This window comes from Mauremys mutica, chromosome 2 (assembly GCF_020497125.1).
Source record: "Mauremys mutica isolate MM-2020 ecotype Southern chromosome 2, ASM2049712v1, whole genome shotgun sequence".
Lineage (NCBI taxonomy): Eukaryota > Metazoa > Chordata > Testudines > Geoemydidae > Mauremys > Mauremys mutica.
In genome coordinates, this window is record NC_059073.1 from 89121968 (window position 1) to 89194056 (window position 72089).

The 72089-nt window shown below is 41.1% G+C and overlaps 1 long non-coding RNA gene across 1 annotated transcript; it reads left to right on the forward strand.

Moving 5' to 3' along the window:
- The first annotated feature begins 23983 nt into the window (after positions 1-23983).
- On the forward strand, positions 23984-46913 carry LOC123362659. The gene is made up of 3 exons (XR_006576509.1): positions 23984-24067; positions 29854-29999; positions 46257-46913. It is a non-coding gene; the product is annotated as an uncharacterized LOC123362659 (long non-coding RNA).
- The last annotated feature ends 25176 nt before the right edge of the window (positions 46914-72089 follow it).

Genomic DNA, 72089 nt, shown 5'->3' on the forward strand with positions numbered 1-72089 from the left:
GGAGCTTAAGTGATGCATCAGGGTATTCTCTGCTGGTGCTACCCCATCAATCATGAAACCCTGCTGGAGATTTGAGCTGGTCAACAGGGATCGGGTATGTCTATTTGAAGCTCCCAAAATATCATGTAATATCTCAAAGGCTATAAAATATTTAATAATATTTGAAACATCAGCAATCCCATTGAAGTTATTTACTATTTGCAAAGTCCGTGGTGATGTGACTACTCAAAGCATATAATATTAAATATGTGCATTGGGTTAATTGGACTACTCACAGGCCCCTCTCTAGCAATGCTTTTAAGAACATGCTTAAGTCTATCCCTTTTCAGCAAAACACTTAAGCACATGCATAAAGCTACACATATGCTTAAGTGCTATTGTTGAATCAGTAAAGCATATGCAATAAGCATTTGCAGGAGTGAGGTCTTTAACCTCTCTTTCACCCCATCGTGACATAGTGTCACTGTGTACGCATCCCCAGATTGTGTTGTGTCAAGCATATTGTTTCAGTTAAGGCTGTACTGGAATTTTCATTGAAAGCCCCTTTTAGAGGAATTTATAACTCAAACTTCTTGTCTAACCTGATTTGGTTTTATGCTTCTAGAGTGTGTTTTTAGCAAAATTAGATTTATACTTTGGCTATTTGTAGGTTGGAGAAATAAAACATGTATATTAGTTAGAAAAGTGGTAAAAATACCAAACTAAGATGTTACACTCTCCTTAGAGGTAATTAGAGTCCTCATGTGAAATCCTGGTCTTCCACAAGTCAACTGCAAAATTCTCATTGACTTCATTGGAGTCAGGATTTCACCCCTCAGTTCTAAGGAATTCAATGAGAGCTGAGGCCTCTGAGTAGTTCTAAGGATTAGGCCTTAGAAAAAGAATGCTTTTCTATTTTTAAAAATATTTGTTAGGTCACCAGTTCCTAGATTTTTGACTCACTTTAAACTGTATATGAAAAGGAATGTTATGAATGTTAGCAAATTGACAGCAATTATTGCTTTTCATAAAGTAGCCTGACATTTATTGTACGTTATGAATATATTCCAATGGTAATACACCAGATCCTATGGATTTCAGTATGGATGATTAGCATAATGGCTCTATAATATGCAACACATTGGCATTCTAACAGTGCCATGATAGACTGTGTCAATGATCAACATATTAATGGAGTCATACATAATGAAATGATGCATCATTTCAATAATCCACACACTACCTGCTTTACTTCAGGCAGAGGTAAAGTATACGCTTTGAAAATGTGTCAAGGTGTACTGAGAAATACTAGAAGTTCAGTGTCATGATGGTGTTAGAGACATTCAGATCTTGCTTACATTGGTGTTAAAAACTGAGTTATGAAGCAAAGCTTAAAACCCAAACCCACACATAGAATCATAGAGCCAAAATCTTTTCTGCTGATTGATCTCAGTGACGTTACACTAGGACATCTGGTCTTTGGTATATTGTTTTCAAAGGTTAAAAACAAATCCAAAGAATATTAAATACAAATGCATTATTAAAATATTTAAGATTGTGGTGGTAGTGAAATTAAAAATGCTAATAAGTTCTTAGTGGAGATTCCCTCACAATCCTTAAGCAATAACATGTAACCCTAGTGTAAATAGATGTAACTCAGTTGAGTTTCAGCTCCCCTGAGCGGCACCCACTAACTCCAGATGAAGTTGGGTCAGATTTCAGAATCTGAGTTAGAAACCGGAAGCTCTATCCCATCGGAGCAGGGGCGACTCTAGGAATTTGGCCGCCCCAAGCAGTCATGCCTGCGGGAGGTGCACCGGAGCTGCGGGACCAGCGGACCTCCCGCACGCATGACTGCGGAGGGTCCACTGGTCCCGTGGCTCCAGTGGACCTCCCGCAGCTGCGGAGGGTTCATTGGTCTGCGGCTCCGGTGGAGCATCCACAGTCATGCCTGCGGGAGGTCCGCTGGTCCCGCAGCTCCGGTGGACCTCCCACAGGCATGACTGCGGAAGGTCCGCCGGAGTCGGCTGCCATCCTGCCGGCAAAATGCCGCCCCAAGCACAGGCTTGGCGTGCTGGGGTCTGGAGCCGGCTCTGCATCGGAGACAGAGATTCCTGGTTTCATAATGGAGACAAGGCATGCTGCTCCTAGCACGGGAACATTATGAGACAGTGGACTTAAAGTCATGGTCGTTTTATATACAGCAAATCTATTTTAGGTAATTTCTAGGAATGTTTTTATTAGCTTCAATTTTTTTCTCCCTCTGAGGCCTGTACAATTGGTTTAATGGTAACATAGGTGGAGGGACACAGGAAATGGAAACTTTTTTGAGAAATCTCTAAAACATTTATCAAATATGGGGTTTCTTTATAAAATGTGGCAAATTCCTCTATGACATGGCACATACCTTGCCTAGCAATGAGGGGTGATATAAAGGCTTCATCAGTGTTCATTTGGAATAACTGATGTTTACCTTTTGCCACTCTTGATTAATTCAAGCTAATAAAACCTTTACCCCATACCATATCATCACTCGATTTAGCTATCCGTAATAAGTAGGTTTAGACTTCAAGGTCTGTGGAGCAGGGACAGTCTGACCATATTCTGAGCACTACCTAGGTAATAATTAATAAATAATGATAGACTCAATTGTACTGGAGAACTTTATTTATGCCCCTGATTCCTAGGGAATCGTTCAACACTTGAACACTATCAGATGGATCAAAGTCTGTTCCATGTGAATTGATAAACAAGGGTAATTGATCAAAACTAGAGCTGGATGAGGACTTCAGACTGCATAACTTAAAAATACAACTTCATGTTCAGATTCTTGTAGATAAATTCTGGATTAAAAACAAGACAGGTGTCACATGCAAATGAAAAAGGTGGATGACAGATGTGACACAAAGTAGCATGATACTGATCTATGAAAAAATGGTGATTTGCAGTCCAGGGAGAGAAAATGAGACAGAATATGGGAATGACATATTTAAGAGAATATTGAATTGGCAGGGACATGTAGTCATTTCCACCCCTCTGCTGGCCAGATAGAATTAGTTGTTCCTAAACCATCCCATATAGATGAACACATCCCATGATAGCAATTTCAGGACTTGCCTTATCAGTTTGTTCCATTTTCGGTTTTTCTTGCTTCAGCTTAAACTCATTCCTTTTTTGCTCTTGTTGACTAGTGAGAATTATTCACCCCTATCTTCGTTATAGCATTTCTTGACATATTTCCTTATGTTGCATATTCAGTTTACTTTTTCCTCATGAAAACTTTTATTTTCTAAAACTTTTATCTTTTAAAAAAAATTCTTTTAAATCTGTATGCCTCATTTATATGTTTGAACATGGTGCCCAAAGCTGAATACATTATTCTAAGGCTGTTTCTACATTAGGCTTGTGTAACACTCTTGAAGGTGTAACTTTAGCACTTATTGGGGACGGGATGCGACAGGACATTGCTAGAGAGCTTCAGAAACTTTTGCTTGTTGGCAATTAGTTTGAATCCAGCCTAACTCAGTAGGGATTACATATTTGTGTTCCCGTCTAATGGATGTTGAGGGCCTCTATCTAGATGTCAGACTAAATAATCATAATGATCCCTTCTGGCCTTAAAATCTATGAATCTATATGAGGTGATTTTGGGGGATCTCAGCTGCAACTCCCACATCACAAATTCATTACCACACTTTCTATAAACTGGCAGATTCTGCAGAGAGGCCAAGAACTTCATGGGCCAGGGAGACTGAACTATCCCTGTTATCCCCAAAGGAAGTCTTAGAGTTGAGGTGTGCCCACAGGCCAGTGTGTGTAGAAAGCATGCCCTGTAGATAAACAGATTCCTTCTTTCCCCAGGACTGCATGAGCACTAAATCCATACATGAAGTAGCCTCCTCAGAGAGCTAGACACCTGCTCCGAGGGCTGTATTTGTGGTAAAGATTCCCACCCCCACTATCTGTCTACTCAGCCTGTGATCCTACCACTGAGGCCAGGTGCTGGGCTGAGGGTTAGGGCCAATGAGCATTAGCTAAGGACAACATGGCAATATTGCCGATTTCAGCTGGAACCCTACTGATATATTTATAAATATCCATGTTTTTCTATTTAGGGTTAGCACAGCCATGCAGAAGAGTATGAGGAAGTAAGGCTGTTGTAACCCACTTGTGAAGACACATTAGAACTACTCACATGACAATGGCAGGGCTGTGAGGAGTGCTGGAATTGTGCGCCAAATGCACCTCATAGGAGCCAATAGGTGAGGAATAGGCAGGAATGAGACAGCGCCATGACACTGGCAAATGAAAGGAGAATGCTGCAACCTTTTAAAGGCTTTAAGTAAACTTCTATGTTTATGTGACAGGGGAACCCTTACAGTATTTCTAAGACAGTGTATTGATTGGTCACTGCCCTTTCCTAAAGACACAATCCTAGCCCTAATTAGTTACATGTTTGACCTAAAATGCAAAAATGCATGGTTTTTTCCCTTTCATCTAAATACTCCTGACTGGCAGCTTCTGAATGTAATATTCTTAGTTCATTTCAGAAATGCAATAAATACATGCAGTTAAGGCATTAAATATGAAAAGCCTTAGTGAAGCGACTCAATTTATAAATGATTCAACAGGCTTTATGCTGAAAACATCTATTTGAAACACATTTATTATTAACTTTACAGTTTAGATGCCTTTCCCATAAGGCAGTCATTTATTAAATATTAATTTGTTGTAAGTCTACCCAACATGTTTGTTTGCACAACAACAAATATTGCCAAATAACGACTACATTTCAAAATGTTCCCATCAGTTGCTATAGATAATAAAGTTCTGCTAAGGTGCCAGGCAGAAATGAGGCTTTCAGGTTCGAGAACATACGTTGTGTAACTAAAGCAAAGAATAATTATGAAATATCATAACATGCTCTAAACTGAATAAGAGAAATATTGTTGGCTGTACATTATAAATATTTATACTAAAAGAAATGTATAATTAAGAATCTTTAATCTGCTAGGGGAAATTTACAATATTCAAAAGGCCTTACTCAGCTGAAAGACTGGCTTCTGCTTCAAGGAAGTAGTGCTAGCTGGCTTCCTGAGTTATGTATCTGCAAGAGCTGCTACATAATCCAAGGGGAATTGTCCCCTTCATAATTGCCAATTCTTTGCCAAGTGAATATGTCTGTGCATTTACCCTGTTTGTTCATCTGTATGCAGTTGATTTCAGTGGAATGACATTGGTGATTATTTTAGTTTTATTGCTTCATTTAATGTCAGCCAAACATGGAAGAATTTAAAGAAGTTGACTGTTTCAAAAATGAATTGGGGAGAAGGACAAAGGGGATATGCTGCATGGAAATTACACATATCCCAGTCAAGGAAGGAAGAAGAGGGACAACACCACAAGTGGAGTTTTGTACCCAGAACTTCCCTCTTTCCCTAATTTTCCAAAACAACAAAGCAATCAGGCATGAATCTCATCCATTCAAATGAGATGGCGTGGATTCAAGAAATCTCCTATCCCTCCCAGGTATGATTGAGTTTATTTATTTAAATAATCCTGCCCCATGACTTTTCCAAGATGTTCCACCTCTTCTCCCATAGCCTCCCACACTTCTGCCCTCCCCCTCACATGCCCATACAAATCTGTGAACTGTGCCCTGAAGTTACCAGAACCAGCTGTATTATCTCAGCAAGGGTAGAAGGACAGATCAACTGAGCATAGAGGAGATTGAGTACAGCAGGAGAAGGGCTCATTGCTATGAGCAATTCCACAACTCCCCTTGTAGAGATTTTGGTTGGTGGAGGTTGATCTTCTGGTTTTGGTGGCTGACTAAACTTTCCACAAGTTGGGCAGACCTTCCACAGAAGTAGTCACTATCAAAAACCTTCCACACCTGATTTGGCCCTGGGTACATTTGATGGATTGGGATTATATTTTGCAGTGACCTTTTCTTTACCAATTGACATTTGGAAATCATGTACATTGATTAACTTTCCAGAAGATTCAGCAAACCAGGTAATGTTGTCTAACACTGATTATAAAAGCAGCAAAGAATCCTGTGGCACCTTATAGACTAACAGACGTTTTGCAGCATGAGCTTTCGTGGGTGAATACCCACTTCTTCGGATGCAAGTGGTGGAAATTTCCAGGGGCAGGTTTATATATGCAAGCAAGAAGCAAGCTAGAGATAACGAGGTTAGTTCAATCAGGGAGGATGAGGCCTGTTCTAGCAGTTGAGTGAAAACCAAGAGAGGAGAAACTGGTTCTGTAGTTGGCAAGCCATTCACAGTCTTTGTTTAATCCTGAGCTGATGGTGTCAAATTTACAGATGAACTGGAGCTCAGCAGTTTCTCTCTGAAGTCTGGTCCTGAAGTTTTTTTGCTGCAGGATGGCCACCTTAAGATCTGCTATTGTGTGGCCAGGGAGGTTGAAGTGTTCTCCTACAGGTTTTTGTATATTGCCATTCCTAATATCTGATTTGTGTCCATTTATCCTTTTCCTTAGAGACTGTCCAGTTTGGCCGATGTACATAGCAGAGGGGCATTGCTGGCATATGATGGCATATATTACATTGGTGGACGTGCAGGTGAATGAACCGGTGATGGTGTGGCTGATCTGGTTAGGTCTTGTGATGGTGTCGCTGGTGTAGATATGTGGGCAGAGTTGGCATCGAGGTTTGTTGCATGGATTGGTTCCTGAGCTAGAGTTACTATGGTGTGGTGTGCAGTTACTGGTGAGAATATGCTTCAGGTTGGCAGGTTGTCTGTGGGCGAGGACTGGCCTGCCACCCAAGGCCTGTGAAAGTGTGGGATCATTCTCCAGGATGGGTTGTAGATCCCTGATGATGCGCTGGAGGGGTTTTAGCTGGGGACTGTATGTGATGGCCAGTGGAGTCCTGTTGGTTTCTTTCTTGGGTTTGTCTTGCAGTAGGAGACTTCTGGGTACATGTCTGGCTCTGTTGATCTGTCTCCTTATTTCCTCGTGCGGGTACTGTAGTTTTGAGAATGCTTGGTGGAGATTTTGTAGGTGTTGGTCTCTGTCTGTGGGGTTAGAGCAGATGCGGTTGTACCTCAGTGCTTGGCTGTAGACAATGGATCTTGTGGTGTGCCCGGGATGGAAGCTGGAGGCATGAAGGTAGGCATAGCGGTCGGTAGGTTTTCGGTATAGGGTGGTGTTAATGTGACCATCACTTATTTGCACCGTAGTGTCTAGGAAGTGGACCTCCCATGTAGATTGGTCCAGGCTGAGGTTGATGGTGGGGTGGAAGCTGTTGAAATCGTGGTGGAATTTTTCCAGAGTCTCCTTCCCATGGGTCCAGATGATGAAGATGTCATCAATGTAGCGTAGGTAGAGAAGGGGCGTGAGTGGACGGGAGCTGAGGAAGCGTTGTTCCAGGTCAGCCATAAAAATATTGGCATATTGTGGGGCCATGCGGGTGCCCATAGCGGTGCCACTGATCTGGAGATATATATTGTCATCAAATTTGAAATAGTTGTGTCTGAGGATAAAGACACAGAGCTCAGCAACCAGTTGTGCTGTGGCATCATCAGGGATACTGTTCCTGACAGCTTGTATTCCATCAGCGTGTGGGATTTAATTAAAGCATATTTTCCCTTAATTTTCATACCACCCCAAGGGAAAGGTAATGCCTAAAATCTAATAAGGACCTGATTGGGCAAAATGAGTCTGTGGATATGGGCTCACATAAGTTATGACCTCATCTTAAGGGGGCGACCCCCTGGCCAGCGACACAGAATAGGCTAAGTTCATTCACTTCCTGGGTAGGCAGGTTTAATTCCCCCTCCTATTCAATCACAGTTGTCTTCTTAGGGTGCATCCAGGGCCCTACGATAGGGGCAGGTTATTCCCCAGCTGACTGAATATCAGTGGGATTGTAAAGTTTTTCCAGCCAGAATTTATCAGTCTCTCTCCTTGTTGACAGCTCCATTTTGGATGTCAGCTATAATAACTCCTGCTGGTTGCATAATCTAAGCTTGTGATTGAGCACAAATGTGCAAAGTAGGGTGAGTCCACAGAATTCAAAGCTGAGAAGTGCAAGAGGCAGGAAGCTATTTAAATAAGCTTCCATCCCATGGGAAGCTGTCTTAGCTATACAGCAGTGAGTGAGATTTGGAGGTGAGGCATGGCAATGTCAGTAGCAGGCTGTGCATTCTGCTAAATACAGTGGTGTGCTGTAGAGTCCACCCATCTGTGGGCTCCTGAAACACATGCAGCTCAAACAACCACAGACTGAGAGAATTACCTTTGGTGAAGATTTACAGTGGAGGCCCTGGTGGTAGCTCCACAGTTAAGGATGTGTTGAGAGTTGGACTTAAAACAGAACTCCCCTCTTGCACACTTTAATGAACAAATTTAGTCTCCAAATTGATCACAATGACTCTTTTAAGGATAATAAATTTTGTCTTTTCTTTTGTAAAACAATAACCTTTACAGAAGATGCTTTTTAAAATGGTCCCTCTTTGAAATTTTATATTGTTTTCCCTCACATTTTTGGTTCCTCTAGCTAAAAACCAAACCCCTCTTTCTCTCTCATATGCACAGCCAACTTTCAAAATAAAATACAGAGTTGTTCTCCTTATTCAGGGTCACCTAACTGAGTTACATAAAGATTAGCTGACAGAACTCTTCCATCGGCAAATTCCATTTTCCGTCACTGCCAGCCTGCCTCACTGACTCACCAGCTCCACTTCCCAAGAGACAATAGGCAGCCAGGTTGGACAGCAGAGGATATAGGGAATGGGCTGTGATGTGACAGAGTGGCAGGGAGAGTGAGGTTTTGGGGAGGCATGATAGGTTTGTCAGTGGTGTGCGGATGGTATGGCAGGGATAGAGAGTTGTTTGAGATAGGGTCTGCAGTAGCCAGTGGGCAGGAAGTAAGCATTATGGATAATCAACCTTTAGTATCAATTCAGGTGGGAGCTCCAAGAAGAAGGGATAATGTGAATAAGGATCTAATATATAGTCTCCCACTCTGAAGTCAGAGCATGGATGGACTTTGAAATCTGGGAAACTTATTTATTTCTGTTACTGAATTCAGAGCTTTCTGCATTTTTATCTTAACTCATTCCAAGACTTCACTTTGTAAATTGACTCCAGTGACAAATACATTATAGTTACATCACTCAAAATTTGGAAACCAGTTGAAAAGTTATTAAAGGAAACAACATTAGTTAGTTAAATGTGTTTCTGAATATTCCTCAGAGAAAGAATGACTGAGTACAAAGGACTCTTAATTAGAAAAACATGCAAATCAGCCCACAAGTGAAAGTAAGATAGGAATAATCAACTTGAGTGCCAATTTCTATTGATCGTGTTATACAGTTTGCATGGCCAAATGTATGCGTTGGCTGAGAAGCCAAAGTTCCAAATCTACAATAATGTGCTACAATCAGAGCAGGCTTTAACCAATTACAATACATACCTCTTGCAGATATGAATAGTGAAAAGAGCTACCTTGTTTGTTTGGTTTTTTTAAAGAAATTTTGTAAAATTCTTATGACTAAGACTCTTCCCCCTGATTCTTCAGAGGAAATCTCATCCCAGGTCCTACATAACATCACACCCCACAGAACTAAAATGTCTCCTACCCTCATGTTGCATTTGGTGGCAATAACAGGAAACACTCTTCACATCCAGCCCACCTCAAGCAAGAAAAGGAGCAAATAGATGGCCTTTATTCAGTGTATTCTGAAGGTCAACAACTTGGTCTCTTACAAAACAACTAGAAGAGTCAGGGCAGCATACCGAGCATCCTGTGTACGTATATTGCACTCAGTATGCCCAGTACATATATAGTGTTTAGTTGTGTTTAAAATGTGAATTTCCCAGTAGGAACATATGCTGTATGTCTTAGATGTAACTATACATGCTGTCCTTAACCCTCTTCAAACCACAGTTCACTAATTCACATTCCATCTGGTGTTTTATAAGATTCTAAAAACTTGGCTAATCAGGGGGAAGGATGGTCTTGTGAGTAACGAACTAGACTTAGACTCATGAAATCTGGACTGTCTAGTCTGATCTCTGCCACAGACTTCCTCTATGACATTGAACATGTCACTTAATTTCTGTGTGCCTCAGCTCTCCATCTATAACATTCACCACCTCTCAGGTGTGTTATGAGGACAAATTCATTAACATTTGTGAGTCACTCACACAATATATATAAGCATTTATATGATAGTAGAGGTCATTGGAAATTATTGAAATTCTGACCACTAATATTTGCAACAAAATTTCACAATCTTGTGACCAATTTTAATAGATGGTAGAAGAAAATATGCAAAGTAAGTTAGTAGGCTTCAACCATACCCTTTAAGCAAATGTTCCTTAGTGTTGATGAGTCTGAAATGATGACTAGCAGAGAATCATAGAATCATAGAAGATTAGGGTTGGAAGAGACCTCAGGAGGTCATCTAGTCCAGGGATTCTCAAACTGGCGGTCAGGACACTTCAGGGGGCTGCGAGGTTATTACATGGGAGGTTACGAGCTGTCAGCCTCCACCCCAAACCCTGCTTTGCATCCAGCATTTATAACGGTGTTAAATACATAAAAAGGTGTTTTTAATTTGGGGGGGGCACTCAGAGACTTGCTATTTGAAAGGGGTCACCAGTACAAAAGTTTGAGAACCACTGATCTAGTCCAACCCCTTGCTCAAAGCAGGACCAACCCCAACTAAACCATCCCAGACAGGGCTTTGTCAAGCCGAGCCTTAAAAACCTCTAAGGATGGAGACTCCACCACCTCCCTCGGTAACCCATTCCAGTGCTTCACCAGCCTCCTAGTGAAATAGTTTTTCCTAATATCCAACCTAGACCTCCCCAACTGCAACTTGAGACCATTGCTTCTTGTTCTATCATCTGCCACCACTGAGAACAGTCTAGATCCATCCTCTTTGGAACCCCCTCTTCAGGTAGCTGAAGGCTGCTATCAAATCCCCCCTCACTCTTCTGCAGACTAAATAAACCAAGTTCCCACAGCCTCTCCTCATAAGTCATGTGCTCCAGCTCCCTAATCATTTTCATTGCCCTCTGCTGGACTCTCTCCAATTTGTCCACATCCTTTCTGTTGTCGGGGGCCCAAAACTGGATGCAATACTCTAGATGTGGCCTCACCAGTGCCAAATAGATGGGAATAATCACTTCCCTCGATCTGCTGGCAATGCCCCTACTAATGCAGCCCAATATGTCATTAGCCTTCTTGGCAACAATGGCACACTGTTGACTTATATCCAGCTTCTTGTCCACTGTAATCCCCAGGTCCTTTTCTGCAGAACTGCCGCTTAGCCCGTCGGTCCCCAGCCTGTAGCCGTGCATGGGATTCTTCCTTCCTAAGTGCAGGTCTCCTCACTTATCCTTGTTGAACCTCATCAGATTTCTTTTGGCCCAATCCTCCAATTTGTCTAGGTCACTCTGAACCCTATCCCTATCCTCCAGCATATCTACCTCTCCCCCCAGCTTAGTGTCATCCGCGAACTTGCTGAGGGTTCAATCCATCCCATCATCCAGATCATTAATGAAGATGTTGAACAAAACCGGCCCCAGGACTGACCCCTAGGGCACTCCACTTGATACCAGCTGCCAACTAGACATTGAGCTATTGATCACTACCTGTTGAGCCCAATGATCAAGACAGCTTTCTATCCCCCTTATAGTCCATTCATCCAATCCATACTTCTTTAACTTGCTGGAAAGAATACCGAGAGACCATATCAAAAGCTTTGCTAAAGTCAAGATGTATCACGTCCACTGCTTTCTCCATATCCACAGAGCCAGTTATCTCATCATAGAAGGCAATCAGGTTGGTCAGGCATGACTTGCCCTTGGTGAATCCATGTTGACTGTTCCTGATCACCTTCCTGTCTTCAAAATGGATTCCTGGAGGACCTGATCCATGATTTTTCCAGGGATTGAGGTGACGCTGACCGGTCTGTAGTTCCCCAGATTCTCCTTCTTTCCCTTTTTAAAGATGGGCACTATATTTGCCTTTTTCCAATTGTCCAGGACCTCCCCCAATCACCATGAGTTTTCAGAGATAATGGCTAATGGCTTTGCAATCACATCAGCCAACTCCCTCGCCACCCTCAGATGCATTAGATCCAGCCCCATGGACTTGTGCATGTCCAGAACCTGTTCTTTCACCACTGAGGGGTGCTTATCTCCTCCCCATACTGTGCTACCCAGTGCAGCAATCTGGGAGCTGACCGTTTCTGTGAAGATGGAGGCAAAAAAAACATTGAGTACTTCAGCTTTTTTCAAATCATCTGTCACTTGGTTGCCTCCTCCATTCAGTAAGGATCCCACACTTTCCCTGACCTTCTTCTTGTTGCTAACATACCTGTAGAAACCCTTCTTGTTACCTTTCACATCCCTTGCTAGCTGCAACTCCAGTTGTGCTTTGGCCTTCCTGATTACTCCCCTGCATGCTCAAGCAATATTTTTATACTCCTCCCCAGTCATCTATACAAGTTTCCATTTCTTGTAAGCTTCCTTTTTGTATTTAAGATCACAAAATATTTCTCTGTTAAGCCAAACTGGTTGCCAGCCATATTTGCTATTCTTTCTGCACATCAGGATGGTTTGTTCCTGTGCCCTCAATAAGCCTTCTTTAAAATACAGCCAGCTCTGCTGGACTCCTTTCCCCTTCATATTAGCCTCCCAGGGGATCCTGCCCATCAGTTCCCTGAGGGAGTCAAAGTCTGCTTTTCTGAAGTCCAGGGTCTGTATTCTGCTGCTCTCCTTTCTTCCTTTTGTCAGGATCCTGAACTTGACCATCACATGGTCACTGATGCCCAGGTTGGCACCCACCAATTGCCCTACCAATTCTTCCCTTTTTGTGACCAACAGGTCAAAAGGAACATGCCCCCTAGTTGGTTCCTCCAGCACTTGCTCCAGGAATTTGTCCCCAAAAACTTCCTGGATTGTCTGTGCACTCCTGTATTGCTCTCCCAGCAGATGTCAGGATGATTGAAAACCCCATGAGAACTAGGGCCTGTGATCTGGAAACTTCTGTTAGCTGTCTGAAGAAAGTCTCATCTACCTCATCCTCCTGGTCTGGTGATTACATCCAAACTTTTAAGCTCCTTAAAATAGAAGTTTCATTGAGGTAAGTGTGCTGCACCTGTAGGAAGAGAACGCTTCATTCCTCTCTCTGCTGTAATCCCCAAATATCACCAATACTCTGTCCTCTACCAAAAAAAAAAAACCTTATAGAAAGAGAGCTATAATAAAAAAGGGTATTCTAATTTTTTAAATTATTACTTTCTAAATCTTGGTTCCCTCTTTTGTTAATGATGTATGTACACCACTATAAATAGGAAATATACCATGCATACTCTTCTGCAAAAATACTTTAGGTAAAAGGAGGGAGGGATAGCTCAGTGGTTTGAGCATTAGCTCATGGTTATGAGCTCAATTCTTGAGGGGGCCACGTATGGGTCTGGGGCAAAAAATCAGTACTTGGTCCTGCTAGTAGAGGCTGGATTCAATTACCTTTTAGGGTCCCTTCCAGTTCTATGAGATAAGTATATCTCCATATATCATATTATTATAAAATCATACAAAACCAATTAGCTGTCTCTTGGCCTACAGCATGAGTATCAACACACACTGTAAATCTGCATGTTTCTCTCATCATCTTCAACTTAAATCAATTGTTTCAAAGTAGTTAAGCAGCATATAAAATATTGTTCCATTTTGTATAGGTCTGTAAGTATTTTCTACTAAGAGGAAAAGTATAAACTATCTTTTTTTTTCTGCAACCACAGATTCTGTAGGAGGCAACATTATGCTATTTAAAGCAAGGTTCCAATTTTTTCCTGATGCTGAAAAGACACAATGTTTCCATTAATAAAAGTTAATGTTACTGTATTTATGCTGTACTTTTTGCTACTGTGTCTTTAAGTCCTCACAGAATTTGTGAAAATATCACTGGTTCCTGTAGATTGAAATAATATTAACCTACTTTCCAGAGCTAAGGTCAGTGGGGCTTTTGCATTCACTGAAGAGTCGAAACAAAACTTGTTAATTTAAAGTAGTTAGTGTAAACGCATATAGTTATTATTAACTCTTGTGCTTCCAGGCACAAAGTGATAAAGAGCAAAGATCAGGAAGAATTTTTCCTCTCATGGTACTATGCAGGCTTATAAAATTGGTTGTACTGTTCTTAGTGCAGCTTACATATTAGTAATGTCATATAAAGTCTCAGTTTCCTTTAATAGCATGCCTTTACCAGTTTCTTTTATCAGCATGCTGGCTGCTTCTCATACTCTGATGAGCTCTCCTTAAACAACTTCACACCATAAAGCAAACCAAAATGATTGACTTTCTGCTATCCTTGCATGTTTCAGTGTTTAATAGTAAATTAAAAACATTATGTTTGTGTTGAATAACTCCATCTGACACTCACTGCCAGAAGCGGATACCTATCCATTGTCCGGTGGAGATAATTATTTAATGAGTGTCCAAACTGAGTCAAACTTTTTGGGGGAGCCAAGGCAGGAAAGCTTTGGTGGATGGAGACAAAAGGGTTGCCTAATGGAAGCCCTTAGTGCCACAGAAGATTACCTGGCTGCCCAAATGGCACAACCATCAGTGTGCAAAGACTAAAACGGACAGGATTTGGGGAGCTGTTCAACTCCCCAGCAGCTTCTTTGCAGGGCAGCACTCAGGGAATGGTGCTAGAGGTTCCTCTGCTACACATATCCTCTCTCTCTTCCTTGCCCCTTCACCTCACTGTACAGAGGGGTCACATTAGAGATGCAAGGGCTACTGCAGCCTGCTGGGGACAATTCTTTCAACCTTCCTCCCCCATCATCCTAGAGTAGACCAAGCCCAGCTATTTGCGCTTTACTTGGATTTTGGGGGGTTACCTTTTAATACAGGTTTCACAGTGTATGTTCTCCACATATGGAATAGACTGCTGGCAGTGAGTGTCAGATGGAGTTATTCAACATAAACATAAATGATTTTAATGTATTAAACACTGACACATGCAAGGATAGCAGAAAGTCAATCATTTTGATTTGCTTTATGGTATGAAGTTGTTTAAGGAGTTCATCAGAGTATGAGATGAGTTTCCATGTATAATATTAGAAGCATATGAAATACAACTTTTCTTAAACTGTTCTTGGGTTGCAAGGAATTTGCTTGATAGAAGACCAGCCTGATGTTCGTCTTACTCAATTTGAATGGTAGCTTGCTGCACGAGCAATAGCTTTAACATAATGAGGCAACTCATTGAGCAAGGTGCTACTCAATCAGAGTAAGTTGCTGCATCAGAATCTGGCCCATAATTGTATAATAAAATATTGATTATCCATTCTGAGATAATTAGAAATGGTGAGTTCAATAATCATATACTGTATCAGAATCACCCTTTTAACAAACTTTTTTCTCTTCTTCTATTTAATGGGAAAATAAAGCTGAATGACGTAGATCTATCTAGAAAAGGGCAATGGTAAAATATGCATATTTCATTGTTTCCAGTTACAGGCAGGATTTTTAATTATGGTAATACAACTTTTAGCAATCAAATATAGATAATACACAACTCAACCAAATATAAAAAGCAGAATTAAACCTAGCCACAGTAATAAGAATATCTAACCTATGATTCCATGTATAATTGAATATATTTCTGTATCTCCCCCAGCTTGCAACTGTTTAATCCGAGCACCTTTTTTCAAATGAGAATCTTTCAAATTAAATGTTTATTAACATAGAAATCATCACACAAGAAATTGCTTGATAGCAATTTGCATAAATGAAAACCATCTTTGTATTATAATTTACTCTACTAGAAAATTAATTTTTTTCACTTGTCTTCCCCCCCTTTTCTCTCCTTCCTTCCTCTTCCCCCTTCTTTTATTTGGAATCTCAAAGAATTCCAATATAGTTCACTAGGGGCAGCTGCATGGCTTAGCACATGTTGTTCTAGTTTCAAGTGCTTTAATTGCTCTCAAAAGAGCAATTAGCTATGTGCTCTGCCTGATCAACTAAATATATATTTTTCTGACAACAATGTAATTGCTGCCATAATGTACAATTTGATGTAAAAATCCCCCTGCCCCCCCCCAAAATGATGCCAAAACCCTCATGTTTGAGTAAAGAAACTACAATTTGCAAAACTTTAATTAAGTACCATAAAGAGTAGACTGCAAGGTGAAACATATCTGATTTGAAATAGATTACTGTGTTTGAGTTTTTAAACTGAATTAAATATAGTAGCAATCTACAAATGGTGCCAGGTTAAAATATGTTTATAATTTCTTTTCTGTTAGAAGAAATAAATGTGTCATCTAATCATAATGATGAATCTTGCTGTACTGCAACACACATCATCATAAATAGATATCTGACAATTTACCTCTCAAATGTACCTCCTTTCAAGGGATGTTGTTCATTTTAATCCCAGCTATCTATGTTCCACATAAATTTGACATGCCTTCATTTTTATTGTTACAAATATTTACATCAGGAATAAAGCCGGTACAGAAAGGGTTCTTTACACTAAACAATAAACTTCCTGTGCTTTCCAATATGAATAATTGTTTTGTCCCTTATTCTTGGGTCTCAGCAACATGTTCCGGGCCAGATGCTAAGTCAGACTTACTTCACTGAAGTTGCATTATACTGAGGTCCTTCTGTGTTTTGTGGCACATATGTATGTTTGGATATTGGAGGAAGAGAAAGAATAGTGTGAGATACAAAGAAAGTGTAGAGGATCATATATATATGGTACCATAAATATATGATCCTCTACTCTACTCTTTCTTTGTATCTCACACTGTTCTTTCTCTTCCTCCAATATCCAAACATGCATACTCCCTTTCAGTCTTCCAGGTAGAATGCTCATTCGGGTGGCTTTACTGCTGCTGTTTCAATACACCTGTTTTTGTACACTCTCTTTTAATTTTTATGTTTTGTCTGAACCATAAGCTGTTTGATCAACTAGAAATGAAACTTTTGCAGTTCATGTAGCCTACGGTAGCTGTTGCAGTGAATGATGTGTTAAATTAAGATGACAAAATATACATTTCAAACCAAAATATCAAAACTGGCCTCTAAAATTGCACTCAGGGCCTATGCCTTATAGAAATTACTAGTGGTTTTGGATGCCTAACCTGAGAATCCTTAAAAGCTCATGATTTTCAGAAAGGGCTGATTTCTTAATGTAATGCCTCCAAGGACCACAGATGGATGGTATGATACTCACCCTGAGGTGTGGTGAAAGATCTCACAGTCAGCAACCTACTCCCTGTGATCTCTTTGACAGCATTGTACAGGCTGAATGATGGATGGACTATTGGTCTCATCTTTCAAAGACATATTGCATTTAAAATATTTGGGATGAAATCTTTCTTCACTGAAAGAAATAGGAGGTTGCAGTAGGGCTAGAATTTTGCCCTGGATTGAGAAATAATCCATACAGACAACAAGGTATTTGGTGAAGCAGTTGACCATTCAGAGGAACATGCTCGGGGAATGGGGAAATGTTTTGAAACCAAAACACACAAATTACTTTGTATAACATTTTACAATTAAAAACTTCACTTCTTAACAGTAATATACAATACACCGGGGGGGGGGGGAATTGTTTCATAAGTGCATAACGGTCCTGTGGTTAACCAAAAAAAAAAAGAGAGAGAGAGATCCTTTCCTATGGGATTTAGGTTTCAAGCATAGTATAAATCTAGATTACTGGATATTGCAAGGATCAGTTTGTGTTGGTTCTTTCTGTGAATGCAGGAGAACCAAGGCCAGGACCTACATGATCCTAGAGAGCTACACACAGAAAAAAATTCTTGTTCACCTTAAAGCACTTTATAGATGTGAGAATTGCGAAAGAGTGGAACCTAAACTAGATTTCAGCCCCATTGATCTTAAACAGTTACTCATTTTAAAATGACACTTCAAAAAACCAAGCCAAAACAAAACAAAAAGGCTTCTGCCCTTTGAGCTGAAATAGTGCTCTTCTGTAGGTAATGATGCTCTGAGCATTTAGTTTTTACTCTTCTATTCAGGCACTTGTCTGCCACATTAAAACTGATTAGTGTATTTATTAGCTATACTCTAAAGAAATTCTCTGTAATGTCTTTGATAGTAAGCCCTTCCTTTACGTTAGTTAAAGATGAATCTTTGTTCTTATCTCTGACTGTACATCAAATAGTCTTGTAGCATGAATCCTTTCAATTCCCATCAGACGCTGTATATTTCAATGATGTCCCTTCTAAATCTCCTTTCTTCCATTAACACAGACCTAGTTTCTCAAAACTTTTTGAAAAATTGAGATCTTCAAGTCTCTGTATTATACAATACTGGTTGCCCTCTGCTGTAACTTCATTTCTACAACAGCCTTCATATAATACAGTGACCAGAAATGCCTATAGCATACCAAATGTAGCCTCATTAGTTTCTTTTATAATGCTCAAACACTGTTTTTTTCTACTTGTACCCAGAACTGTGAGTCAAAACAGCTGTTAGCTACATGCACCACCAGCCACTGAACTAGTGATTATGAGAGCATAATTTGGCTCAGTATCTTTATTAAACACCAAGTGCTAGGAGGTTTTTGCTTTTATACGGAAGTATAGAAATTAGAATGAGAAAGGACCTAGAGTATTCAGTCTTTCCCCTGCTATTGCAGCATTGGTCTCTACCACGATATAAGTGCAAGGTGTTGGTTGTTACTACTTCCAGTACATTGTATAGCCTGTTTCTAAGCATGCCAAGGGAAGAGGCTAACACTCATTCCTTGGGAAATGTAAGAGATCTCATGGCTAGCCCTGTTTTACATATGCTATGTAACTTTCACATTCAACCCATTACCCTAGTTATATCCTGGTATACTACTTTAAACAATACCTCTTCTTCCCCTAGAGTTTACAGTCTTCAAATGTATGTAGGCTCCTATAATTTCTCCCTTTCATCACTGCTTAGACAAGCTATGCAAATTTAATTCTTATAATCTGTCCTGCCAGTCTCTTAATCATCTTTGTTGATCTTTTCTGCTCTCTTTCCAATCGGTCAATATATTTTCAGTAAGCAGGTACCTTGAACTGAACAAAACTATTACAGCTGAGATCACAGTAGATCATTGTAGAGAGGGATTATTACTTCCTTGCTCAGTGATGAGATCCTTCGCAGCCCAAAAATGTACAGGCCTTGTTAGCTTTTTATATCTATTCTTATACTAGAGAATACTCTAGTTTAAACTCAGACCCAAAAAATGCCAGACCCACTTGTACTCACATGAAGGGGGTGTCAGGATCGAAACCTGGAGCTAGATCTGAACGTAGACACTAACTGCTATCTTCTATCATAGTATGTTCTATTCCGGTACTTACATTATGACCATCACTGAGTACCTGAGCATGTTTACTATGATATTTTAATGCTTATGTAACTCATTGGTCAGTGTCTATTTGTGTCATCAAAAGAATAGGAATCTGTTACAGCCCCGAGCTGGAGACCCTTGCTCTTCAGTATAAGTTGAAGGAGACCCAGGCTTTCAGCTCTTGAGGTCCTGGTTCAAGCCTTGCTATGGTGGCCAAGATGATGGCCATCAAACCTATATGTGAACCAACCACTCAAACATTCCAACAGGATTATGAAATATTTCAAATTTTGGAAGAGATAAAAGCATGTTAATGAAATTCAATATGCACTAAATTGTAGAGAGTTATGAATGGAAGAAAATGGAAAGAGGAAAAAAATATAAAATTACTTTCAGGGATGAGAAATGTTAGTGGACAATGACAATGGTTCAGTGCAAGGACTTTCAGAATCCAGGCCAAAGTAAGGCCCAAGGTTGGTGTACACTTTTGTACATATTTCTGGGGGGGATATTTTGAGCATTTAGATGCCTCAATATCTATTCACAATCACAAACATCCAATTTGCATAAGCCATTACTGTAACTGAATGTGCAAAAGTGCACACAGTATCTGACCTCACTTATGAACATCTGGTTCAAATGTAGAACACATGGCCCTAATGTAGGTGAAGTAAATCTCAACCAATGAAAATAAATTCCTCCTCATCTCTGCTACAGCAGGCACACAGAACATGTAGGGATGTCATACAAACTTGGAAAACCATTTTATGGGGAAGTTTGGACCTGTACAAACTAGTCATGTACTGCAGGTATCCAACTGTAAAGTCCTTGCTTTCTTGAGGGTCTATTATCGATCAAGGCACTGTCACAACTAAATACTCCTTTGAAGGCTCTCACATTGTGTGTTACATTTTCCACATCTAATAAATTATAAGTAGCGTATAATGTGAATGAGATATCACATAGCTCTAAATTACAAATCAGTGCTGAGCATGGGATCACTAGTGCCATGGAGTGGGCAGTCATACTAAGACATACTCACTCACTGTTTTTGGTTTTGTTTGTTTTATTGCTCAGCTATGTTGATATTGTCAGAATTAAATAGCTTACAGGGTTTTTTTTATCAAAGCACTATCATTTGACACAATCGAAGATAACTAGAAAAGATGTGCACATAGCCACTAATCTCTCTTTTTAAATTCAGAATATTATTTAAATATTACAAAGCCATGAAATGCAAAGGCAGGGTCAGTGCAAAGAGCCATTTCTGTCTGTGGAAAAAACTAAATGCATGGCTAAGTCTCCCAGCCATCTTGACTATAGCTCTGCTAGCCAGCAGATTTTCTTTAACAGGATTTGTGTGGCCATCAACTTTCCACTGCTTAAAAATGTACTCTGTCATGCCTCTGTAAAACACAATTTGAAGAACTGAGAAAGAATCAAATCAGTAAAAATGGAATGGAAATTGGCAGCAACAGAAGCCAAGGCAGTAGATTTTTAGAAGTCTTAGCAGAAACAATGGCAGGCATCAAATATAAAAGAGCAACATGGTTCCCCTGGGAGCAGTTTATATGTTTTCATATGAAGAGAGTAGCAGCAACTCTACAGCCAGAAACTAATCTGATAAGTTTCACTAGTACAAATCAAAGCAGATTTTTTAATGATTTGCATAAAATAGTTAATAAAAAACACAATTCAGACTCACTAACCCAGGGTTTCTCAAACAGGGGTCGCCGCTGGCCACCACTTCCAGCAGCTCCCATTGGCCCGGAGCAGCGATCCACGACCAGTGGGAGCCGCGATCGGCCGGACTTGTGGATGGGACAGGTAAACACACCGGCCCAGCCCACCAGGGGCTTTCCCTACACAAGGGGCGACCCCTGTTTGAGAAACCCTGGGATATACCATCTGCTCTCCTCCAAGGCTGACCAGCTCTTCTGAATCTTGCAGAATGAAGATGGTGACAGGATCCCATTTCCACCCTTTCCCCTGTGTGGTGGCTAACATGTGAGGGGGCAGTTCAGATTAGGAGAGCAGTGACTACAGCAGTGCCCTGCTTCTGACAAGACGGCACAGGATAGGAGAGGGTGCCTGCACCCTCCCATCCTTTTGTGCAGCCATGCATGCATGAAGCCAATCTGGCCTAAAGGATTCTGACCCACATTTTTCAGAATGGGCATTATCCAAATCCCTTTCAAATCAATGGAAAGGCTTTTCCTTGTTTTCAATGAGCTTTGGGTCTGCCCCATGTGAATTTATACAAGAGCATATGTATCTTTCAAAGAAATGTGTACTGGAAAGTCAAAACTGAACAGTTCATCTGTGAGTTGGATAGCATTGGTCACCAAAAGTCAGCATAAAAAAATAAATCCTATGAAGTATTTCCACATAAATTCTAGTAGTACATGACTTTTATGTGTAAGTGATACTGTGTTAATGGAGTTCTAGAATAAATGGTGATACTGAAAAGAGCTGGGTGAATAATTTGCAAGAAATAACTTACTCAGTGAAATTACCCTTTTTTTCTTTTTTGTGAACTAACTATAAACTCACCACAACTTTTTATGAATTTGATCAAAATCAAAAAATGATTTTGTGTGAACAAATGCCAGTCCAAAGATTATTTAACTGTCAGTGATTCCTTCTGATAGTTGTGATTCAATATTTGAGCACTCTGATTGGGCACAGAGAAGTGTTTCTTTCCCAAGATTAACCTTTTATAAAAAAACCTTGGATTTACCCCAACTGAATTTTGTTCAGTCACAAAATGAATGTGTTTTTGTACTTAAATGAATATTGACCCTGGGCCTATACTTACTTATACTTCACTTACACAAGGGCTTGTGTAGACAGAATACTAAAGGGCATAAGCACAGTCAACATACAATTTTATTTATACATATGAAATAGTTGTGTCTAATTTTTGCTCACTGTTCACCCAGTTATAACACTGACTGTGTAGTAACTGTTCTTCCTGTGGTGTATTAGCATGGGAAGGCAGTATCTTCCAAAGAATTCACTTATGCCACTATATTCATTAACTTCACAGGGATTACCACAGTAAAACCTTGATCTTCATAACTGCTACTTTTGCCATTGTTTCTGTGAATATCTAGGATTAGATATTCACAGGTCCTGAGAAGCTGATGTAAAATGGATAACACTTGACTAGTTTTATGCTTGCATAGGCTCAAGTCATGTTGGTTCCTAGGTCTCTCTTTAGTTATAATTTTTGCAGAAAAGTGTACTTGAAGGTTGTATAAGGCTTTCTTCACTCTCTTAAAGAGAACAAGTGCAGAAATGTAAATTTGAAAATGAAGTCTTAGAGCAGTGGTTCTCAACCTTTTTTACTGGTGACCTCTTTCACATAGCAAACCTCTGAGTGAGACCCCCCTTATAAATTAAAAACACTTGTTTATATATTTAACACCATTATAAATGCTGGAGGCAAAGCGGGGTTTGGGTGGAGGTTGACAGCTCATGACCCCCTGTGTAATAACCTTGTGGCCCCCTGAGGGGTCCTGACCCCAGTTTGAGAACCCCTGTCTTAGAGCTATACCCCAGAGAGACTGTGGGCCACATAAAATACATAAATAGGGACCTTCTCATCCTCCCCACCTGCAACCTAACACCACATCACTGTAATGTCATATGATCAAAATCACAGGGTATCTGAACAGAACTAGAGTCTCTCTTTAGAGAGATTGAGATATATGTAATGTTCAATGACAATACACTTTTGGTGTCCAAAATGTAAAAGGCTGGGAGGTTAATTTTGTTTTGTTCAATAAAATCTATATAATATCTAAATATAAACTAAATGTTTGTTGCTGGAAAGACTCAAAAATTAATAGGAATCAGTAGCAGTAGCTAACCAGAAAACATTGATAGCACCACATTTTCTTAAACAAAAAATCCTTATAGCTAATGCCTCTCTCTTTCTGTTGTCTATTGTTTCTTTATTGAACATAACCATCTGTAGTATCCCATATACTTTGTCTCCCAGGGAGAAAACCATTTGCCTAGAATGCTTGCTATTTTATTGTTATGGATTAAAAAGCAACTGATGCCTAATGGAAACTTTTCTAAAAAAAAATGTGATCAGAAGTTATTGTGACGTGTATAACCCTATAGTTTGTGTATTTTTCTCTCTGTTTTGGTCCAGGAGCTGTTGCACAAATGCAGGATGAAGATAGCAATATTACTATCTACTTGTATACTACCTTAAATCCAAAGATCTCAAAGCACTTTTAAAATATTGATCCATTTTAGTCTCACTCATGTAAATAACTTGCCCAAAGGAAAACAAATAGTGTTTGGTAGAGCTGACAATAGAATTTAGGTTTTCTGACTCCAAGCACAAGTACCTGAGGAACAAGACAATCTTTCCTTATGTTTCTTAAAAGTTGTTAAAAATTAACCTGCTCCTGTTGATTCTCCCACAGCTTAAAGCCCAATTCTCTGCAGGCGTAAATGAGTTAACTCTGTTGTAGTCATTGGAGCTGTGCCCATTTACACTCGAAGAAAATGTGGTGTACAGTCTCGCTGCAATAACTTCTCTTGTTGTAATATTACAGATTGGGTATTATTAAATTCAGGTGTCTAAGGAAACTGAGGATGAGGTGGTCTCTCCACATCACCATAGAAGCTTCCTGGGTCTTCCAGACAGAACAATGGAAAAGCAGCTGCCTTCAACACCAAGGCTACTTCCTAGTACAAGAAAGGAAGGTTCACAGCTCTTCTTTAGTTTTGATTAAACATTTATGAGAATCCTCCATACTTCGTATTATACTGTACTATTTCACTGCTGGGTCCTAATTATTGTGCATTCTTCTTGTTCAAACTCTCTCCTTAGCCATTTCCCCCAAACTGAGGGATTTTTAGAGAAACAGATATAGGAAACTAAATGTAGTGAGAAGTATTGCTTGCATTTACTCTTTTCCTCTGTTTTTTATAATAAATTACAGGAATATTTAATTTAATTGCAGAAAACAGAAAAAAACACCATCTCAATACTAGTAAGGAACATCTGTGCAGGGAGATGGGGTCACTTTCTTTTCGGAAGTCTAAGGGTATGTCTACACTACCAGAGTAGTTCGATTCTACTTAAATCGAATTTGTGGAACCGATATTACAAAGTCGAACGTGTGTATCCACACTAAGGACAGTAATTCGACTTTGTGAGTCCACACTAATGGGGCAAGCGTCGACACTGGAAGCGGTGCACTGTGGGCAGCTATCCCACAGTTCCCGCAGTCCCCGCTGCCCATTGGAATTCTGGGTCAAGCCCCCAATGCCTGCTGGGGGAAAAAATGTGTCGAGGGTGGTTTTGGGTAACTGTCGTCATTCAACCATCACTTCCGCCCTCCCTCCCTGAAAGCGCCGGCGGGCAATCAGTTCACGCACTTTTCTGGTGAGTGACAGCGCGGACGCCACAGCACTGAGAGCATGGAGCCTGCTGTGATCATCGCTGCAGTTATGGCCGTTGTCAACTCCTCGCACCTTATCGTCCACCTTTTTCACATTCAGATGCTGAGAAATCGGGTGAGGAGGCTACGGCAGCGCGGTGAGGACATGAAGTCTGAGAGTGGCACAGACCTCTCACAAAGCACGGGACCTCGCGCCATGGACATCATGGTGGCAATGGGTCATGTTCATGCTGTGGAACGGCGATTCTGGGCCCGGGAAACAAGCATGGACTGGTGGGACCGCATAGTGCTGCAGGTCTGGGATGAATCACAGTGGCTGCGAAACTTTAGGATGCGTAGGGAACTTTCCTTGAACTGTGTGAGTTGCTGTCTCCTGCCCTGAAGCGCAAGGACATCCGGATGCGAGCAGCCCTGACTGTGCAGAAGCGAGTGGCCATCGCCCTCTGGAAACTTGCAACGCCAGACAGCTACCGGTCAGTAGCGAACCACTTTGGCATGGGCAAATCTACCGTGGGGGTTGCTGTGATGCAAGTAGCCAACGCAATCATTGAGCTACTGCTCTCAAAGGTAGTGACCCTGGGAAACGTTCAGGTCATCATAGATGGCTTCGCCACAATGGGATTCCCAAACTGCGGTGGGGCTATAGATGGAACTCACATCCCTATCCTGGGACCGGACCACCAGGCCAGCCAGTATATTAACCGAAAGGGCTACTTTCCAATGGTGCTGCAAGCACTGGTGGACCGTAGGGTACGTTTTACCAACATCAACGTCGGATGGCCAGGCAAGGTTCATGACGCGCGTGTTTTCATGAACTCTGGTCTGTTTAGACGCCTGCAGGAAGGTATTTTCTTCCCGGACCACAAAATAACTGTTGGGGATTTGGAGATGCCTATAGTGATCTTTGGGGACCCAGCCTACCCGCTAATGCCCTGGCTCATGAAGCCCTATACAGGCGCCATGGACAGTGGCAAAGAACTCTTCAACTACCGGCTGAGCAAGTGCAGAATGGTGGTGGAGTGTGCTTTCGGACGTCTCAAGGGGAGATGACTCGTTCAGATCTCAACGAAACCAATATCCCCATTGTTAATGCAGCTTGCTGTGTGCTTCACAATCTCTGTGAGAGCAAGGGGGAGACCTTTATGGCGGGATGGGAGGTTGAGGCAAATAGCCTGGCTGCTGATTATGCCCAGCCAGACAGCCGTGCGATTAGAAGAGCCCAGCGGGAAGTGCTGTGCATCCGGGAGGCTTTGAAAGCTAGGTTCCTCAGGGAGCAGGGTAACCTGTGACTATTAAGTTTGTTTAAGAGAAGCTGAACCTGCCCCCATTTCTTTACCCAGTTACTGTTGACTATCCTCTGCAGTTACATACCCCGTTCATCCCGTTCCCCCCCTTCCAACACACGTTTAAAAATAAAATACATGGAACTTTGTTAATTAACACCGTTTTCTTTATTACTGATTTTGCGGTAAAGGGACGCAGACTGTGGTGGGTAGCGGATGTAGTGATGTAAAGACTTCTAAACTCGAGGAATGACAGGCTCCTGCTCCTAGAGTGATCTGCAGTGGCGGACTGGTTGTTTCAACGGAGCCTGCCACCCCTCCTTTTCGGGACTCTGTGTGTGGGGGCTATGTGACTTTGTGGCGGGGGAGGATGGTTACAGATCCCCTGCTGCGTGGCTCTGTGATCCAGTATAAGGACCGCTGCATAAGATCTCTAAGCGCCCTCCCCCGCCACAAAGTCACATAGCCCCCCCACACACAGAACATGGAAACCACCTCCCAGATTGACCAGGGTGCCTAGTGACTGCACTGTGTGTGTGACCTGCTGCTGAACCTGCCGCCGTGTCTGTACCCTGGTAAAGGTGACTGTCCTGTCCAATTACCAACGCCCTTCCCCCCCTTCAAACACAGTCTCCTCTAAAAGAACATGACGGAAACAGTAATTAACAGAAAAGTATTTTTTATTATCAACTACACAGTTAGGGGATGAAACTGGGACGGGGGCTTGGGTGAGGCGGGAAGGAAAGGATTTATCAAAATTTTGGGAATGAGAGCCTTCTTGTACTTGAGCACTCTGCAGGGGTGTAGTGACAGTTTTCACGGCCCCTGCTGCCCCACCTTCTTGGTACTTTGGGTGAGGGGGGTATGGGACTTTGTGGTGGGGGAGGGCGGTTGCAGATGCACTGCAGTGGGGCTCTGTCCTCCTGCCTCCGGTCCTGCAGAACATCCACAAGGTGCCGGAGCATGTCCGTTTGCTCCCTCATTAGTCCAAGCAGCGTTTGAGTCGCCTGCTGGTCTTCCTGCCGCCACCTGTCCTCCCGTTCGCTGTGTGAGCGCTGGTACTGTGAAATGTTCTCCCTCCACTTGGTCTGCTGGGCCGCCTCTGCTGGGGAGCAGCCCATAAGTTCTGAGAACATCTCGTCCCGTGTCCTTTTCTTTCGCCGCCTAATCTGCGCCAGCCTCTGTGAGGGGGATGCCGGGGTAGGTCGGGAGACAGCCGCAGCTGTGTGATGGGAAAAAGGGAGTGAATTCCTTACAAAGATACATTTTTGCGAACAATGAACATAGTCTAGTCTGTCTCTGTGAACAAGACCATGCACAGCACCTATCTCATGCGCACTCAGGACAAGGTCAACTTTTCGGCCTTCGCATTCAGTGCCTGGGGCCTTTCAGTGGAGATCAGACAAGCGGGGCAGGACAGCAGAATTCGTGTTGCAGGCAGACATGGTAAGCCGCAGACTTTTGGCTGCTTAAAACTTAATTTATAGCAGTGCCCTCCTTTCACGGTCAAAGCAATGCTCCTAGCGTTGGCCAGTTCCTGCTGCCGGCAATCCGGAAAGCATGGACTCTGCCCCTGTCCCACCCCCTCGCGGCTGTCCCCGGGAAAGATCCCTGTATGCTGCCCCTGTCCCGCCTCCACCGCATGGCTGTAAACCGCCGGTTACAGTTATGTAAAGGAACAGGCAAGCAGTCCCAATCCTAACATTCCCCTAATTCAAAGCAGGTCACCATGAGCGACATCACCCTGATGAGGATCACTGCCACAGATAAAGACTGCATGCAGCGTGAAAGCCAGCAAAAACCAGGGCCCTATGCCGCCATGCTCTGCGAGGCAATGATACCCGAGTATCTGATGATAGCCTGGCGCGGAAGAGTGTGCTACCACGGAGGACCCAATAAGGCCGCTCTCCCCAGGAACCTCATGCAGAGGATTTTCGATTACCTCCAGGAGAGCTTCGTGGAGATCTCCGAAGAGGATTTCTGTTCTATCCATGTTCATATTGACCTTCTTTTCGCATAGTTAATATTCCTGTTCTGTTAAAAATAAATGTTTACATGTTTAAAGCACTTACCGACTGATCCTTCCCCTGATTCAGGGTCCGGGTTAACGGCTGGGGAGGGTTGGTAGGGGATCTCCGTGAGGGTGATGAAGAGATCCTGGCTGTCGGGGAAATCAGCGTTGTAAGCGCTTTCGACTGCCTCGTCCTCCTCATCTCCTTCCTCATCTTCTCCGTCCGCGAACATCTCCGAGGAACCGTCCGTTGACACTATCCCATTGTCAGAGTCCACGGTCAGTGGTGGGGTAGTGGTGGCGGCCGCACCTAGAATGGAATGCAGTGCCTCGTAGAAGCGGCATGTCTGGGGCTGGGATCCGGAGCGTCCGTTTGCCGCTTTGGTCTTCTGGTAGCCTTGTCTCAGCTCCTTGATTTTCACGCGGCACTGCGTTGCATCCTGGCTGTATCCTCTGTCTGTCATGGCTTTGGAGATCTTCTCGTAGATCTTCGCATTCCGTTTTTCGGAGCGCAGCTCCGAAAGCACAGACTCATCGCCCCACACAGCGATCAGATCCAAGACTTCCCGATCAGTCCATGCTGGGGCCCTCTTTCTATTCTGAGATTGCATGGACACCTCTGCTGGAGAGATCTGCATCGTTGCCGGTGCTGTTGAGCTCGCCACGATGTCCAAACAGGAAATGAGATTCAAACTGGCCAGACAGGAAAAGGAATTCAAATTTTCCCGGGGCTTTTCCTGTGTGGCTGGTCACAGCATCCGAGCTCGGACTGCTGTCCAGAGCGTCAACAGAGTGGTGCACTGTGGGATAGCTCCCGGAGCTATTAGCGTCGAATTCCATCCACACCTACCCTAATTCGACATGGCCATGTCGAATTTAGCGCTACTCCCCTCGTCGGGGAGGAGTACAGAAATCGATTTTAAGAGCCCTTTATGTCGACAAAAAAGGCTTCGTTGTGTGGACGGGTGCAGGGTTAATTTGATTTAACGCTGCTAAATTCGACATAACCTCCTAGTGTAGACCAGACCTAAGGCTGCCCCAAGTCTAGCTACAATCAGGGATAAGCCTGAGCCACAAAAATTGCCTCTGGAAAAGAACTTCCCTGAAATTGAGTGCTTGCTTTTCAGATCTTGGGTGTTTACTTATTGTTCAGAGCTGAGAGGTTGGTTAAATCACAATGCACTTCTGCTCAAGTGTCCATCAGAACTGATGATTCAGTGATCACAAATTCACTATTTTTCTTTTTTGAAGTAGTCTAGACATTTTGCTTGGTTAGGCTTTGAAAGATGAAGATGGCAAATCAGGAGTATTCTGTATATCTGCTTTTCACAGGGTACATTTCCAGTCCTGATTACAGTTTTCTTTAGAATAAGTGAAAATGGGTCTATTCACTCCAGTGGAACAAAGTTGTTTTTTCTCCAATTACATTCCCTTCTAAAGAAAAAGTCTGTCTCAGTTACACTGGGTATCAGAATTTCCATCAAGACATAAAATAGTATGTAATTATTTTTTTCACTTGCAGATCAGCCTTTGACAGACATGCCTGAAGGCAAAATTAGATTCAGCTGCTATAAGATTTTTAAGGACACGAAATCTATAAACAAAGTATACAAGTGCAAATTACTATTTCAATAGATCACAGCAGTTTAAAAGATTTTTCTTTTATTTGAAAAGAATGAAACAAGTAAATTAAACACTAAACAGAGGAATTGTGAGCATGTTTTATTTGTTACAGACAAAGCTGGACAGATATTTAATAAAACTTCTTATTTGACTTTATTTTTCTCTTAGGAACATTTTCAGAATGAAAGAATATGTCCTACACTTTCAACAGGTGTAATTCAGCATTACTTTGAAGTCAAAGGAGCTGCACTGATTTACCATGGTGAAGGATGTGGCCCTATGCAAACAAGGAAAGGACAAGAAACAATAGTAGGGTAAGAAACAATGACTTCTTCGGAGTTGCCAATGAATAAAAAGTATCTAGAATGGAAACGTTTGTAGCTTTTTAATATTAAAACTAAATTGAAACAATATAGAAGCACTGAGCTAAATTCTCTGTTGCTGTAAAGGGTTACAGCTCCATTGCCGTGAATCGGCCTGTCCCCATTTACATCGGCAGATTACGGTATCATAGATTATTAGTGTTGGAAGGGACCTCAAGAGATCATCTAGTCCAACACCCTGCTCTTGTAAGCTTAACACATATTCTGTAAGCTTTGTCAGATCAGATAAATTTCAAATTCCCCAGTGAGGTTAATAATTTATATCTCTAGGTAGGATATTTAAAGAGTTCGTGGTTTAGTCTTTTCAGTTCTCAAGAGAAGAAATACACTAGATGAAATCAGTACTCAGAAGTATTTAATTGGTGCTAACATGTGAAACTCCAGATCACCTAATATAAAGATAATGCTTTTCACACAGGCAGATACCTTCTGTGACACATCACTGGCCTTACCCAATCTATAAAGCACCTTAAACTGCTCTGTTCTGGAAAGTTAATGCAAGGATCCAGATATGCAATCTATTTATCTTGTTCAGTTTCATTTACCCAACGACGTTAGTTAAGAAATACAAATCCAAGCTAAAGAAGTACACCTCTACCCTGGTATAACGCTGTCCTCGGGAGCCAAAAAATCTTACTGCGTTATAGGTGAAACTGTGTTATATCGAACTTGCTTTGATCCACTGGAGTGCGCAGCCCCCACCCCCACCCGAGCACTGCTTTACCGCGTTATATCCGAATTTGTGTTATATCGGGTCACATTATATTGGGGTATAGGTGTACAGTCCAAAGGGGGAAAGAGCCACACATTTATCACCACTTGGGGCTAAATTCTGCCATTTAATCACAGCACTGCACTGAAGGGGAGGTGGAACTGCATCTTACAGGGAGGAGTTTGGGGAGTGACTGTGCCCCATAAGCCCTTCCTGAGCTCCCCAGTGCACAGGGGATCCTAGGGGATAGTGCAGCCTGCTCCCCATAGTGTGCTCAGCAGGAGGAGCAGGCTGGTGTGCAGAGGTAAGGACCATGACTGTGCCTTGTTGTGCACCCCCAGAGCAAAACAGAAGGACATGTCCTCTTTTTCATTTTGTTGATGAAAGGACTGCAAAGATCTCTAGCCCTTGTGCAGATGACCAAGGGTGAGGAAAGCGGTGGGGGGGAGGAGGATGGGGGGAAGTGGATGGCTCCTTGTACCCTTCTGCTCACCCAGTGCAACTGCATAAAGGCCAATAATGACATGATCCATTAGTATCTGAAGTTTGTACTCTCTTCTCCATATGCATATGTAACTTCCATTGATATTAGTATAGAGTTATATGCATGCCTCAAGGAAACAATAGACCCCCCCTACCCCGTGGACAGCACACTTCCTGCGGCCATCACAGCAGCTTTCTAAACCTCCTTTGAGGATGACATCGGTGTGCTCAGAGCCTTTTGTCCTATGAAATTTTGTAAAGCAGCACGAATAATGACCTCTTCTTTCATCTGCCCCTTCACTTTGTCATGCTTGATCTTGAATTAGTATCCAGTATGTAATGATTTTGTGTAAATTATCCAAAAGCAAAGGTTTTGCTTTGAACACTCAAATGTTTAAAGCCTTAAAATCTTCTTTTTATTCATTTTTAAATCAGCTACAGTGAAAGCAGGTTTATCAGATTTTCTCAATGAAAACCAGAAATAGTAAAAGCATCAAAGTTATTGACTTAAGATTGAGTCATATGAATCATCATCCTATATGTGACTGTTGCAGTTCGATATTTTGCAATAAAAATAAAGTGCTGTAGCAAAACTGTCAAGACAATATTATATCTGCACTACCTTATCTTGTCCGACACTTTAAGTTTTAACTACAGTCATATAACCGTGAGGAAAATATAATAAACATCTGAAAGAGTGGAGTCTCGTCTAGAGACATGACTATTCAAAATGCAGCACAAGCAAACTACCTCCTGTGGATTATGATAATATATACATCCTAATTTTAGTATATTTGTTTATTAGTTAAATCCAAATATATTGTACCCGTAGTGCCAACAAACCTGTGTATTAAAAAAATTGAGCAACATATTACTTTGATAAAATTTCTTAGCCTTACAATGCAGGACTGGTAATTAATACTAATTGGGTAATTTTAAAATTGAAACATCTGGTTATGTTACAGTTCTAAAACACTTTTGAGGCTGATACTAAGTTCACACAAAGTCACACTGATAATTCTTAGTGATTAACCAATTTCAGCTTTAGCAAACATTACTTCTTAATATTTCAGCTGAGCTGTGTCCTGTTTACCTCAATTTACTGTGAATGAATTGGCTTCTGCAATTAGCAAGTCCCTTAAATCCACAAATACCCCCAAACATACAGTGTCTGGTGGATTTCATGATGGAACTTACTAGAGAGGTGCTATATCAATGAACAAGGAACTCCTTTTGGGCCCACTGTAACCTTTATGTGAGTTGGTCTCTGTCCCACAAGCTGAAAGATCCGCAATCACTTCTGCTCCAGGACCCATGTCACTCCAAGGACTGTGGCATCCTCTTCTGGACACAGCCCTCCAACTGTGCCACACTCTTTGCTCCCCCCCATCTGGGGAACAGTGTCAGAGTCGGTCAGTCCAGCCACTTCCTCAATGGCAAGTGGGGTGGGAGGGGACCAGGCCCACCCACTACTCCAGGTCCCAGCCCAGGGACCCTGTAGATGGCCGCCACTTGCTGCATCCCCTCCAATTCAGTTCATTTCCCTGGACCATTTTCCCATGGCCTCCAGTACCTTCTTCGTCCTTACCTCAGGGCTTCAGCCTGCCAGTTTAGCGGCTAGCCTAAAGCTCTCTCTAGCTTCCACAATCCCTACTAGCAGCATTGTCCTGAGTGCTGGCACTCCTTCCTCCTGCTAGGAGCTTGGTCTTCTCTCCTCAAGCTCCAGGCAGCTAGCTACTGAAGCTACTCTGCAGCCCTGCTTATATGGGCCAGCCCAGCACTGATTGGCTGTTCCTCACAGCCCCTCTCTAATTGTCTGCCTCTATTAACTCTTTATGGGCCAGTGTGAAGCAGATGCCCCATCACAGCCTCCTATATCTTGTCAGTGGGGACAGACTTCCTCTCCATTTCCTGGCCCTCTTTTAGGGAGCTGAGGCAGGGGGCTTGGGTCTCCTATGTCTGGAACAGTGAAGAGCTGATTCCACTGTACAATTTGTTGCTGGATACTCTCAGATATAATTGAATCAAGTTGCGGCCTAATTAACCACATCCATGGCTTCCTGTCTTTCTTCTGGCATGGATGAACAATGAGTACTAGGCAGTTTCCAAGGAAGTTAGTGGAAACATCCCAATAGAAATAAGATATTTTCATCCATTTTACTAATGACACCTGTTTTATTTAATGCCAGACATGATATAAAATTGAAAAATATAGTAGGAGAAAGAGCTTCCTCCTTAGATTTTGTTAAATGTCTATTAGAATTGAAGTCCCAATCAAAGTGAGAACACACAGTCTGATTTTTTTTAAGACACTAACGGTACATCTACACAGCAATTAAACACCCATGGCTAGCCCAGGCCAGCTGACACAGGCTTGTGCAGCTCAGGCTGTGGGGCTGTAAAATTGCTGTGTAGACATTCAGGCTCAGGCTGGAGCCTGAACTTTGGGACCCCATGAGTAGGCGAGCATCCCAGAGCCTGGGCTCCAGCCCAGGCCTGAATATCTACATTTCAATTGAATAGCCCCACAACCCAAGCTCCCCAAGCCTGAGTCAGCTGACACAGGCCAACCATGTGTGTTTTACTGCAGTGTAGTCATACCCTTACTAACAAGTGTGGAGCAGTTGGATTACTAATGGTAGTAGTCTCATGATAGTATTACTTTTGAGTATCTGGTGGAGATGGAAGTGACAGCTTTAGCCTGTTATATCAAGAGCATTGTAGGCAATATGAAGTAGAAAGCAATGCACACATCTACCACTTAACTTATTTCCATTCTTGTAAGGTTTTGGGTGGATGCTGCACTTCCTGCCATTACCTTAACTTCCATTAAATGTATTTTTTGTTGGCTGAAAGATATATGAAGGTGAAGTTGAAACACAATCTTCAAACCAGGAATTTATAAATACTGTGCTAATGTTTTCTCATGAAGTGGAATTATCCAGAAGATAATTGAGCTCTGCTGCATCAATACAGAAAGTCCATAAATAAACCTCTAAAATTATATACAAGACAAAGGAGCAACACAACATAGAAGTGATGTGCTTCCAGTAGTTTAGCAAGAGAAAGGCAATATATTTATCAAGTAATAAAGTACACTGTGCTTGAAAAATGTACATTTTGTTCCTGAAAACTATATGGACTACCTCGTTGGTATAAGTGTTCAAGTTTTATCATTTTGAAATGGTGGAAGGAGACCTTTTTAAGGGGCTTCAGCCAGTGGTATCTTCTCTTGAGCAGTATGTATAGGGAGCAGTTGGGAAAGTTTAGGAGGCATGGGATGTAATGGTTTCAGTGTGCTAATGACATCTATCATGCATGCGTGAGCATGTGTGCGCTCTTGCTCTCATCCTAATTTGCCAGTGTTGTTGAATGTCTTAGTGAGTGAATGACTGAGATTGGGGCATGGATGACAGTAGACTCAATGTACACAAGACATAGGTGAGACAGGTAGTTTGAGAGAAGTTGTATCAAAAATTATATCTGCCTCTTTATATTGCAAGTGCTTTCCAGCAACTTGTTGCTAGAGCTCTCCATCTGGAGGTATTTTTATATCCTCATCTCCTGCTAGATGTTCAGTATCTAGAAAGGCTCTTTACCATCTCTGTCAGGCCAGGAGAATATGAACGTTTTTTTCAGAAGCAGGAAGGCCTTGCTACTTTCAAGCATACTTCTGTCATTTTAATATTTCACGATTGGGGAGCCTTATGTGGCACTAAATCATAAATCAATCCAGAAACTGAAGCTAGTGCAAAATGCAGCAACTCATTTATTAAGAATGGTATCTTGCCACAACACCAGTACTCTGCAAGGTCAGTGTGACCCCACCCAAGTGGAGGAGTCTGTCTGCACAGATCAGACTGCAGGATCAGGGCCATAGTTTGCAATGTGCTTTGTAGCACTTTGAAATGAACAGTGCTACATAAACATATCTTAAATCTAGAATAAGGTGGATATTGAAGTATTGCAAGTTCAGCAAAGGAAAAAAGTAATCAGTAGAAGTTGTAAGAAAATACTGTTAACCATAACAAGACTATCCTGGTGTTTCTTAAGATGATTTCACTATCACTAAAATGTATTGAAATGCTATGCGTTGCTATGTGGTGGAGGTATTAAAAAGGTTGTTATGGACACTTACCAAACCAGGTTTGCTCTTATCAATTTCTTCCTGCATCTCCTCTTTTGTCACTTCAGTCTTTCATAGTACATCATCTTTGTTACCTAAAAAGAATAGGTTCAGGTTAGATATGTTTCCAACAACCTGTGTGGTGAACACTGATGCAAATAATTCATTTAGCTTCTCTAGCTATAGTTTCCTTATCCTTGATTGTTTGCTTTATTCCCTGGTTTGCTTTATTCCACTGATATTCTCTCAGAGGCTTCCTGATATACTTAAAGAATTTCTTGTTATTTGGTTTTATGCCTTTGACTACATACTGTTCAAAATTCCTCTTAGTCTTGCTAGTTTCCCATTATTTTATTGTGAATATGATATTGAAATAACTGTAGTGCCATAATCTATAACATTGTAATGGGCCGTCATGTGCAATGATTCCTCTAATGGTTCAGGTTTGAAATGAAATAATTTTCCTAGCATAAACATATCATCATAGCATTGTAATAGAAACCTCTAGTGGTCTCCTTAGTCTTGAACTGAAACCATTACACCAATCCAAATCTCACAAATGACCTTCCAATGCCTTTGGAAAGGAAGCTGTGACAGGCTTCAATTGAAATAATGTTGCCAATGCATATTCATTGTCTCACATTGTACCAATATCATAATAGGGTCTCCATAAAGTTAAACTGATGTTCTCGTGAGATTATTGCTATGATGTGAACGCCCCTCTGAAGTGAGGAAAGAGTCAGCATTGCATGAAAGTTATAAATATAACTATTCTCCAAGGTTGAACATCAAAGTGGGTCTTGCTGTAATAGTTTTTTTTAAAACTTTACACTATATGCATATTAAGCAAATATTAAACTCACCTTGACCTCCTTTCACACACAATCGGATTTGGAAAAATATCCAGATGGCTAATGTGGTTCCTATTTGAATTACTAACACGCTGCTTTAGACTTTCTGTCAATAAAAATTTAGAGCCAACTCTTCTTTGAGTGATGCAGGAGTAACTGTCCTTAACTATTTTTTGTTTAAAAAAAAATCCTTACCAAAAACTGTTTTGCTGTTACATAAGGCATGAATAAAACAATATAAAATTCCCCCCTCATTATAAACAAATTGTCATATTAGATGCATTATTTAAGTAGAACATAAATATTGATAAAAAGAACGAGGAGTACTTGTGGCGCCTTAGAGACTAACAAATTTATTTGAGCATAAGCTTTCATGGGCTAAAACCCACCTCATTGGCACAAGTACTCCTCGTTCTTTTAGCTGATACAGACTAACACAGCTACCACTCTAAATATTGGTGACAGTTACACTTAACTGAAATGTACTATTTTTGTATTTAAAAAAAAGTAATGCTTGAGTGTGGCTTAAAATTAAATGTAAACTTCACTGAACACAAGGAATTCCTTGCATTCCAGCAACAGTAGAGAGTTAAGTTTTGTCATGTAGGCACAAATAGAGAGAATAAAAACCACTCAGGAAATTAAACACTTTTTGTAAAGCACAATTCTGTCCAATTAAATAGAGGATGGTGACAGAAGCTTTTGCCATTAATCCACAAAGACCTTCCTTTGTAAAACTGAACTCTCTGTGACCTTCACAGAAAGAAACCATGTTAGTACAGTTTATAATTGTGAAATGCTACAACTGCTGTGCATTAACTTTGAAACCTGAAAGCCTGAAAAGATTTAAAGACAAACTGTGCAGCAGCAACTGAATAATTTTATTGTTGCTTTTTGGTGAATGACAGAATAATACTCTTTAGTGGGGGCAGAGGGCAAAGAGTTTTTTTAAGGTTGTAAAATGTTTCATATTGCATGTTATAACTGGCAGTGTATACTGTTCATTGTATACTTGGAACATTAAAGCCCAGGAGACGACTACACTGCTCATCAGCCTGTCCTTGTCCCTTCTTTGTGAGGCTGTCAGAGAAGTCTACTGAAATGTAGTATTACTGTTTCCAAAGGGCAAAGCAGGAGTCTCAACTAATTCTGATAATTCCAGTGTAATTCATCAGCAAAAACCTATTGGTTGCATGCTGGGGAGTATCAAGCTGAACATTGATCTAGACTTAATTCTTATTGAGGGATAAAGGTGATATTAGGTGACACCCAAATTAAAATAAGTACATCTGCTAATGTAGTCCATTACATTTTACTTTACTGTTAACTTTTATCTTTTACTTCCACAAGGGCTGTTTTTTAATCTCTCTTAAACTGTGTACTGTGAATCCACCTGTATTACAGTCTAAGTTCATTTCAACATGCATCCCTTCTGAGGAATGTTAGACTAAACAACTTACAATCTTCTTTAAATTCCTAAGTAAAATTGTGGGTCTGACAAGTTTCCTGCCAAATGTCACTATTTGCTAACAGTGCTTTTAGTCCCACTTTCTCATAAGAACATAAGAACATAAGAAAGGCCGTACCGGGTCAGACCAAAGGTCCATCTAGCCCAGTATCTGTCTACCGACAGTGGCCAATGCCAGGTGCCCCTGAGGAAGTGAACCTAACAGGCAATGATCAAGTGATCTCTCTCCTGCCATCCATCTCCATCCTCTGACGAACAGAGGCTAGGGACACCATTCTTACCCATCCTGGCTAATAGCCATTTATGGACTTAGCCACCATGAATTTATCCAGTCCCCTTTTAAACATTGTTATAGTCCTAGCCTTCACAACCTCCTCAGGTAAGGAGTTCCACAAGTTGACTGTGCGCTGCGTGAAGAAGAACTTCCTTTTATTTGTTTTAAACCTGCTGCCTATTAATTTCATTTGGTGACCCCTAGTTCTTGTATTATGGGAATAAGTAAATAACTTTTCCTTATCCACTTTCTCAACATCACTCATGATTTTATATACCTCTATCATGTCCCCCCTTAGTCTTCTCTTTTCCAAACTGAAGAGTCCTAGCCTCTTTAATCTTTCCTCATATGGGACCCTCTCTAAACCCCTAATCATTTTAGTTGCTCTTTTCTGAACCTTTTCTAGTGCTAGAATATCTTTTTTGAGGTGAGGAGACCACATCTGAACACGGTATTCGAGATGTGGGCGTACCATGGATTTATATAAGGGCAATAATATATTCTCAGTCTTATTCTCTATCCCCTTTTTAATGATTCCTAACATCCTGTTTGCTTTTTTGACCGCCTCTGCACACTGCGTGGACATCTTCAGAGAACTATCCACGATAACTCCAAGATCTTTTTCCTGACTCGTTGTAGCTAAATTAGCCCCCATCATGTTGTATGTATAGTTGGGGTTATTTTTTCCAATGTGCATTACTTTACATTTATCCACATTAAATTTCATTTGCCATTTTGTTGCCCAATCACTTAGTTTTGTGAGATCTTTTTGAAGTTCTTCACAATCTGCTTTGGTCTTAACTGTCTTGAGTAGTTTAGTATCATCTGCAAACTTTGCCACCTCACTGTTTACCCCTTTCTCCAGATCATTTATGAATAAATTGAATAGGATTGGTCCGAGGACTGACCCTTGGGGAACACCACTAGTTACCCCTCTCCATTCTGAGAATTTACCATTAATTCCTACCCTTTGTTCCCTGTCCTTTAACCAGTTCTCAATCCATGAAAGGACCTTTCTTTTTATCCCATGACAGCTTAATTTACGTAAGAGCCTTTGGTGAGGGACCTTGTCAAAGGCTTTCTGGAAATCTAAGTACACTATGTCCACCGGATCCCCCTTGTCCACATGTTTGCATATTGTCTACTAAGGCCCTGACCCTGGAATTAGATCACTAATGTAGACCCTTGTATCCACAGAGAGCCAATGGGCCTCCGTGGGGGCAAAGGAGTTTACACTAACAGATCTGATTGCAGAATCAGGGACTGTAAACTGTTTGTGAGCATGGGCATTATCTTCTTAACAGTCTGAAACAGACTTGCAAACAGTTAGTGCTATACAAATAATGAATCATAAAGAAGAGGGTAATCATTTAAAATTGTTTTTATATATATATTGACTTGTCTTCCTTATATTATCACCAGTAGTTTATTGCAATTCTATCACCATCCAAACTGTCACCTGAATTAATTCTTCTTTTCTCCTGACTTTCAGGTATATTTTTCTTTGGCAGAATATTACAATTAAATGTTCTCTGTGACTATATAATCAAAGCTTAGGTCTAAACTAAAACCAGAAAATTTGCACTGAAATGCAGTTTCACCGACATTACTCCAGCTATTCTTTGACATGTTCAGTTTCTGAGGGGTGACATTTCCCGTTCTATTTTTTCTCTCTCGGTGGGGAAGAGTGTTTCCTCCTTGATCACATCTTTGAGAGAACTGATAACATTGTGGGTAGGATCGCCTTGACAAAATGTCACATACTCCACACTTCCTCACATGCTGCCCTCATTCATAAGCAACACGCCTTGTCAATACCCATAAAGCTGGCACCTTATCCTCTTTTAAATGCCTACTCAAACCACACCTCTGCCAGGAGGCCTAGAAATCACTGCTACCTAGATTGGCCTTGGTGAGCTGACACATCTGCTTTTCTGCTTAACTCTCTTTACTTTATTACCTCAGTTTCCCACCCGTCCCCACTCTTTTGTCTTTGGGGATGTCTGCATGTGAGCTGGGAGGTGTGATTCCCAGCTCGACTAGACACATCTGCACTAGCTCTGCTCAAGCTAGCGCTTAAAAATAGCCATCTGGCTGAGGCATTACGGGCGGCAGCTTGGGCTGACTGCCTGATTATACCCTCAAGGCGTTGGGCAGGGTTGTATTCGGGGCAGCTAGCCCAAGTGGCTCACCATGCAGCCACAGGCACACGGCTATTTTTAGTTGCTAGCTTGAGCAGAGCTAATGCGGGTACATCTACGCAAGTGGAAATCACGCTTCCCTGCTCAACTGTAGACATACTTTTTGTCCTCCTGTTGCATCCTGTTGGTCATGAACACTGTGAACTCTCTGGCTAGAGATAGTCTTTTTTTTGTTTTATTTCTGTTCAATGCCTAGAATGATGGGACCTGACTCTTGATTGGGGTCCTAAGAACTACCACACTACGAATAATTTAATATTTTCATTCATTGTTATTTATTTGTTATCACTAACTGTCAGAGGGATTAAACCTTGTACACTACGGCTGCTATGGGAGGAGACTGATGAGTGCTTTTTCTGAGTAATTTATTGATGTTCTCACAGTTAAGCAAGTTGCCACCTCTGAAATTTCTCAGGCTGCTGTTTTTCCACTCTATATAACTGCTTCTCCTACCCATCCCCTTGGAAGGCATCCACATCTTTCTAGTAATTAGTAAAGTTACATCTTTATACATTTTTATGTCAATATAAAGAGCTGATTTCCATACAATATTGTCAATTCATTCCCCTCATCTTTCCTTCCCCTACTTCAATAGCTGTCCTAATGTGTGGAGACTAAAAAGGATCTAGTGATGAGGTCTTCTCTGTAGAAATTATGATAGCAGGGAAGGGTTCTCATCCAAACATACTTAGGACATCGGAGGCCCCCTTTTTAAAAGTTTTCAAAATATTATAAAAGATTCTGCTTATGAAATTTTTTTATTAATGCAAGAAAAGCTTTCAACAGTGTATCTTTTGTGTGTCTGGCTTTCAAAAGGACCATATCTATGAGGAACTATCTCCCTTGAGGCCATGCCATCCTCCTAGGACTCCTCTGTTAACAGCATTTGAAAGCTGCTCTTCTTAGCTCTGGTAGGAGGTTTTCTCCCTTGGAAATGGCTAACATATCCTCACTGAATCTGAACTACTAATAATTGTTTTGTTTCATATGAAAAAGGAGCTTGGGGGATGTTTGGTTTAAAAAAATGTGCAGCATTTACAGGAACCTTCTCAATCACAGTGTTTCCAGTAAAACACTACAAAGGAGTTTAATATCACACCACCCTTTTCCTCCCTTAAATTCAAGAAACAACTGGTAGCTAGACAGAGCATGTAACTGTATGAATTAATTGTCTATATATGTCAGGCTATAATATGTGTCTTTTTATTCATTACTAGTCCTAATACCTACTTATGTTGTTCAAAAATGAGGTAAAAATTAATCCAGGAAACTGTAATTCTTACAAATTATATAAAAAACTACGCCTCAGGAAAACTACAACCCATCAGGTAGTAGTAATCTGCTGGGAAACAAAACATAGTTCAAATGGCAAATCTAACAGAACCTCTGGGTTTACTGGAATGAGATAAATAAGGTGGTTTGACCATATGCCATACGATTTAAAACACAGGTTTAAAACTAACAAAAGGAAGTACTACTTCATACAATGCACAGTCAGGCTGGGGTACTCATGGTCATGGGACTTTGTGAAGGTCCAAAGTATAATGGGGTTAAAAAAAGAATTAGATAAATTCATGGAGGATAAGTCCATCAATGGCTATTAGCCAAGATAGTCAGGGATGCAACCCTATTCTCCGGGTTCTCTAGATCTCCAACTGCAAGAATCTGCGACTGGATGACAGGGGATGGATCAGTCAAAATTGCCCTGTTTTGTTCATTTCCTCTGAAGCATCTGGCACTGGCCACTGGCGGAACACAAGATACTGGGCTACACAGACCATTGGTCTGACCCAGTGTGCCATTCTTATGTTCTGATACAGTATTAAAAAGGCAAGATCAGTATATGATCCCTCAGAACTGTTAAGTCAGACCTCAGGTATACTTTACACCTTAGAGCCACTCTTTGTCCTTTCTCCTCCCTCCTGCTGATACCCACACCTTTCTTTTAAAGTAGTATCTGCATAGATCATTCTAAAATCAGTATGTACAACTTTGCCTTTGTCATTTGGGTTTATACTCCAACTGTCCTCCATCCACAAGGCTTGGAGGGGAGTGCCACTATCCCAAACTCCGTGCAGAAACCAACTCTAATACTAAGCCCCACCCACCTGAGATGCTAAAATTGCTCACTGTTCTGTACATGTTGTCAATCTTCCTCTTATGATCACTCCTTTTCTTTCCAGCATTCTCTGGGTCAGCTGAGCATTGTCCTTATTCTTTCTTGCATCTCTGCTCTGTCATGAGATAGCTACTAATATGGACTCAGTTATCAGAGTTCATACCCGTTTGCAGTGAAGGGACAGTTCAGACCTCTCAGAGCCTCTGTTTCTGGCTTTTGTCAGACATTACTGCACTTCTGTTTTGCACTTGTTTCACATTCTGAAGGTTATATTCACTACTATCAGGGTAGTACTATCTAAAGGGTTTGGGATCTTTTTCCGTGAAAGCCTTGATCTTGGAAAACAACATCACCACCTCCAAAGAGAACATATCAGTTCCCCAAGCCACCATAATCTTGTCCAATTCAACCTCTAATATTCAAACAATCAGACCAAACTAAACCTCTTTATGAATTGTAATCCTTCTTAATAAATGTAATTACCTATTAAGCTTGACTCCTGATGAGACTTCTGGATCTTGGTGCCGGTCCATCCAAGTGGCCATCACCCCAAGAAGACTTGCCTCTAGTTGCTCTTTAAATAGCATGTAACATGGGAGCAGGGTTATGCCTTGCAGGTTTATCACCTCAATTCATATTGACACCGGTAATATGTAAGGAAAAAAGTCATGATGGTTTTGCATGTCTGAGCTTTCCACAAGCTCTGAGCACAGAGCATTGCTTCCATCCCTCACTGTAGACCATTTTTTGACAGATATGTCCGCTTGTATCACATACCATCTGTATTCAGGGGTGCTGGAATAATTTGTGTAGTGGGGGTGCTGAGAGCCATTGAACCAAACTATAAACACTATATATAATGGAAACCACTTCCAGCCAAGGGGTGGAGGAGCATCTCCATACCCCTAGTTCCAGCACCTATGTCTGTATTCCCACTATCAAACACCTTCTCACAATGTGGCAGACTCTCATAGCCGATCCTTGGGCTGTGCTCTCATAAGACAAGCAAGGTTGTGACTGATCACTTCTGTAGGTAACTTCCGAAATGCTACAGAAAGTGTTAGTGATTCGTTAGGAGGGACTCTCCTCTCAGAGATAGTACTGAACCATTGTCCAAGTTGGTTGAGAGCAGGCACTGAGGTGCTGTAGGTGCTAAATTTTAGCTAGAACATAAGGTCAAAGTCTTAAGTATAGCATCTTATTTAAGCCATTTTTTCAGTTTAAAATATGTGTAGAGCTTAGTGAAGCTCATCCTTAGTATATATTGGATACGGGCTTATCTTCCTTCTTACAGTAACTCAGTCTCTTATTCAGTCTCCAAAACCTGAAACAATACGTTATATTGAAGATTATTTGAATTTTTAAATGTGTATTTATAGATTTTTTTTTATAATGTGCCCTAAGAGGGATCATTCTTGATATTCATAGGGGCATGGAAATAAGAGAAATAAGAGACCATATTTGCAAGGAGGGTTAGATAAATTGGGGCTAAGAATCAGATAAGGCCCTTAGAAATCATTGCTCAGACCATTGCACTTTCTAATCTACATAAATGACTTACACACAGGGACCAACCAGAAACTAGTTATATGTACTAGTATGCACACTGTAATTGAAATAATAGTGAACATATAGTAAGTAACTCATTTGATTCATTGGGCTATGGATTTCTTTTAAGCAAGCTAAATTAGAAATGAAATATGCTGGTAAATATAAAATAACAGTGAAAGTAAAAAATAAAACAGAAACAAACTGAGAATTGCCAACAGTAGAAATATATGCAGTAAAAATAAGGCTGACTGAGAAGTAGGATATGTTTTTTATAAGAAAAACTACTTAAAGCATATTAAAATGTGGAGACAAAGGTTTAATTGTAGTCTCACTTAATAACCTAGAGATGATAAATGTCCCAGTCCTGAGAGGATGAGTATCTCCTATAAGGTACCAAGCACCTTTAACTCCAAGTTAATGGGAAATGAGGGTATTCAGGACCTTACAGGGATCAGGTTTATAGGATTGGGCCTGATTCATTTACATGGACATTGTTCTAAATATAACACATGGAAAGATAAAGGTTGGTTCCTGGATTGAATAGGTATGACTGAGGGAGACAGGTTAAAGTATTAATGTTCATAACCTAACAAAAAAGAGGATTGGAATGAAGTATATAAAATCTTACATGACACAAATGTCAACTGAAATTATTGTAACTGGCTCACTGGGTATGCAGTAATAGAAACATGCTGAACGTAAAGAGCAGCAGAAGGCATTTTCACAGAAAAATCTCAGTTGGAGAATGATCTGTTAGAAAGGGTTGTTGGAGCAAAATCAGGTGGCAGTGGTGGATTAAATCTACATTTCTACTCCTTTACCTTAAATGAATAACTTTAGAGCATTCACTTGAGTTCATGGTGAGACAGCTGTGTGGGTTTCTATATTTTGACTATTAGATTAGTGCTAATTTGCTTTGTGCTATCCTGTTGTGTTTGAGTGCCTTGAGTTCCAGAAAAAGACCAGCTGTGTCAAACTTGATTACAGAAGAACCAGGACCAAGTTGTCAAAAGCGAGTAGTGATTTTGGTTGCCTCCATTTTTGGGTGCCCAACTTGTAAAAGGGGCCTAATTTTCAGAGGATGGAAGCTTAGCACTTTCTGAAAACCAGCTCCTTTCGTCTATCTAAAGTTGGGAACTCAAAACTAAGGCCCTGAGCCTCACAAGATTCTTGCAAATCTTCAACCTGTTCAATATTCAAAAGGATTCTTGTTAGTATATTGATTTTGAAGAGTACTGTTACATAGATATTGGACACCAGTTCCTTCAAGGAAAAGGAGAAAATCTCCCCTTTCTCTCTCCTACAGCTGTTTAAGACAACACAGTTATCTCGTTTATTTTTTAGAATAAAACAGTTGGGGCCATTCCACAGTTCAGTTTTAAGGGGAAAGCTTGCATGTGGTGTACAAACAGGATGTCTCGCCTGGCAGCGTAAAGATGACAAGGTTTAGCCTGATCTCTGCAAGTAGTGATTAACACAACTGTGACTGACAGCTGAGAGCCTCTGGCCCTGGTTCCTGCAAGGCTGCTTGGCCTCATTTTCCCCAAATGCAGCTGCAGTGACTAGCTATACATCAAGAGCCTCTCTCTCAGACATCTCAACTCTAGAATGTATATGGCTTTAAAAATGTAGGAGTCAGCTCATGAAATAGTTCTAGTGTTTGCCACTAATGTGATATGCCCATATTGGTCTGCCCTGTCTTCAGGCAGGCTACCACATTTTGAACCAAATGGAGTTTCTGGGTGACAGTCATGCTCTTGGTTGGCCCAAAGTACAATAGTCAACACATGCATAGGCCCATGCATACACCAGCATTCACTGGAGGGAATACCAGCAGAAGATGTATTCTTTCCTCTTATCGCTTGGATACCTCTCAGTTCTGCTAATATTATGAAAGATTTTGAACTTAGTATCTACTGGGTAGCAATCAAGTACCTGCGGGCATCCTAGCTTTCAACAAGGAAGCTACCTAAGGGCAGCATGTGCATGACAGGTCTGAGCTAGGATAGTGCCTCCATTGCAACTTAGCTTGTGGTTGCTGCCATGTTGTTGGTTTTTTTAATTGCATATCAGCATGGTTTATATAGGTGACCTTGTGAACTGTATCTGTTTGAAAATTGATATCATTATGTGGAGTTCATTCTTCTGGACTGCTGAGGGGAGAGGCACACTCTGCAAACCATGGGATATTTCCTACCTGAACATTTGTCTCCATTAAAGGCCCCAATTCAGCAAAGTACTTAAGCATATGCTTGGCTTTAAGCACATGAGTAGTACCATTGAGCACTGTGGAACTATTCACATGCTTAAAGTTAGGCACAGTTTTAATTTGCCTTCTGTAGTAAAATGTTTCTAAATTATCCAGTATCTGCTCTGAAGCATGTTCACTCTGGCCTCTTTTAGGTTCCTGGGGCTGTTGTGAGAGATGGAGGTGGTTCCCCCACTTAACTCATGGATCTGCCTGATGTTCTGAAAGTGTTTTGTGCCCTGAAATTGAGGGGATAGAAGGTGAGCCACCAACACTGGTAAAACTTCTCCAGCAGTGCTGCTACCAGACATCAGTACTCAGCATGTAGAGCTAATCCAGGAGATGGAGCTTTCAGAGAACCTGGCAGAAAGTAAAATCTGGTAAAAGATATATTCTGCTGAACCTACAAATTGTGAACCAACCATGTAAACTTGAGGGGATTAATGGGAACTCTAGGCTCCAAGAAATGTTTGGGCCAAGCACAAGCATGGGTTTATAGAGCTGACTGAGTCTGATAAAAACACGATACACGGGTAAAATCTTTCCTTTGCTCATCTATGAGAAGCTGAGTTGAACTTTGCTGTGTATTTGATTGATCCTGTTTTACTAGACACCAGCCATGATATAGTGTTATGTACGGGTGCTGTGGCTTTAAGAAACTAATGTCAAAAGTACTGCATAATGCCTGACTGAATTACTGCAATGACCCCTCCTGGGACTACACCTGACTACCATTTGGAAGTTCAATTATTACAGATTGGCAGCTGAATTGCTTATAGGTATTTCCTGCAGGGAATTTACCATGTGACACCTGTGGCCAAGAGACTGCACTGGCTGGTTTTTTTCTTTAGGGGTGTGATTCAAGGTGCTGATTTTCATCAGGGATTTTTATGTGGCAGCGCTTTGTGAATCACTTTGGGAGGCAGGCTCCCAAACGGCTAGATAGATGCAGCAGTGTGCATGCTCAGAGGCAGAAACATAGGTGTTTAGGGAACATATTACTGAAAAAATTGAGTTTATGCGCCTATTGGGTTCAACGGGAGTTCTGTGCATTGTAGTGGTCCCAAAACTGGGACTTAGACACCTAACTCATTTTTGGTGCATTCAGGTGTAAGTCTCTTCCACAGACTGATAATTATAGCTTTAAAGAACCAAACAGAAATGTTACAAGGACATGTCTACAACATGCAGCATCAGCATAATAAGCAAGCCATCCAGGTTCAAAACTGAGCTAAAACTAACTGAAAAAAGTTTGACTTAGTGTTGTTCAGTTCATTACTCTTGTTGGTTTATTTTAAAGGATAAGATAATGCAATGTTCCACAAGTATGCTGTAGCTTTAATAAATAGATGTCAGCAATGATATTGATAATGAGGCTTGCATAATAGTCATATATGGTATAGAACAGGGGTTCTCAACCTTTTTCTTTCTGAGGCCTCCCTCAACATGCTATAAAAACTCCAGGGCCTAGTATGAGGGGGAGGACTCAGAGCTCCGGGCCGGGGGTGGGCCCTTGGGCATTCCCTGCTCTGGCACTGCAACCAGTGCTCAGAGTTTCAGCCCACACTGAGGGGTGTCAGGGCTGGGGTTTCAGCCCCATGTCGAGGGACTTTGGGGCTCAGAGTTTCAGCCCCAGGGTCCTGAAGCCCCCCGAAAGGGCTCGTGGCCCCCTGGAACTATGGACCCCCTATTGAGAACCACTGGTATAGACATAGTTGGCTGAGTTATGATTAATAAAACTCACCAGTCTGGACAATTGCAAGGGTCCTCTGGTCTGGTTACATTTTTAATATATAAACACAAATATGACAGTGACTTCTATGTTTAACATGGTACTCACTTATTTCTTTGTGTGAATGAGCTTTAAAGTTAATGGCCTTTCAGAGGAGAGGCCCCTCTGACAGTACATGACAGCTCAAAACAACAATTGTTTGATTGTGATGAGCCACAGTGTTAATGGATGATCTAATTGTTATGGCCACCACAATGCAAGCAGAACTGAATGGTGATGGAACTACTCGAGACTTGGATCAGCAGGCCTACAAAAAGTCTGTGCTATTCTTTGAGTTTCTTGATCCACCTCAATCTCTCCTCTGAAGTTTAATGGCCCAGTTAAGGTAATGCTGATTTTTCACCACTAGTACTGGGAACCAAAAGGAGCTGGATAGTGATGGAAATGCTCAAGTCACACCATGAGAGCCCTTTGGTGATCTAAGATGCTTCTGCTCTCTAAAGGAAGCTCCATAATAACATGTAACAGCATTTGAATCCCAAAAGCATTCTCAGAGCTATACAGAACATAGAGATAACCTTACCCTGCCCAAGGAGCATACAACTTAAGAATTTCATGAACCCTTAAGGTTGGTATGTATACAGCAGCCACAGGAGTGGATGTGTGGCCTGTGTTGTTGTGGTTGTGGAATTGACACTTGTGGATGATGATAGTGTCAGTGCTGGTACAGAATTGGATGCTGTGTGGTAGCCCCAATGCAGCTGACATCCATGAAGGTGGAGAGGGGCTCAGATGGTAAAAAGTTATCCTGTGTATGGTCACAAATGGGAGAAGACTCTTGAAAGAGCCATATCTATCTCCTGGTGCAGCTGCTCCACCTCTGTTGCAGAAGTCTGGTCTCTTGCTGTGGAACAGCTGAAGCAATCTGTCTAAGTGAGTTCTCTAGGCCTGCCATTCTGAAGTCCATGGTTGACTGCACCATAGCCAATGTCCTCTCCAATTTGGCATCCATTCCAGACAAACAAGAGTCTATTGCAGTGTTCATACTGGAAAATCGAGAGTCTATTTTAGACTTCACTGTGTTAAGTTTTTGCTTCAAGTTTTTGATCTGCTCTCCTACATGGCTGCTCAGAATATGATTTTCCTGAGTCTATCTGAGCACCAGAGCAGTCAGAGCCTGCTCCTTCGCTAACAGTGATGATGTCTGGGTGACTAATTCCACAGTTGGACTCAGTAAAGGAGAACAACTTGGCTCCAACTTCTGAGTCTGAACAACTGTTAGGGATGAATGACCCTGGTTATTATTAAGTGTTGTATTTGTGAGTTTGTATTTAAATGCACTAGATACATCTCAGATGATGTTGTATGTCATTTCTAGTCTGAAAAAAAAAGAGTTAATACAAAGTAAAGTTTAGAAATAGGGTTGTCTATTAATCGCAGTTAACTTACATGATTAACTCAAAAAAATTAAATGTGATTAAAAAAATTAATCACAATCACAGTTTAATCACAGTGTTAAACAATAGAATACCAATTGAAATTTATTAATTTTTGGATGTTTTTCTACATTTTCAAATATATTGATTTCAATTGCACACAGAATACGAAGTGTACAATGCTCACTTTATATTAATTTGGTTACAGATATTAGCACTGTAAAAATGATAAAAGATAGTATTTTTCAATTCACCTCATACAAGTACTGTAGTGCAATCTCTTTATTGTGAAAGTGCAACTTACAAGTGTAGATTTTTTTTTACATATCTGCACTCAAAATAAAACAATATAAAACTTTAGAGCCTATGAGTCCACTCAGTCCTACTTCTTGTTCAGCCAATCGCGAAGACGAACAAGAAGTTTGTTTACACTTATTGGAGATAATGCTGCCCGCTTCTTATTTACAATGTCACCTGAAAGGGAGAACAGGCGTTCACATGGCGCTTTTGTAGCTGGCATTGCAAGGTATTTACATGCCAGATATGCTAAACATTTGTATGCCGCATCATGCTTGGCTGCCAGAGGACATGCTTCCATGCTAATGACTTTCTTTAAAAAAATAATGCGTTAATTAAATTTGTGACTGAACTCCTTGGAGGAGAATTGTATGTCTCCTGCTTTGTTTTATTTGCATTCTGCCATATACTTAATGTTACAGCAGTCTCGGATGATGATCCAGCACATGCTGTTCGTTTTAAGAACACTTTCACTGCAAATGTGACAAAACACAAAAAAGTGAGTTTTCTAAAGATAGCTACAGCACTTGACTCCAGGTTTAAGAATCTGAAATGCCTTCCAAAATCTGAGAGGGATAAGGTGTGGAGCATACTTTCAGAAATCTTAAAAGCTCAACACTCCAATGTAGAAACTACAGAACCCAAACCACCAAAAAAGAAAATCAACCTTCTGCAGGTGGCATCTGACTCAGATGATAAAAATGGACATGTGTCGGTCCGCACTGCTTTGGATCATTATTGAGCAGAACCTGTCACCAGCATGGACGCACGTCCTCTGGAATGATGGTTGAAGCATGAAAGGATAAATGAATCTTTAGTGCATCTGGCACTTAAATATCTTATGAAGCTGGCTACAACAATGCTGTGCAAAGTCTGTTCTCACTTTCAAGTGACATTGTAAACAAGAAGCGGGCAGCATTATCTCCTGCAAATATAAACAATCTTGTTTGTCTGAGCGATTGGCTGAACAAGATGTAGAACTGAGTGGACTTGAAGGCTCTAAAGTTTTGTTTACATTTGTTTTATTTTTGAATGCAGTTTTTTTTGTACATAATTCTCCATTTGTGAGTTCAACTTTCATGATAAAGAAATTGAACTACTATACTTGTATTAGGTGAATTGAAAAATACTATTTCTTTTGTTTTTTACAGTGCAAATATTTGTAATAAAAAATAAATATAAAGTGAGCACTGTACACTTTGTATTCCGTGTTGTAACTGAAATCAATATATTTGAAAATGTAAAAAATATTCAAAAATATTTAAATAAATGATATTCTATTATTGTTTAACAGCACAATTAATTGTATGATTAATCAGAATTAATTTTTTAATCGTTCGGTTAAGCACGATTAATTTTTTTAATCACTTGGCAGCACTAGTTAGAAATAAAGTACAAAACATGTCATAGTATTAAAAGTAAAGTGGAATTATATTGTCCTCTGCCTTGGATAGGAACTGTGTTCTGAAATGTGACTAATTCTGCTCTCACTGGTTTTACAATACTGTAATTCTACTGAATTAATAAAAACTATTACTCTTTGTATTAGTTTATGTGAGAATATAAACAGGTCCAAAATGTGTGAAACAGAAAATTAAAGAAGGAAATTACACAGCAGAATTAAAAAATTGCAGATAATGTCCCAACATCTTTACTACCTGGGCAATCAGGAGCTGCAAAATAACATACAATCTATCATAACTATGGGGTATTCTAAACTAATTATTAGTGGGTTTAGTCATGCATTGCATTGGATCAAGTGACTGGAAACTACTTTATATTCAATTGCAGCTCTCTAGGTAGGTAAAATCTAATTGAAAAATTGTAGTTTAAGTATACTAATATTTTCAAGCCTGAACATTCTGGGTTAAATGTCCAGAAACAGTTCCCATCTAAAGCCTACAGCAACCTTGTCCAAGTAACTCCAAAACTAGGTATCATATTTTCCTAATTCTCCATAGTTTGCAGCTCTGGAGCTGTACTAGTACACTTCAGAGTCTTACCGTTTGTCTCCCTGGTTTTATTTTTCCTCTTCTGGGTAGCTTGCTGCCCCTTGCATTTTCCTGCTTTGTGCTGCCCTAATGGATAGCCATGTTTTCTCGGAGGGGTGTTTTGAGATGCTGCTGCTGCTGCTGCTACATTATTCAGTATATTATTCCCCATCCCCTGCACCATTAGCATTGACCTCCAGAGTCAAAGGATTCATGGTTGCTAAAAAATTAGGAGGGCTTAATTAATTCTGATATATTGTTTAAAAACATGCAACCCTAAACATCATATACAGGATACTGGATATAAACTATGGTATATATTAAGGGTATACACGATGCAGTTACCTGCTGTCTTGATCATCATTACTTCCTATTTCCACTTGTCCTCATCTGCGGTATGGTATTTTGTACATTTGCAGCACTTCTTTTTTGTCAGGAAAGACAGAGACCTTTCCTGTTTGCTGCTCATTGTCTAACACACTTTATGTTCCCTTTCCCAACATAGACAAACACAACCTCTTGTTAAGGTTTCCCAGGAGCATAGTCCAATGGACATTTCCTGTAGAGGAACTAAACTGCACCAATGCTGGGCTTCATCTGTAGCCCACTGAAATGTATGGAAATATTCCCCTGACTTCAATAGCTTTTGGATCGAGACTTATGTGCACACATTAATAAGTCACACTCCTGTATGAAGTAGAAACCTTTGTAATACTTTTACATAGTAAATTATTTTAAACCTGCCTCTGTCTATTATTTTAGATGTCAATATTCTGATTTGGTAAATACTCAGAAGGATTATGTTCTAACTAAGCTAACTTTTTCAAAGCCCACATTTATGGGAGATATGTGACTTTGCACAGGGTGTTGGGATTCCCTCCGAGACCTTTTCCACTTGGCTTATCCGGAACACCGTGTCCAGTTCTGGGAGAACACTTCATCCAGTTCTCTGGAATCCAAAACACTCAGTTCGACTCTGGATCTCATCATTCAGGTTCCTGTATTTGGCATACAGCAAAGCTGTGCTGAGTTGATCAGACTCCAGCGTAGGGGGTGGGTATAGGGCATACCACACATCCAAAGTTACACAGACAATCTCTTCCTTTATATACTTTTACACATTAGATTCCATTTGCTATACATTAAGTCACACATTTTTGGCTTGGATTGATTACTTTGCAGGAACCAATCCCTGTACAGCATGCTCTGTCCATGTGCTGTTCACATGGAACTTGATCTTTACATTCTGGGTTTATTTTGTCCATAGTCCCTAGCATCAGGGTGTTGCTGCTTCCTAGTTAGCACAAATATCCTGATTCCAGCATGCTGTTTGTCAAGCTCCCATTTACAACTTAACCTTCCATTCACCTTCCCAATTACGCCCACTAAGAAATGAGGCAAGTTACTTATGCCAGGCCTACATAAAGTATTCTCTTTCATTATCTGAGGATTTATTCTTTTATTTTTCTGCACCTTGACTGGTACTCTGGGGTTGTCGTTCAAATTTGTTGTTGTTCAAGTTTATTCAGAGTCAATATTTCCTACAGTGGAAATAATCAGGGCATGAAAGAAGTTCAATATCCTTCTCACAGCCTGTGATCAGTTCTGCAAAATCTTAATACTGACATTGCAGTAGATGGCTGATGTGCTCTGTCAGTATGTTCAGTACAATCTAAATCCGTTACACTCAGGATTCAACCTCTTTCCAGTAGCTCGAAATTCCCACATTTTTTCTTTCTCTCCCAGTATGCCAGTGATTTTTATCAATTTTCTGCTATCTCACTGGCAGATTTGAAAAGGGCATCAGGAAGCCAAATGTCAAGTAGATGAACAGCACATTAAGTAATCCACAAAAACAGATGAGCATTATGCAAAACTAATAGCTGAGTACATGAATTTCAAGCTGCCATCTGGTAGTTTCTCACATAAAACACTTATTATGGTGATGGCTGATATAGAAATGCTTAAATAATCATTAAGGCAGGAATATTTTTTCAAGCAGTAATGCAGTTATTTGGCACTTATGGCTCATTGATTACTAGCGGTAACCACACACAGAATTAAGATTGTATCATGCTATTTGCTGAGTTGTTGATGACGGGCACTGCAGAGAAAAAGCCTTGATCACTGTGGGTTGCTTCACATCTGAGAAGTAGGGCCTCCTGGCCAACCAAAGGTGAAAATTTATTTTTGGCCACTGCTACCATCTGGGTGTCCATGAACAGTGAGAAGTCCAAAAGGACTGTGAGGTTGTGCGTCACCTCAAAACCTAAAGGACAAGCATCCTTTTTTAGGTCAGACTTCTGCCAGTTCCTCAACATGTCTTCTGCAATGTATTAGTCCAGTCTTTCTGTTGTGACAGAGTGTACAAATCCACACCAGGCAAGAAGGGGTTAAACAGCAGCTTTGGGCTCAGGCTGTTGGGTAAAATCTGTTTCTGACCAGTTTTATGTAATGTCCATCATGGATTTGTAAGAGGACAGCTAAGCCTCCATCTTGGATACCCTTCTCCTTAGATGATTTAGTGCCCTTTCAGCCTTTTTCAAATTAAGGAGGGGAAAGGTCAGGGCGGTTAGAGTCATGTGCCAGCTATAATCTGCCTAGCAACTGCAGGTTATTTAGTGAGTGGCAGGCCTGTCGCTCAGGGCTGTCCATCTGAGTGGCAGCCAGAGTCCCACACAGTTCAGCTAGCTGCCAGGAGCCCCAGAGGGACCAGGACTCATAGGACTTTGGATTCTTGGTCTCTATTAACATACTTGCACTCAACTGCTACACACCATTAGTGAGCGCATACTTGCACTGGACAATGAGGTCAAGCAGAGACTGCGTGGGCAAGCACTGAAGACCTACCTGAGGGAGAAGACCTGCCCAGAGGACCTGTCCAGAAGGAGGAGAATACCCTGTTCCTGAGTTCCTGTTTGGTGTCCAGTGCCCCTGAGTTTCACCCCTATCCCTGTCAGTATCCTGAGTTTTTGTCATTGTGTCCCTGTCCTCAAGATATGGTAGTGTAATACCCATTGTGGTTTTCCTCTGTTTTACATACATAGGTTAAGGGGGTTTAAGGGCTCTGAGCTTCATGCTCTGGTAACTGTTAAAAACCGAGTGTGTCTTGCTTATGTTGTTCATTGTCTGAAGGGGTCCTTGGCTAGTTTACTGAACAGTGACATAATAAATATTTGTGTATTACATCTTATTCTACCTCTGTCTTAATAAATCACCCGATGATAGATGCGGGAGGGGGGTGGGATCTGCAGGCAGCCCATCTTCTGATCTGTGTAGACCATAGTTAAACTGTTTTGGGCAAACAGGGCAGCCTGCTGCATCTGCAAAGCATGCTGTTCTTGGAGGAGGAGTCTTAAAAGGGAGAAGCCCAGCTGAGAATGGGCCGGGCATGGGAGGTGGAGAGACCTCTTCTCAGTAGCTCCCAGGAAAGAGCACCATGCAGCAAACAGCTGATTAAGAGTTCCTGTGGACCCTGAATGATAACCCAGATGGCACTGATCCAGGGGTGACAGATACGGCAGTTTCCTGCAGTTATCCTTGAAAAACCCTGTTGAATTAAGGTTTAGTATCTTCGGAATGCATTGGATTAAATGCAAAGGTTATATATTATTGTGGGCCACGGCTATATGGGGAAGATGTGATGTGAGTGAGTATGTAAACGCTGTAGGGCAGCATGTTAGGATCTGCCGAAGACACTATTAAGAAATGTGCCACTCAAGAATGGACTTCGGGAACAAACAGGGTCACGTGGTGTGCCTGGGGAATCTCTTGGGGAAGGTTAATGAAAATTCCCTAACTCCAGTTTTGCAAAAAGCCAGTCTTTTGAAGCTAGTCCCTGAGAAGAGGACCTTTATTTCCTGATTGCTCTTGAGACTTCAGGAACAGGTAAAGGCCCAAGCCTTGTAAAAGAAAGACTGACCTAGTCAGGCTTGCACTAGTTCTGAGCTCAGGCTGTTATGAACTTGTAACCACAGGAAAACCCTTTGGTGGCATTTGAAGGATTGACTCCTATCAGAGCCATTATTGGAGTTGGGGGATGATTTCTATAAAGCTCACTAACACGTGTGTGGGTTCCTTCATTGTTTTTAAGTTTCCTCCGTAATGCTTTACCTTATGGATACATGTGATTGCTTATAAAGAGCTGTGTGGTAACGTGTAACTGCTGGCAATTACAGCTGTTTGTAGCCTTCAGAGAGAAAGCCAAGCAAAGACACTGCCCTCTTCAGGCAGTCTGGCTTGCTGGTTTGCAGTATAGGCAGGGAACTGTCCAACCTGGATAAACCCCTGGTCCAGAGGCAGAGATATGAAGGACTCCGCCCAAGAGGTGAGAGCTGAGGACCTGGGAGCCAAGAGTGGGTGCCCTCAAGGGACCATGGAGGGGGAATACAAATGCATTTGCCCTGAACTTTGACACCAACCTACAGCTTGTCAGGGATCTCCTGAAAAGAGGGAGGTCAGGGAAATGTTTGGATTATTTTTAGGGCTGTCAAGCGATTTAAAAAAGTAATCGCGATTAATCACACTTTTAATAATAGAACAGTGGCGCCAACTTTCTCTGGCACCGGTGGGTGCCCGTGCCCCCTGCCCCTGGCCTCGTCCCGACTCCACCCCATCCATGCCCCTAGCCCCACCCCCATTCCAATCCCATCCCCAAAGTCCCCGCCCTAACTCCTTCCCCTCCCTGCCCCTATTGGATGCCTTCCCCAAATCCCGGCCCCGCCTCTTCCCCCAGCACGCAGCGTTCCCCCTTCTCCCTCCCTGCCCTATAAATCGGCTGTGTTGCGGCGCAAGGGCTGGGAGGGAGGAGAAGCAGGATGCAGTGGCGCACTTGCGGTGGAAGTGGAGATGAGTTGGAGCAGGGGGGACGGGGCCATGGGGAGCTGCTGGTGGGTGCACCCACAGAGTCAGCACCTATGTAATAGAATACCATTCATTTAAATATTTTGGATATTTTCTATATTTTCAAATATATTGATTTCAATTACAACACAGAATACAAAGTGTACAGTGATCACTTCATATTTATTTTTATTACAAATATTTGCACTGTAAAAAACAAAAAAGTTGTATTTTTCAATTCACCTCATACAAATACTATAATGCAATATCTTTATCATGAAAGTTGAACTTACAAATTTAAAATTATGTAAAAAAATCCTGCTTTCAAATACAAAACAGTGTAAAACTTTAGAGCCTACAAGTCCACTCAGTCCTACTTCTTGTTCAGCCAATCGCTCAGACAAACAAGGTTGGTTACAATTTGCAGGAGATAATGCTGCCTGCTTCTTGTTTACAATGTCACTTGAAAGTGAGAACAGGCATTCGTGTTGTAACCAGCATCACAAGATATTTACATGCCAGATAAGCTAAAGATTCATATGTCCCTTCATGCATCAACCACCATTCCAGAGGACATGCATCCATGCTGATGACAAGTTCTTCTTGATAATGATCCAAAGCAGTGCAGACCGACGCATGTTCATTTTCATCATCTGAGTCAGATGTCACCAGAAGAAGGTTGATTTTCTTTTTCAGTGGTTCGGGCTCTATAGTTTCTGCATGGAAGTGTTGCTCTTTTAAGACTTTTGAAAGCTCCGCACCTCATCCCTCTCAGATTCCCTCTCAGGCACTTCAGATTCTTAAATCTTGGTTCAAGTATTGTAGCTATCGTTAGAAATCTCACATTGGTACCTTCTTTGAATTTTGTCAAATCTTCAGTGAAAGTGTTCTTAAAATGAACAACATGTGCTGGGTCATCATCCGAGACTGCTATAACATGAAATATATGGCAAAATGCAGGTAAAACAGAGCAGGAGACATACAGTTCTTTCCCAAGGAGTTCAGTCACTAATTTAATTAATGTATTGTTATTCTAACAAGAATCATCAGCATGGAACCATGTCCTCTGGAATGGTGGCCAAAGGATGAAGGGGCATAAGAATGTTTAACATATCTGGCATGTAAATACCTGAGCTGAAGAGATTGGACTATAGTACTTGTATGAGGTGAACTGAAAAAATATCATTTCTTTTGTTTATCATTTTTACAATGCAAATATCTGCATAAAAATAATAATATAAAGTGAGCACTGAACACTTTGTATTCTGTGTTATAATTGAAATGAATATATTTAAAAATGTAGAAAAACATCCAAAAATATTTAATAAAGTTCAATTGGTATTCTATTGTTGAACAGTGCAATTAAAACTGTGATTAATCACGATTAATTTTTTAAATAGCAATTAATTTTTTGAGTTAATTGTGTGAGTTAACTGTGATTAATCAACAGCCCTAATTATTTTTGTGTTGTGCCTTTCCTGTGTTACCTTTCTTCTGAGGCCTGAAGAGAGATGGAGAGGAAGAAGCGCATGAAAGAAGCAGGAGGTCTGAAGAAGCAGACCTTATATGCTTCTACTGGACTGGAACTCAGGGTAGAGGGAGGGACTGAATTCCCCTACAAACCACTAAGGAAAGACCTGGGACAAGCATCATAAATCCTAGCGACCCTAGAGTTGGGCTGGAGCCTGGCACAGGTGACTGGACTGTTATTAGACTTGACTAACACTCCAAAAGGGGTGAGACTTAAAGTGACCTGGATGGATGGGTGAATTACAAGATAAAAGGGGCCACCAGCAGACCTGAATATCAGGTGAGTGAGACTACAGTGTGGGAAAACCTGGCAACACTTCACCCAGCAACAAGGCAGCGCTTTGTCTGGTAAGTCACTTTGTCATGCTTGAGGTTGCTGCTTTTGACAGCAAAGGAAGTTTAAAAAGAAGGGGAGGAGAGTTCCAGAACTGACTGGTGATAGCTTTCACCCAAGAGCCATAAAACATTCAGGTAATTTATAAGGAGATGGAAAAATACTTGGCTTTACAAGAAATGTGTACACAACTTGTTAACAATTTAAAACATGATAAATTAAGATGAATGACTTTGCTAGATGCCTGAATGAAGTTCAACCCAAAAATGTTCCTGAATGAATATAAACAAATGTTTGATGGCATGCAGGAGTTATCCTGTGACTTTGGATAAGAAGATGGATTGTTTTCCTAGTAAATTGCAGAGTGTGGATTACCCAGTGGCATTCCTGCAAATATTGAATTTGGGTGCTTAGGCATTAATTGCAGTCATGACAGACAAATGACAGTAAATTTCTCCGGTAATAAGATACTAAGATTAAAACAAGGGAGAGATCTAGAATTTGTACCAAATAGCTGGAATTTACTGAATGTTTCAATCCTCAGTCTCATTGTGGCTCATACTTGGTGTCAGTTAAATTACACAGTCCTGATTCTCGCTCATTTCAGATGACAGAATTATCCAAGTAAGCATCTGCACCCCAAAGTGCCTATTGAGTTGAGGCGGCATGTGACAGTGAAACAGGCTCAGAAGAGAGAGAACTAGAAGTAGCCAGGGCTTCTGACAGGTTGCTGTTCCAAAATTTCAAGGTCAGTTTGTACACTGATTAGACCCTCCACCCCCAAGATTAGAATATGATGCTGCAGTTTTGTAATGCCATGCTTTACCTCATGAGGACTTCAATGAATTAACCCAGTCTTTCTTACACATGTATAAACCCAAAGAAAACCACGCTTCAGGACAAAAAAGTCAATGATGGTAGTGATGGTAACACCTTGCTTGTGTGATTCAGAATATGACTGTTAAACATTTCAGTGGATAAGTGTGTGACAGGTTGGATTACAGAAACCCCCCTGGGAGCTGCTGCCTAATGTGCCAAGACTACCCCTATTCCTATTTTTCCTGCCAGCTTAGGACTTTAGCACCCTGTCTTGCTGAGCCAGACACTTTTGTCTGCTCCAACCCAGACTCAGGGTCTGAATTACTTGCCCCAAAGCTGCAGGTTTACCTGAAAACAGCTTACAGAAGTGTGCTTGTTTTTAGCATTTAGATGCCCAGCTTCCAATGGAGTCTAAACCCAAATAAATTCGTTTTACCCTGCATAAAGCTTATGCTGCAGGGTAAACTCATAAATAGTTTGCCCTCTATAACACTGATAGAGAGAGATGCACAGTTGTTTGCTCCCCCAGGTATTAATACATACTCTGAGTTAATTAATAAGTTAAAAGTGATTTTATTAAATACAGAAAGTAGGATTTAAGTGGTTTGAAGTAGTAACAGATAGAACAAAGTAAGTTACCAAGCAAAATAAAACAAAATGCGCAAATCTATGTTTAATTAAACTAAATACAGATAAGATTTTTACCAGTTCCAGAATGCTCCCTTTTACAGGCTAATTTTCTTAGCCTGGGTCCAGCAATCACTTACACCCCCTGTAGTTACTGTTCTTTGTTTCAGTTTTCTTTAAGTATCGGGGGGGTGGGGGGGGATGGAGAGGCTTCTCTTTTAGCCAGCTGAAGACAAAATGGAGAGGTCTCCCAGGGGTTTAAATAAACTGTCTCTTGTGGGTGGAGACCCCTTCCTCACCCTGTGTAGAATTCAGTTACAAAATGGAGATTTGGAATCACATAGGTAAGTCACATGCCTTAGGACTTGCAGGTAGTAGCCATTACCCACATGCTACCTTGAACATCCTCAGGTAGACTTTTTATGTGGACGGGAGTCTTCCAAGCTCTTATGTTTGTTAAGTGCTTTCTGATTGAGCACCTAATTTGCACATTCCTTTCCCAAGAAGTGACTAAATGTTTTAACTAATGCTACTTAGAAATTAAGCAATTATACAGCCAATGTTTATAACTTTGAACATGCAAATGGTGCCTGCATACAACTAGGATGAACATAACTAGTAGATTATAACCTTTACATAGATATGTTACATGGCATATGTAGCAAAGCCCTATTTTAGCTATATTATACATACATTTATAAGCACACACCCCCATAAAGCCTTATGGGGTACACTGTCACAAAGTGTAAACCTATAACTGAAGAAACGAATGACCTTTCTGCTCAAAATATCTTAATTTGGGCTGTAACTGGGGGACTCCTTTTTAAAGACTGAGCTCTTTGAACATATTTACCAATGACTTTTCTGTGTTAAAATCGGTCTTTGGACATCTGGTATAAAATAGCTGTCTTCCTTCCACATCTCTTAATTCTTCCACACAAGCTAACGTGCAAGAAAGGAGGGAGCATCTTCCTGTATGTTTTTCTTCATCTCCCTATTATGCATCACTATCTTCAGAAGAACACTAGATGACTGTGGATGGGGTACCCTGGAATTCAGTAAACAGGACAAGCACAACAGGATACAAACCTGGGTCTCCTCACTGAGGTATGGATTCAGAGACATGTCCTGCAAAAAGAAGGAAGAAGGAGTGTAAATTAAAGTTTGATAAGCACTGGTGACAGTTCATAATAATTTTTCTGTTTTAAAGAACAGAGTTGCTGACCCACAGGTCCTTTTTAATCCAATAAAAAGAGCACATTTGTGGTTCCCTAGTCAAGAAACCCTGAAAATACAGGCACAGAAACCTTTCAGAAAGGAAGAACTCAAATGTGAATGCACATTTGGACTGTTACATTTTAAATAAGTATCTCCCCCCAACACACTCACAGACCTATAGTTTTTTTCAGAACTAGTTACTGTTAAAGAAAAAGGTTTCTACAATTCCTACTGGATAGACTAAGAAAAGGGGTATGTTAGGCTTTTGATTTGGGTTGCTGAGTTTTGAGTGAATGGGGCTGTCTTTGTTCTCTTTTCTTCAACTGACCAATAAATATCCCTGTTCAGCACTACAATTTCTGTTTCAACAGGAGAAATCCATTCCTCCATAAAGGCTAACCAGCAGGACAGGGGAAAGCATCCTCTGTCCTGACAGACAATACAAAGTTTCTCTGGAATGGGAAACTCTGTTGGTGTTGTTCTTTAATTGATCCAAATTAGGCTGCTCCTCCTCCACAAACATCAGAAATAGAAGAGTCACAGCTCCACTTAGGAACTGAGTGAGTGAGAATATGGTTGCTTGGGCCTGGTCTACACTAGGGGGCGGGGTCAATGTAAGATACGCAACTTCAGCTGTGGGAATAGCGTAGCTGAAGTCAATGTATCTTATTTCGACTTACCTCCCATCCTCACGGCACAGGATCGACGACCGCGGCTCCCTCTGTCGACTCCGCTACCGCCACTCGCCCTGGTGGAGTTCCGGAGTCGACGGGAGCGCGTTCAGGGATCGATATATCATGTCTAGATGAGATGCGATATATCGATTCCCGATAAACCAATCGCTACCCACTGATCCGGCAGGTAGTGTAGACATACCCTTGAATTATGTGTGAAATGCTTGAGAGTACTTTGTATTTAGTAATCAATAAATTCATCTTGCTGGTTTCAGTGTTGTACTTCCCTGGATATAGTAATAGTGCTTTCCATGTCTTTTCTGCTTTAATGTGGGCACAGAAAAGTAATCATGACCCTTTTTAAGACTGTAGATTTTATTAATTGTAATTCTGGTATGAAAAAGCCAGTTTTTTAAACTACTGTTCTATTTTTAATGATCTTAGGGGAGGGGACAGATTTGTTACTCCAAATAAATAAATACAGTTCATTTTTTTCCCCCAACATTAAACAGCTCAAGGATTTTGGTTCAGTTGCTGAGAAAAGTTGTTTCTCACCCTGGGCCTTGAGTCAGTAATGTACTTAAACGTGTGCCTAACTTTAAGCTTGTGAGTACTTCAATGGAAATCAATGGGAACTAGTTGTGTGCTTAAAGTTAGGCATATGCTTAAATATTTTGTTTTATCAAGGCCTTGAAATTTAGCCTAATCTCACCATGTTAATGATCTTCTCTTCTCTCTTCTTAAAAAAAAATGTTCATGTAAATTTAGTGGTTATAGACAGTGCCAAATTTACAGTAATTAGGAATGAAAACTTCCACACAAGGGCATGTGTAGTACAATCTACTTCATGTTCCCCACTCTTAGTAGTAAAGGTATAATTTAGTCTCCAGGCCCATATAGTCCTTTTGTTTCTTTGATGAGACTACCAGCAAAGATATGCATTAATTACAAAAAATGTGGTGTTTTTTTTTCCATGTGGCAAGGACACTTCTTCCCTCGGCTGAGACCATTAATTTATGTATGATAATTTTTGATCACTAGCAACTCAGACTGGATTTGAGTCAGAAATCAGGATGCAAAAGGTAATATATCCCTTTATCAATTTTTGGTAATACTCCTAATTATATTTTTAAATGCCCCCACATCTGTTCATTTCCCAGATAACATACATTCCATTTAACAAAAACTGTACCTTTTGATTGCTCTTGATCTTAGGCCTAGTCTACACTTGGGGGAGGAGGGTCGATCTAAGATATGCAACTTCAGCTACGAGAATAGCTGTTTCCGCCTCTCGCTGTGGTGGAGTTCCAGAGTCGACGGCAGAGTGATCAGGGATCGATTTATTGTATCTACACTAGATGTACCCGGATCGGCGAGTAGTATAGACGTACACTTAGGGTATAATAAATGAAAGCTTTTTAAAAGACTATATGATTGGGCTAATTTAGTGGCAGCTCATTGGCATCCAAGTCCAGGTTCCAAGTACAGTCCCCCTCTATTCCAGGCTCAGCAGGTGTTAGGAGCCCTGGAAAGCATTATTGTCATATCCTAATGTGACTTGCTCGACCTGAATCATAGCCATGTGAAGATTTAGGAGAAAGACTGAAGAGGAAGGATTCCAGAACACCACCAAAAATATTACATTTATAGCAGGAAAATGTTTTAATGAGAAAATACACCCATAGATGGCAAACACAATTCTGGGTTGTGAATTCATTAAAAATGTTTTTTTTGAGCTGGGCCAGAGTCTGTCCTCCAATGTTTTCCATATTGAGTAGACTACTCACAGGAGAGAAAAAGTTCTGCTCAGTATGAGGATGTGTGACAGAATCTGGCAAGCGGTGGAGGCAAAAAGTAATTGATTCAATTGTTTGCAAATAAAGCTACAAAAGAAGGTCATGCAATGCAGAATAACTTGCAATTTATTCCTGATTGAAAGAAAAGTACTGTTATTTGTTAGGGTTAAGTGCAATCAAATCATATTTGAATCTTCAGCATTACATAAGTAAAACATATTTCAGCACAACTGAATATCAAGTTATATATAATTACTGAGATTGCTGCATTTTCTTTGGCTTTTTTCAGCAAAGCACCATAAGAACGGCCATACTGTGTCAGACTAATGGTCCTTCTAGCCCAGTATTCTGTCTCTGAAAACAGACAATGCCAGATACTTCTGGCATTTGGAAGTTTAGGAACACACTGAGCATGGGGTTGCATCCATGACCATCTTGGCTAATAGCCATTGATGGACCTATTCTCCCTGGACCTAATTCTTTTTTGAACCCAGTTACACTTTTGGCCTTCAAAATATCCCAGCAAGGAGTTTCACAGGTTGACTATGCATTGCATGAAGAAGTACTTCCTTAAGTTTATTTTAATCCTGCTGCCTGTTAATTTAATTGGGTGACACCTAGTACTTGTGTTATATGAACGATTAAATACCACTTCCCTATTCACTTTCTCCATAATACTCATGATTTTATAGACCTCTATTATATCCCCTTAGTCATCTCTCTTCTGAGTTGAAAAATCAAGCCTTTTTTATAGGGCTGTCAAGCCATTAAAAAAATTAATTGCGATGAATCGTGTTGTTAAACAACAATAGAATACCATTTATTTTAAATATTTGTAGAGGTTTACTACATTTTCAAATATATTAATTCCAATTACAACACAGAATACAAAGTGTACAGTGCTCACTTTATTTTTATGACAAATATTTGCACTGTAAAAACCAGAAAAATTGTATTTTCCAATTCACCTCATAAAAGTACTGTAGTGCAATCTCTTTATCATAAAAGTTGAACTTACAAATGTAGAATTATGTACAAAAAAACCTGCATTCAAAAAAAAAAGTGTAAAACTTTAGAGTCTACAAGTCACTCAGTCCTACTTCTTGTTCAGCCAATCGCTCAGATAAACAAGGTTGGTTACAATTTGCAGGTGATTATGCTGCCTGCTTCTTGTTTACAATGTCACCTGAAAGTGAGAACAGGTGTTCCCATCGCACTGTTGTAGCCGGTGTTCCAAGATACGTGCCAGATGCACTAAAGATTCATATGTCCCTTCATGCTTCAACCACCATTCCAGAAAACATGCTTCCATGCTGATGATGGGTTCTGCTTGATAACAATCCAAAGCAGTGTGGACTGACACATGTTCATTTTCATCATCTAAGTCAGATGCCACCAGCAGAAGGTTCGTTTTCTTTTTTGTTGGTTTGGGTTCTGTAGTTTCTGCATCAGAGTGTTGCTTTTTTAAGACTTGTGAAAGCATGCTCCACACCTCATTCCTCTCAGATTTTGGAAGGCACTTCAGATTCTTAAACCTTGGTTTGAGTGCTGTAGCTATTTTTAGAAATCACACATCGGTATCTTCTTTGCATTTTGTCAAATCTGCTGTGAAAGGGTTCTTAAAATGAATATGTGCTGGGTCATCATCCGAGACTGCTATAACATGAAATATATAAAGAATGTGGATAAAACAGAGCAGGAGACATACAATTCTCCCTCCAAGGAGTACAGTCACAAATTTAATTGATGCATTTTTTTTAAATGAGCATCATCAGTATGGAAGCATGTCCTCTGGAATGGTGGCTGAAGCATGAAGGGGCATACAAATGTTTAGCATATCTGGCATGCAAATACCTTGCAACACTGGCTACAAAAGTGCCATGTGAACACCTGTTCTCACTTTCAGGTAACATTGTAAATAAGAAGCAGGAACCATTATCTCCTGTCAATGTAAACAAGCTTGTTAGTCTTAGTGATTGGCAGAATAAGAAGTAGGACTGAGTGGACTTGTAGGCTCTAAATTTGTACACTGTTTTGTTTTTGAGTGCAGTTATGTAACCAAAAAAAATCTGCATTTGTAAGTTACACTTTCACAATAAAGACTTTGCACTTCAGTACATGTATGAGGTGAATTGAAAAATGCTATTTCTTTTGTTAATCACTTTTACAGTGCAAATATTTGTAATAAACACTAATAATATAAAGTGAGCACTGTGCACTTTGTATTCTGTGTTGTAATTGAAATCAATATCGCAAATGTAGAAAAATATCCAAAAATATTTAATAAATTTAAATTGGTATTCTATTGTTATAAGTGCGATTAACTGCGATTAATTTTTTTTAGTTAATTGCGTGAGTTAACTGCAATTAATTGACAGCCCTAGTTTTTAATCTTACCTCGTATAGAAGCTGTTCAATCCCCCTAATCATTTTCATTGCACCTTTTCCAATTCTTTTCTGAGATCTGGCAACCACAAGTGCACACAATATTAAAAGTGTGGACATACCATGGATTTATATAGGGCATTATGATATTTTCTGTTTTCTTATCTATTCCTTTCCTAATAATTCCTAACACTCTATTAGATTTTTTGACTGCCGCTGCACCTTGAGCAGATGTTTTCAGTGAACTATCCACCATGACTCCAAGATCTCTTTCTTGAGTGGTAACAGCTAATTTACACCCCATCATTTTGTATGTACAGTTATATGTATAGATTAATTTTTTCAATGTGCATTACCTTGCACTTATCAACTTTAAATTTCATCTGCCATTTTGTTGCCCAGTCACCCAGTTTAGTGAGATTCTTTTGTAACTCTTCACAGTCAGCTTTGGACTGGATTATTTTAAGTAATTTTGTATTGTCTGCAAATTTTGCCACCTCACTGTTCATCCCCTTTTCTAGATCATTTATTAACATGTTGAACAGCACTTATCCCAGGCTAGATCTTTGGGGATCCCACTATTTACCTCTCTCCATTGTGAAAACTGACCATTTATTCCTATACTTTGGTTTGGATCTTTTGACCTGTTAATAATCCATAAGAGGACCTTCCTTCTTATCCCGTGTCTGCTTAGTTTGCTTAAGAGCGTTTGGTTAGGAAACTTGTCAAAGTCTTTCTGAAAGTCCAAGTACAGTGTATTGACTGGATCCCTCTTGTACACATACTTGTTGAGTCCCTCAAAGAATTCTAATAGATTGATGAGGTCCGGTTTCTCCTTACAAAAGCTGTGTTGACTTTTCCACAACATATTGTGTTCATTTATGTGTCTGGTAATTTTGTTCTTTACTATAGTTTCAATTAATTTGCCTGAAGTTAGGCTTACTGGCATGTGATTGCCAGGATAGCCTTTGGAGCCTTTTTTAAAAAATAGGTGTTTGTGATCCTGGGGACCCCTGTATTTATACTCTACACACTGCTCCAGACAACCTAGCATAGGTAAAGGTGATAAACAGGTCGGCCCTAAAGAAAGGAATGTGGGTTTACTTCAATTTACATATTAGCAGTGCACAGAGCCATTGTGCTAAGCCAGCAAGGGCTATCCTGTTACTGAGTTGAGAGACCCAGGAGACTGAATCCCACAGGAGGCATTCCTGCCTTGTAAGTCAAAGACAATTCCTTTGGGGGTGTAAGAACCAGAGAGAGACTCCAGCTTTAACCTTCACCTTAATAGACAGAGAAGTTAAGTGGTTTGATCTCTGTGATGGGGCCTGGCCAATAAAAAGCTGGAAAGGGGATGGGGTGAGAGAAACCATGTTGAACAAAGACTGTGTCTTGCTAGATTAAGTTTTAGACTTTAAGATAAGTGTCTTCACATTTATTTGCTTGTAACCATCTCTACCTTTATCTCTTTTACTTGATATCATTAATCCATGTTCTTTTGTTAATTAACTGTTTTTATGTTTACTATAAACTGCATTTCATGGGGAGGGTATATCCACCCCAGTTATATTAATAAGCTGTGATGTACAGACCCTTTAACAAAATACTGAACTTAATATCTTCTGTGAAAGCACCGTGGTAGGGGCTGTACATTGCAGAGAAACATCTCTGAGGAGCTTGGTAGCTGGAGTTCACTGATTCTTACCAGCTACATGAGGCTTGTGCCAGAAGAACCTTGAGGCGTTTGCTGGTGAGGAAGACAGACTGGTGTGGCACGGAACTGACATACAGTCTAATCACCAGCAAAACTCACTCTTGCTGAGGGAGAGAGGTAGCACTGTGGTTCACAGCTCTAGGTATCCCTAGTAGCATGTTATAGCATTACATTGCTACCTTCCAGTCATCTGGTACAGAGACTGTCTTAAGCAATAGGTTAGTAGTTCTGCAATTTCATATTTGAGTTCCTTCAGATCTCTTGGGTGAATACCATCTGGTCCTGGTGACTTTTTACTGTTTAATATATCAATTTTTTCCAAAAAACCCTTCTATCAACACCTCAACCTGTGATAGTTCCTTAGATCTGTCACCTAAAAAAGAATGGTTCAGGAGTGAGGATCTCCCCCTCATCTTCTGAAAGGAAAATAATTCATATAGCTTCTTTGCAATGGCCTTGTCTTCCCTGAATGCTCCTTTAGCAACTATGACAGCTCTTTGTAGGAACAAAAAACTTAAAGTATTAGCTTTCTGTCTGTAATAAAAAAGCTTGTATTTCTCCCCTGTTTGGAAAGGGTGAAGGATCACAAATCTCCCATAGTGTGTATCTATGTGGTATGAGAGGCATGAAAATAGTGTTATATGAATCATAGTTCTCTTAGAGATTCAGTTAAGCTCATTCAACAGATTGTCATTTCTCCTGTGGGTCTGCTAAAAATTTTAAACCTGTAAACAACTACTTCTGGAGAAAATCCTCCATCTTTTGGCATGAGATAAATAGTTTAGCCTAACTATACAGTAAGGTATAATATAATCTAGGTGCATAGGAAATGTATGTGGGTAAATCCCAATGTATTATGGCATGAAAATATACCCATAATCTTTAACATTCAGGGTGAAATCCTATTCCCATTGAGGGACATGGCAAAACTCCCTCTGACATATTATTATCTTGATATGTTTGGGTGGTATAACAGGAACCATGCATTACATGCCACATGTTCTTTCTATCTTGGAAAAAAGAAAATGATATAAAAGCTTTTCACATATAATATCAGTCACTAAACAAATAGGAATAGTGATACAGATCAGCTTTTTGGCAGAATGCTAAAACAATTATAATAGGATAATCAACTATATTAATTCTTCTTCATGAAACAAATTCTTAGTGTTGACCATTTTCAAGAAAAACTGAATGGAACAAAGTAACCAGAATTTGAAACGGAAAACTGAAATGGCAACTAGAAACGTATTTTGGTAGAATATCTTATACTACAACACATACTCTCCTCTCATATTCTCTCACACAAACATGTACATATAACATTCAAAGCAAAATAGGTGAAATGTTTGAAATGGGAATATTTCCTACACCTCATAGTACATGGTCCTTGTTAACAATAACATGGGAATATTCAGCAGAAAATGTTACATGAAAGAATTTAACAGCCAAGCAAAAACATGCCATAGCAGATTAGTTTCTCCTCAAAGAGATTTTGTGGCTCATTATACAATTAAACTTTTGAATTGTTATAATTACCAAGGAAAGAAATGGCCATTGCCTCATTCCTCAGCTTCTTTTTTGCTTTAGTTAGTTTCTGTAAAACACAATATTTACAGTTGGTGACATTTCATAGCTGTGTGAAAAATAAACGTAGAATTAATAGGACATGAGAATGAGAGTAAAAAAAACTGGGGTTCCAGTCTAGGCTCTTTCACAGACTTATGTAATACTGACAAATTAGTCAACCTCTGCACTTCAGTTTCTCAGCCTGTAAAACGTGGTTTATGGTACCTACCCCTAACTCAGGGGTGGGCAAACTTTTTGGACCGAGGGCCACATCTGTGAATAGAAATTGTATGGTGGGCCATGAATGATCACGCAATTGGGGTTGGGATGCGGGGGGGTGTGAGGGCTCCGGCTGGGGGTGCAGGCTCTGGGGTGAGGCTGAGGATGAGGAGTTTGGAGTGTAGGAGGAGTTTGGGGTGTAGGAGGCTGGGATCAAAGGGCTCGGTTGGTGGGAGGGGGATCAGAGCTGGGGCAGTGGGTTGAGGCATGGGGAGAGGCTCAGGGGTGCAGTCTCCAGGCTGCACTTACCTCAAGAGGCTCCTGGAAGCAGCAGCATGTCCCTCCTCCAGCTCCTACATGGAGGCGCAGTCAGGCTGCTCTGCACACTGCCCTCTCTGCAGGCACCATAGGAGCGCCAGAAGGGGCCATTGGAGGGGGGCCATGCCACTGTTTCTGGGAGACAAGTGGAGCAGCCCCCCAACCCTGCTCCCTGGCTGGAGCACTAAAGAGGGGGCTATACCGCAGCTTCCGAGAGCTGAGTAGAGTGGCCCCTGACCCTGGGCCCCAGCTGGAGCACTGGAGCGGGGCAAGCCCCAGACCGAGCTTGAGGGCTGGCTTAAAATGGCTGGTGGGCCAGATCTGGTCCATGGGCCGTAGTTTGCCCACCCCTGCTCTAACTCCTTTGTAAAATATATTGAGATATTCAGGTATACATTGTAATAATATTATTCACTTGCAGACAGAATATCTATAGATTCTCTGTGTTTTGAGAGATTGTTTCATTTCATGCAGCCAATTAACCTACTTGCTATAAATAATATACTTAGAGGGATGCCAAAAGTTATTTTAGCTCAGGATTCTTGGGGAATTCACCAGTTTACATAGTGTAATATATAGCTACTGTCAGTTTATAATATCTTCTGAAACTCTATCAATTAACCTTATCTTGTTTTAAAGGCAGATCTGAGATGTACAGAAACTGAAGAAATATCTTTATTAATTGATTTATGCACATATAATCAACCATTTAAATGCATACACACTTATTCACATGCAGCTCCAGAGCTCCAGGCAAAGAGGGAATAAGCTTTTAAAGATCCAATTGTCCCTGGCCCTTGCACAAGTTTGTAAGTGGGGAAAAAGGTACAAGAAGATTTTTCACACCTGCCCCGACCCTGCTTAAAGGCCAAGGACAATTTGGGGATTGTGTGGAGTTGTATTGCCCCAGAGAAGGGAAAGGAGGATCATGCAGCTTCTCCTTGAGCTCCCACTGGACCATGCAACTCTACACAATCCCCTACTCAATACTGTGCCAACCATGCACAGTCCAGCCCTAAGTGTAGTGTTCAGCAGGGTTATCTCCAAGTCCTCCTTTTCCCCTTAATTATGCTAGTATCAGGACTGACTGTACACCAGTTTTCTTTGGGGTTGCCATCTTGTGTTTCACAGAAAAGTCTGCCCAGCAGCAACCTTTGCTATGCCTGGCTTTAGTGTGTACCATCAACATCACACTTCTCCAGAAGCACTAAAATGTTCAGCAAAGAATAAGAGGAAACAAACTTGCAGTGTCTTATCCATTTGCCATATAATTAGCAGAATTGTGATTTGTCTGCATGATCAATGATGTTATACCTATTATATAGAAAAATAAACTTTAATAACTGAGTTTCACAGTCCGAAGCACGCCTCTGGCACTGGATCAACCCGGCACTGGTAAAGTCTCCTGACACTGAACGTCTCCGGCACCGTTACCAGCGCAGCACCGCTCGCTGTCTCCGGGAGCCAGAAAGCAGCAGAAGCAACCTGCTGCTCCTGTACAGTTGCCACCACCGCCTGTGCCCCCCTTGGAGCAGCGTCCCATGACGGACCGCCCCGCGAAGGCTCCAACTCCGGCACCATTGATTCCAGTGCCACAAGCGCCGTTGAGTCCAGTGCACATAAGCTCCCCGGTGCGCACTGTGGTCGAGCTTGGCCTGCCTTCCACCCCGGAGACTCTCCACTGCTCGCGACCTGATTGCGCTCACTGAGCTGGGACCATCACAAACTTCAGTACTGCCGGTGTGGGCCGTTCCATCGATAGGGAAGCCCCCCATGATGCGCCCTCCATCGCAGAGCGAGAAGGGTTGGCACCAATCTTGGTCCCAGTCCAGGTCACGGTCCCAATCCAGGTACTGGTCTCCTCCACGGCACTGCTCGCAGTCCTGGCATCGATCACCTTCTCGGCACCGGTTATACTTGTGGCACCGCTCCGCATCAAGAAATCTCCTTCCCGATATGGTCAGTTCTGGTCCAGCTCCCGGCACCGATCCCGGCACCGGTCTCCTCAGAGTCTTTCCCAGCACCGCTCCACCCGTAGATCTTAATCAAAGTCCAGATCTACCTCCCGGCACCAATACGACCATCAGTCCCAGTCCAGATCACGGTACCTCTCGAGACCGTGGCGCCAATCTCCGTCCCCGCGGCGTGGGCCAACAACGCATGACAGTGCAACCCAGCATGAGTGATCGGCTCCACCTTGGCCTTCCCGCCCCAACTCGAGGTCGTCCTAAGTGGAGAGTGGCTCCCGCGTCCATGACCAAGACATGGACGGCGCTAGCCAATGGCACAACGAGGAGCAGGATCCTGCTCAGGGACCCCCACAATGGTCCTTTTGGATCCCTTGGGCATACCATCAGGCACAAGGTGTCCCATCGGGAGCTTCTCATTCTGCCCACTCAAAACCTCGAGACCCGGAGGCCACTGTCAGTCCCCCCCACCAGGGGGCTCGGAGGCGATGGCCCTACCCTCAGCTCAGGCCCATGCCCC